This window comes from Cygnus olor (genome assembly GCF_009769625.2).
Source record: "Cygnus olor isolate bCygOlo1 chromosome W unlocalized genomic scaffold, bCygOlo1.pri.v2 SUPER_W1, whole genome shotgun sequence".
Classification (NCBI taxonomy): Eukaryota; Metazoa; Chordata; class Aves; order Anseriformes; family Anatidae; genus Cygnus; species Cygnus olor.
In genome coordinates, this window is record NW_024429070.1 from 844,313 (window position 1) to 916,401 (window position 72,089).

Genomic DNA, 72,089 nt, shown 5'->3' on the forward strand with positions numbered 1-72,089 from the left:
AAAGTACTTGCAGAGTTCCAACCCCGAGGCTTCAAGATACACATACAGTAATAAAAATCACATTTACATTACTTGGTTAAGACTAGCTGTTTACAGATTCTTCTACGACATACTGCAGACGCCAGTGCATTCCCATAACCAAACTGAAATAAACCAAACAATTAAAGGGGAACGTTCTGAACCAGAAACATCACTGAAGCTACCCAAAATCCCAAATTCCTGTTCTCAGGAAATTCCAAGTTCTTCTTTTATGAAAGACACAAGCCAAAAGACTTAAAAAAATTCAGTAAAGAATGCAGTTTCTGAAACTTCATGTAGAGACACCAGAAAGAAAAAAAAACGTTGTAACCCTTTTGAACCCTGATAGCCCCATCAGAATAGGAGCTGGCCAACTTGGGAAGTAACAGAAAGCCACGATAAACAACAATTACAGTTCCCAAGGGGCTTGAAAGTCCTAGCTCCAAAGCAATACAGCTCAGAGTCTACCATGAAGACATGAAACTCCTAACTTCAGGATTTCTCAGCCAGGAGGCACAATCCAGGTTAAAGAAAGCTTTTGCTTTAGCTAACGGTAAAACCTAAATTTACAGGTAGCCTGTTTCCCATTAGAAGAATACTTCAGAAGAAGATTTTCAACCAGCTCTACTACTTGGATGCTGAGAGAGAAAAAATACCAGACTTCTTGAACTCTGCTGGAGTTTGCTATTATATTACTTCTGCATGGATGGCATTCAAATACTGAGTCAGTGGCAGCAGTATAAAAGCTCCACGACAAAACTTATTATGTTTATACATATATATACATATTACATATATGTTTAACAAGTATCTAGCTTTCCCAAACAGTGGCTTTCTTCATTGCCTTCTATTCTTTCCTGATATGTAGCAGACTATTTATGGTATGTTCTCAGAAATCACAGATGACAAACATACTGGAAAACATTCCGTGCCTGGTGGCATCATAGGATGTTATTGAGGTCAATTATCTCCAGGTCTCATTGATCAACTTCACCAAATTTACATGTCAACATAATAAAGATCCAGTGTTGGAGACCTCATGGTCTGCTCATGAGCCACGATTCAGGAGACGTAAAAAATACAAGGTGGTTCAGTTCTCTTTTGAAGATGAGGGTGAGGAAAAATAGCTGTCAACGGATGTATAGCCTGAGATGGACCAAATAAAGCAAACGTGGAACAACTTTGGAAGTCAGTTTGGGTCATTTGTAGGATTGTACAAAGCAACAATCTGAGTGGTCTGCTGGTAGAAGTTATATGTTGCACTGCACAATTATCAGGGAGTCTTCTAGCATTTACACAGCATGGTGCGTCATGAAGCAAGAATACCTGAATGCTTGTTTTCAATGCTGAGATAAAAACCTCACATTTTGTATGTACATAAATTCAAGTATCTTTTCTTAGAGGTACTTAAAACGGCAGCAAGAAACACCAGGGAGGAAAAAACTAACAGAAAAACTGAGAACAAAATGACATCTTAGCATTTAACTACTTTGCCAGCATAAGCACCTCTTGAACTGCACAACTTTTCAACTATCCTTCCTTCGAGAGACTCGCATCAGTTTTGAAACCTATTGCAAAAGGCAGGCAGAGACAATTACTCTTGAAACGTTGGCTGCTGCAAGTCTTATTTCATTAAGGACGTGATCACAATTGCAACTCAACTTTCACTTTTTCAGTCAAGGAGTTCCTGTCTGAAGCAATAATTTAGGGATCTACAGGAAGAGAGCTAGGGAGTACAGAGGGCAAAGGAGTGACAACAGACACTGTCCAGGTGCACCGCAGCAGGTTAAAAGGCAATAGGGATTTTTTTCTGCCACAGTTTTCACGTCAGGGATGGCTGTTTCCCTCCCCTTACATCCTCTCACTGACGTAAGTTGTAAAGTGTCTTGCAACAGATTATCTGCTGCACAGCTATCATCATTGATGCCAAACACTTTTTAAATATTTTGATTTTAATGAAGAATACTAGCAGTTCGAGGAGCATGGGGTTATCATAACCCCCACAAAGAGGAGAACCACCTTAATATACTGTTCCCTTTATGTAGTCTCTGAGATTACTCATACTATTTTAAATTTTTGAAAGTAGCTGGAATCACCTCAAGAACGTCAACATCTCCTTAAAGCGTTTATCAAATCCAAAGAGGTAAAATACAAAAAACAAGCAGTGTATATTCATAAACCAGATGTTCACATAATCATTTATTATAATTTATGCTTTAACATAAAATTTCACTCCTTCATATTGAAACAAAAGGTTCATTTTATGAATTCCAAATGCACCTATTATCAACATTCTTCTACAACAAACACATTACATCCTCTTGGATATTCAGGTCAAGTCATACAACTAAATGGAGATCCCAGCAGATAGGGGCAGGAGAAGACAAAGAAGAGCAAGTGAATCTCAAATTCGGACAATTCTTTGTACAATTCCACTGTTCCTATCCTTTTAGCTGAAAGTAAAATCACTGATTAAAAAGTTAAAAATTAATCCTGTTGCAGGTAAGTAAATCAATTTTTTTTGTGATAATGCAACTTTAAGCAAAAATCTCATGCAGATCAAAGTCAATAACCGAGTTACTGTTATAAGTTTACAGTTTTTAGATAAGAGACCCCCTTGGAAGCTACTGTTTTATTTAGAAACATCATCGTTCTATAAGGAAGAACAAATAGAACTTCTGAATCTCGTGTGGAAGTCAGCAAGATTTACGCAATGTATGCTTAATTTAACATTGAGCATATTTATGAAGCATTTGTCCAACAAATCTGGTACCTGACTTCTCTAGCTAATCTTAAAAGCTTCAACCACATCCTTTTTCAGGAAGTTCTTATATTAGAATAACAAACACAGATTATTTTGGTTTATTATTCCAGAATATCATTGCAAGAAGCTTCTCAACATAAAAATAAGTAAACAAGTTTTGTAAAAATGAACACACAAAGTACAAAAAACAAGTTTCTCCAAGTTCTCAGTAACACATAGGAAAAGCCTGTCACTACTTGGAGAAACAACTGCAAATTCATTCTTATCATTTGAATCCCTCAGATCAACGTTTCTCAAACTGTATTCTATGTAACATGGCTGGGTGGAACAACTTTAGATAATATACACTGCCATGTCAGTAGGAACGGTTGACAATCACGCATCTAAATACAGAAATACCAGAAAAGCAGGTACAGAAGTTACTAAAAAGTTGTTAAACTTTCAGAAGCATTGCAAAAAAAAAAGTGCTGCTTATGTCTCCAACCTGCACAAATACTTAATTTGATGTAATATTGGTTGACACATTGGCTAATACATGGTGCCTTGCAAATTTAATTAGTGTTAACCGATACATTTATCTAATCTGCTAATTAAATTTTAATATTTTAACAAGCATTTCAAATACCTCTTCTGTATATTTCCTATAGGCCACTAAAATACTTTAATACTTGGCAACCAGGAAAACTGGAAATTTAGTTTTATCAGCTGGTAAACAGATGAGGCATACAGAATTTTGCTCTGCCAAAAATCTAATAAGCTTCAAACTGCTGATAGCTCGCTGTGGGCACAGGAGACACAACAGAAATATAATGGACAATTCTACTCTAGTTCTGCTCAACTCCTCCTGTGCAACCAGCCAGCATCTGTTTTTCCTCAGCTAAGTCCTTACGTGGACTTCTACGAAGCTCTTAGGGAGCTCTTCTGGCTGGGCTTATCAGGAGGGCTTTAAACTAGATGTGGTGGGGGAAGGGGGATGCACCTCTGAGTGGTGAAGAAAGCATACCTGATAACACTCTAAGTAACGGCAGGGGAAGACTTGTGAACTGTCCCAATGCAATCTGGAAGGGTTCTGGAAACGTGATACAACTGATTACCCAGCTGAAATGCCTCTACACCAACACACACAGCATGGGAAACAAGCAAGAGGAATTGGAAACCATGGTGCAATTAGACAGATATGACCTGATTGCTATCACTGAAACATGGTGGGATGGCTCACATAACTGGAACATTGGAATAGAGAGCTACAAACTCTTCAGAACTCTTCAGAGAGGGAAGGAAGGGAGGGGGTGTTGCCCTCTGTGTTAGGAAAGGGATTGATTGTGAAGAGTTGCCTCTGAGAAACAGCCACGGACAGGTTGAGAGCTTGTGGGTGAGAGTTAAAGACTGCACCAATAAAGGACAGCTTGTGGTTGGGGTCTACTACAGGCCGCCTGATCAAGGGGAGCCTGTGGATGAGGCATTCTTGCTTCAACTACAAGAAACGTCACGCTCACACGCTCTCACCCTGATGGGGGACTTCAACCACATGGATGTCTGCTGGGAAAACTACACAGCAGGCTGTGAGCAATCCAGAAGGTTCCTAGAGTGCGTTGAGGATAACTTCCTGGTGCAGGTACTAGACAAACCAACCAGAGGAGAAGCGTTACTTGACCTGGTGCTCACCAACGCAGAAAAGCTCATTAAAGAGGTCAAGACTAGAGGCAGGCTAGGGTGCAGCGACCACGCCATGGCTGAGTTTGTGATCTCGAGGAATATGGGCCTGGCAAAGAGCAAAATCAGGACCCTGAACTTCCAAAGAGCAAACTTCAAGCTATTTGAAGACCTAATAGCTGAGATCCCCTGGAACACTGTCCTTAGGGACAAAGGAGCTGAACAGAGCTGGCAGCTCTTTAAGGATGTTTTCCTTAGAGTGCAAGAACTCTCCATCCCCCTGCGTAAAGAAGTGGGCAGGGAGGGCAGACAACCAGGATGGCTGAGCAAGGACCTGCTGGGCAAACTGGGGTGCAAGAAGGAAATGCACAGGCAGTGGAAGCAGGGACACATGGCCTGGGAAGAGTACCGGGATGCGGTCCAGATGTGCAGGGATGGGATCAGGAAAGCCAAAGCATGGATGGAACTGAGCTTGGCAAGGGATGCAAAGAATAACAGGAAGGGATTCTATAGGTACATTGCTCAGAAAAGAAAGGCCAAGGAGAGTGTACCCCCTCTGATGGATGAGAAGGGTGAACTGGTAGCGACAGACATGGAGAAGGCTGAGGTACTCAACAAGTTCTTTGCCTCCGTCTTCACTGGCAGACAGGCTTCCCACATCTCTCTCTTCCCTGAACCCGTAGATGGAGGCTGGAGGAGCAAAGTCCCACCCACTGTAAGTGAAGAACAGGTTCAAGACCACCTGGTGAAACTAAACACGTACAAGTCTACGGGGCCTGACGACATGCAACCCAGGGTCCTGAGGGAACTGTCTGATGTAGTTGTTGAGCCTCTCTCCATCATATTTGAAAAGTCCTGGCAGTCAGGCGAAGTCCCTGGTGACTGGAAAAAGGAAAACATCGGGACCCTTTTTAAAAAGGATAGAAAGGAGGATCCAGGGAACTACAGACCGATGAGCCTCACCTCTGTGCCTGGCAAGATCATGGATCAAATCCTCCTGGAAGCAATGTTAAGGCACATGCAAGACAAAGAGGTGATCCAAGACAGCCAGCATGGCTTCACCAAGGGCAAATAATGCCTGACCAAACTGGTGGCCTTCTACGATGGAGTGACTGCATCAGTTGACAAGGGACGACCAAGCGATGTCATCTACCTGGACTTCTGCAAGACTTTTGACATGGTCCCACATGACATCCTGGTCTCCAAATCGGAGAGATGAATTTGATGGGTGGACCATTCAGTGGACAAGGAATTGGCTTGAAGGTTGGACCCAGAGAGTGGTGGTCAATGGCTCTGTGTCCAAGTGGAGGCCAGTGACGAGTGGTGCCCTTCAGGGGTCTGTCCTCTGACCAGTACTGTTTAATATCTTTATCAACAACATAGAAAGCGGGATTGAGCGCACCCTCAGCAAATTTGCAGATGACACCAAGCTGAGTGGTGCAGTCGATACAATAGAAGGAAGGGATGCCATCCAAAGGGACCTAGACAAGCTTGAAAAGTGGGCCCACGTGAACCTAATGAGGTTCAACAAGGCCAAGTGCAGGGCGCTGCACCTGGACTGGGGCAATCCCAGACAGGAGCGCAGACTGGGAGAAGAACTCATTGAGAGCAACCCTGCATTGAAGGATTTGGGGGTTCTGGTGGATGAAAAGCTCAACATGAGCCAGCAGTGCGCACTTGCAGCCCAGAAGGCCAACTGCATCCTGGGCTGCATCAACAGAGGAGTGGCCAGCAGGGAGAGGGATGGGACTATCCCCCTCTTCTCTGCCCTTGTGAGGCCCCACCTGGAGTGTTGCATCCAGGTCTGAAGACCCTGGCACAAGAAGGATTTGGAGCTGTTAGAACAGGTCCAGAGGAGGGCCAAAGATAATCAAGGGGCTGGAGCTCCTCTCCTACGAAGAAAGGCTGAGCGAGCTGGGGCTGTTCAGCCTACAGAAGAGAAGGCTCTGGGGTGACCTCATTGCAACCTTTCAGTACTTGAAGGGGGCTTATAAAAAACATGGAGAACAACTCTTTGCTCAGTCAGATAATGACAGGACGAGGGGGAATGGTTTTAAACTAAAAGAGAGGAGATTTACATTAGAGGTTAGGAGGAAATTCTTCACTCAGAGGGTGGTGAGGTACTGGAACAGGCTACCCAGAGGTTGTGGATGCCCCATCCCTGGAGGTGTTCAAGACCAGGTTAGATAAGGCCCTGAGCAACCTGATCTAGTGGGTGTCATCCCTGCCTATGGCAGGGGGGTTGGAATTAGGTCTTTGAGGTCCCTTCCAACCCAGGACATTCTATGATTACATTCAATTAACCTGTAAACATACAAATGACCTTCAAATCCAGAGAGAACCAATTGGAAGTCCTTTTACCAACATAAACACATTCATAAGGAGTGGGGTAAAAATGCAAACAATAGAAAACAATGATGGAAGAAGAGAAAAGGAAAAACTTCATTGTGACAGTAGTTGAAGACAGGTTGGAATGTCTAAAATTGTTTTAACCATCAAGGTAATATAAGGCTGACCTCACCACAGGTATTTATTATACATGTTAATCCATTTTCACCTTCAGAGGATAAAAAGATGTTATTTTCTTTCCACTGCAGGTTATTGCAATTTAATCTACCTGAAGACAAGCTTCACCAGAGCACAGAAGCTGCAGCTGACAGTGAAAAGCAGACATGGTCAAATTCTGTATGTGCTTTAATAACCTAGGGAATCTCCGTTGCTTTCTAATACACGTTCAAAGCTCCTGTATTAATCTTATCTAAGTCTAACAGCTATAGATTTTTTTTACCTCTAAGAAAATCCGATACTCCATGACACTACAGTAGTGCACGATGCCAGATGGGTTAAAACACAAAACCAAGTTCACCTTCTGTGGCAGAAATCTCTAACAAGTCCCAAGTCGATTTCCTTTGGCAAGGAACTGTATGGGCTTACCCCAATCTACTCATGCATGGCTGAAAAGATAATGTTCGGGTTAGGGTCTTGCTTAAGGAACTCTTTAATAATAGCTTGCCTTGTCTCCTCTCATTGTTTATCTATCCATTCCCTCCTAAAAGAGGAGAGAATAACAGAAGACTGTTCTGGAATACAAGAATACAGTTAGCTGAGAACATACTTGAAGTTTGTGTTAAAATCTAGACATGAGAAAAAACTTCCCTGAAATGCAAAAGTTTATTTTTGGTTTTGACAGCAATAAGCTTCAATAAAGTTTATTATTATCTAGATAATTATAAAAAGACCCAACTTCATTTTTTTTCCCCTTTTTAAAAACCAGAATTGATCTCACATCTACAGTTAGCTAGACTGCAATTTTAACTGTTACTCTGGACCAACTTCTTTGGTGAAAGATACAACGCGGCTTTACCTGATGGGACTATATTCAGAGAGGGCTGTTCTGTACGTGTCTTGTAACTGAAACTGGAATTACCTTTTTTCAGGTAGCCCTTAAATGGGTACAAAGAGATTTCAGATTCAGCAAAAGAAACAGTTCTACCTACATAATTGGGGGAAAAAAAAATAAATGTATTTTGTCTTCAGAGAAGCATTTAATTTAAAAAAGAGACATTCATCAGTCTTACCAGTCATCCCTCAAATACAATAATAAAAACACGTCCAGAATTTGTAAATATTCAAAGTATTCAAGAAATACACATCTCTAAAGGAAAGCTGTAGAAAGGAAAACTGTAGATTTTCTCAAGTGTCAAATGAAAAATATTCTAACTTCGTCTGCATATTTCATTTGCAATTAAATAAATTGGATTCCTCCTCATTCTCTGCAAACCAGACTAAGAGTCTATGCCAACCTATACCTAGCTAGCTCTTTGCTGCATATCTTAGCTTTCAAGCAAGTTGTCACCTTCTCAACACAGACGGTTGCACGAACATCTAATGACTCACCTTGACCTACAGAACCTTTAAAAACTAATCTCTAGTTTAAGAAAGAAAAGCAAGCCTGAGTGCAGAAGTGTTTATTATTGGAATACTACAACCTGAAGATTTTGTGTCAGACCGCAGTCCCTCTTTTTCAACTTTTGATGCAGTTTAAATCATTAGCCATTTTACTGGAACATAAATTGTAGTCTAGTTATAAATAGAAGGTAAGGTAGCGAGGAAAGTCTCTAAAGTGTTCTGACAGCCAAACACTATAAATACTTTTGGAAAGCAAGCATGCATATTCAAGAGTACAATATTGTTGACAAGAAACTTGACAGGTATTTATTCTTAAATGCTGTGGCAAGCTGATCAAATAACAAACAGCAACTGCTGTCGACTACTGAGAACACTGAAGCCAAATGCTACTGTCCAGCTTTTTAAGCATGTACACAGACATCTCTTCGCTAAAAGAAATAAAAGCAACTTTGCTGAAGAGGAGGCAACTCACCCATGCGCAACTTGGAAGTCTGATTGTTCCTTTAGGAATAAAAAGAAACTTACAATCCTAACTTTCAGCACCATTAGGTGTATGCACATGCAGAGAATTACTTCAAAATATTTATGTAGTTCTTGCAAAGTCACCTTCCATCAGGGCCCAACCTATACTCTCCATACTTTTTGCAAATGAAAGTTGCAGTTTATTTGTTCCATAACCTGCAAATTAATTCCTACTCTACCAGCTACTGTCACTGAGCATAAAAAAAAACTCCAACCCAGCCAGACCCAGTACAATTTTATTAAATACAGTAAAAAAAGAGCAAACCTGGTAAGTCCTTCTAATGCAGAGAAAGCAGGTCTAAGGCTGGCAAAGTAAAAGGAGAAAGTTTAACTGACTTTGACTGACTATCACAGAACAGTTTAGGTTGGAAAGGACCTCAAAGATCATATAATTCCAACCCCCTGCCATGGGCAGGGACACCTTCCGCCAGACCAGGTTGCCCAAAGCCCCATCCAGTCTGGCCTTGGGCACCTACTGGGATTGGGCAACCACAGCTTCTCTGGGCAACCTGCAGTGCCTCACCATCCTCTGAGCGAACAATTTCCTTCTTTTATCTAATCTCAATCTCCCCTCTTTTAATTTAAAGCCATTCTCCCTTGTCCTATCACTACAATCCCTGACAAAGAGTCCCTCCCCAACTTTCCAGTAGCCCCTCTTTAGGTACTGGAAGGCTGCTATAAGGTCTCCCTGGAGCCTTCTCTTCTCCAGACTGAACAACCCAAGCTCCCTCAGCCTGTCTTCATGGGAGAGGTGCTCCAGCCCTCTGAGCATCCTCACGGCCTCCTCTGTACTTGTACTAATAGGTCCTCGATGTCCTTCTTGTGCTGGTGGCCCCAGAGCTGAACGTAGCACTCGAGGTGTGGCCTCACCTGGGCTGAGTACAGAATCATAGAATGGCCTGGGTTGAAAAGGACCTTAAAGATCATCTAGTCTCAATCCCCCTGCTCTGGGCAGGGTTGCCAACCACTAGAGCAGGCTGCCCAGAGCCACATCCAGCCTGGCCTTGAATGCCTCCAGGGATGGGGCATCCACAACCTCCCTGGGCAACCCGTTCCAGCCTCACCACCCTCTGAGTGAAAAACTTCCTCCTAATTTCCAACATAATTCTCCCGTCTTAGTTTAAAACCATTCCCCCTTGTCCTATCACTATCAACACACATAAACAGGCATTCCCCCTCCTGTTTATATGCTCCCTTCAAGTACTGGAAGGCCGCAATGAGGTCTCCCCTGAGCCTTCTCTTCTCCAAGCTAAACAAGCCCAGTTCCCTCAACCTTTCTTCACAGGAGAGGTGCTCCAGCCCTCTGATCATCTTAGTGGCCCTCCTCTGGACCCGTTCCAAGAGCTCCACATCCTTCTTGTGCTGGGGGCCCCAGGCCTGCACACAGTATTCCAGGTGGGGTCTCACAAGAGCAGAGTAGAGGGGGACAATCACCTCCCTCTCCCTGCTGGACACCCCTTTTTTAAGGCAGTCCAGGACACAGTTGGCCTTCCAGGCTGCAAGCGCACACTGCCGGCTCATGTCCAGCTTCTCGTCCATCAGGACCCCCAAGTCCTTCTCCACAGGGCTGCTCTCAAGTTCTTCTTCTCCCAGTCTATATAAATACCTGGGATTGCCCCAGCCCAAGTGCAATGCCTTGCACTTGGCCTTGTTGAACCTCATTAGGTTCTCATGGGCCCACTTCTCCAGCCTGTCCAGGTCCCTCTGGATGGCATCCCTTCCCTCTATTGTATCAACTGCACCGCTCAGCTTGGTGTCATCTGCAAACTTGCTGAGGGTGCACTCAATTCCGTCATCTGTGTCACTGATAAAGATGTTGAAGAGCACCGGTCCCAAGACCGACCCCTGAGGGACACCACTTGTGACCGGCCTCCACCCAGACATAAAGCCGTTGACCACAACCCTTTGGCTGCGACCAGCCAACCAATTCTTTATCCACCTAACAGTCCATCCTTCAAATCCATACCTCTCCAATTTAGAGAGAAGAATGTGGTGAGGGATCATATCAAAGGCTTTGCTCAAGTCCAGGTAGATGATATCCGTCACCCTTCCTTTGTCCACCGATGCCGTCACTCCATCATGGAGGGCCACCAGATTGGTTAGGCAAGATCTGCCTTTGGTGAAGCCGTACTGGCTGTCACGGATTACCTCTTTATCTCATACATGCCTTAACACGTCTTCCAGGAGGATCTGCTCCTGGATCTTCCCAGGCACAGAGGTGAGGCTTACTGGCCTGTAGTTCCCCGGGTCTTCCTTTCTCCCTTTCTTAAAAATGGGAGTAATGTTTCCCTTTTTCCAGTCACCAGGGACTTCACCCGACAGCCATGATTTTTCAAATATGATGGACAGCGACTCGGCAACCACATCAGCCATCTCCCTCAGCACCCTGGGATGTATACCATCTGGCCCTCCTGAAGTTCAGGGTCCTGACTCTGCTTTTTGCCAGACCCATGTTCCTCAGGATCACAAACTCCACCAGGTCATGGTCGCTACAGCCCAGGCAGCCTCCAATCTTAACCTCTCTAATGCTCTCTTCCACTGTGGTGAGCACCAGGTCTAGAAAGGCTTCACCTCGGGTTGGTCCGTCTATTACCTGGACCAGGAAGTTATCCTCAACAGACTCCAGGAATCTCCTGGATTGTCTGGACCCCGCTGTGCAGCTACCCCAGCGGATATCTGGGTGGTTGAAATCCCCCATCAGGACAAGAGCTTGTGAGCACGACAGTTCTTGCAGCTGAAGCAAGAAGGCCTTGTCAACAGACTCCCCCTGATCAGGTGGCCTGTAACAGACCCCAACCACTAGACATCCTTTACTGGACCGATCCTTGATTTTCACCCACAAGCTCTCAACCTGGTCATGACTGTTTCTCAGGCACAGCTCTTCACAATCTATCTACTTCCTAACATAGAGGGCAACTCCTCCTCCCCTCCTTTCTCGCCTATCCCTTCTGAACAGTATGTAGCCATCAACAGCCACACTCCAGTCATAGGAATCATCCCACCAGGTTTCTGTGATGGCAACTACATCATAGTTCCCTACTAGCACTGGCTTCCAACTCCTCCTGTTTGTTACCCATACTGTGTGCATTAGTGTAAATGCACCTCAGCTGGGCCACTTTTTGGGAGGGAGAAGCCCTAATACCCTCTTGACCATACTCAGGTGTTTCCATAGTAACCAACCTCTCACCAACCCTTGTGTCCTTCCTGCAAAATGTTATGTCATCCTCCTCCTTCACCAAGGCACAAGACTGCAAGGTCTTACTAGCACATTCCTCACCCACAAGACCTGGCATGTTACATTCAGGCTCCTTTCTATTGTCCCCTGTTCCACCCTCACCCCCCTTCATACCTACTTCAAAGCTCTGTCAATGAACCCTGCCAACTCCCATCCTAAAACCCTTTTCTGCCAGTGGAAAAAGCTATTCCTGTCTGTTGTCAGCAAACTTGGTCTCATGTAAATCGACCTAAGGTCAAAAAAAAAAAAAAAAAACTAAACACCCTGCTGGTGACACCAGGTTTGGAGCCAAGTATTAATCCGCTAGCTTATCGTGCCCAGTCCCTCATTAATTCCTATAACTGGAGGGATAGAGGAGAACACGACTTGTGCTCCCGAACCCTTGACCAGTCTCCCCAGGTCTCTGAAGTCCTTAGAGGAGTTCTTCATATTTTATCACTGCCTACTTGAAACAACAGAAGAGGATAATAGTCCTCAGAGGGACAATCACTTCCCTGGTCCTGCTGGCCATGCTATTTCTGATACAAGCCAGGATGCCATTGGCCTTCTTGGCCACCTGAGCACACTGCTGGCTCATGTTCAGCCAACTATTGACCACTACCCCCCAGGTCCTTCTCTGCCAGGCAGCTTTCCAGCTACTCTTCCCCCAGCCTGTAGTGTTGCATGGGGTTGTTGCGCCTCAAGTGCAGGACCCAGCACTTGGCCTTATTGAACCTCATGCAGTTAGCCTCAGCCCATCGGTCCAGCCCACCCAGATCCCTCAGCAGAGCCCTCCTGCCCTCCAGCAGATCAACACTCATGCCCAACTTGGTGTTGTCTGCCAACTTATTGAGGGTGCACTCGATCCCCTTGTCCAGATCACTGATGAAGATACTGAAGAGAACTGGCCCAATTGCCTATCGGGTAGACAATATTAAAACTAAAATTTTCTCCCCTGAGCTTATAAATATACTGTATCTGTCCCCAAATACAACAGCTATCCTTTTTTTTCTCCCTTTTTTACCCAGTAAGACCATAAAGGGAGATGATTAGAAAGTACTTCGCAGTAAGCAGCTTACACATGCTTAAAAGAAAATTAACAGAAGGATATGCAAAGAAGCCCAATAGCCTGATTTCCTGGTGTGAGGAATAAATCATACAACATCCACAAACATCAAAGAACCTGCAAACGTTCAATGCATTTGCAATTACAAAGATCTAGCTCACAAGGCATACCATTCATCATTTTAATGGTCCACCACAAACTACTATATTTCAGTCCTTTTGTTTAGTTTAGGATTTGGGGCAGGGGGCAAATCTGACATATATAATACAGGTTAATCATAATACCACAAACCTGTGTTCCTACTTGTCCAGGCTTATATACAGTGCAATTTAGAGTAAGAGAATAGATTTATATTATTTTATGTGCAATTTTATTTCTGAAATCTTTCTGCAGTAATGTTTTATGAATATTTCTTTCTGAAAGGAAAGAAAAATTACTGGAATTCACATTTCACAAGCAGGTTAGCTGTGAAAAACAGTCAACAGTGGCACATAGCAGGCTGACTTTTTTCCTTTCTTTACCAAAAGTTCTGACAAAACAGCCTGAGAATGTTTTCCACGTAGAAGAAACTGACCCACACCACTACTGGAGACTAGCTTCCTCTTTCCCCAATACTGCAACACAAGTGAACATGTGCAGTAGTCATTTGCTCCAAGTAGAACAGTCATTCTTAACTTTTCTTACTGTCTGCAGCACTTTGGCTGGTCAATTTAGCCTTGAAAAGAAGGCCCATTACATGAAGCTTAACAGAGCTAAGCGCAGCAGTTCCTGAAATACTTGAATATAAAAAAAAACAACATCTGAACACCACTTTTTCTTTAATGTAAAATGTTATTTTTTCAGTTCCATGATTACTTACTCCATGATTAGTCAGCCACACTTCCTCATGTATACCTCATGCAAAATTTTCAAAAAAATCACCTTGCTGTAGGAGAGGAAGAAGAGTTACAGCTTTGCTTTTTAAGAGCACTTAAAAAATTTAGAAGTATCACTAGAAAGGCTCTGGCAAATTTTTGTCTGGCCTTCCTACACTAGACAGCTTGAGATTAAAGAACGAACTACACTACACTTGAAGATATTCACGAATAAGTAATATAGATTACAAATTAGCCATGCTAGAAGAGCAGGGATAACCACACTGTCTGCATGAAGAAACATGAAAAACAAACACTATTTTAATGCATAAAGTCAACTTGTATCTACAATGCTGCCTCCAGATGAGCATGTCCTCCAAAGAGCCCCAAAACAGCAGGTTTTACTGAGAATCCTGGCAAAGAGGTACTTCATTGCATCTTGTAGTGCTCAGAATTTGGGTACTCCTCCTCTCATGCCTCATCTCTTCTGATGACCTGTAATTTATGTATGGTCATGAAAACAAAAATAAGACCAGAAAGGTAGGCAATTATGAAAGAAAGAATTTTTCATCACAGATATTACACACTTTGTTGTTATTAGGCCTTGAACTTTTGAGAAAAAGCATGTCTTTGTCAAGGTTTCAACATTCATACATCATTCTTCAACTTTGATGTGAATTCCCGACAGACACCTCACATTTCACTTACTTGTCCCAGAATTTTTTCAGCAAAACCTGGGAGCTCTCGAGTTGATATTCTGGCTATTACTGAAGCTTTTTATTAAATAGAAAAGAACAATTGAAAACTAGAGATACCAAGACGACTTTCCAGAATTTATTTGTTACACAGGAGGAAAAAAAGCCACACACCACTTCTGCATCACAATATGAATTCCACAAATCCAAATGTTAAGATTATAGAAAATGCCACCCATATTCCAGATGTTTTTAAAAATTCTTCTTACTTTTCAAAAAAAACTCTTTAGGATTAAAACACATTTCAGTAACAAACCCAGCTGCTCAGATTTGTAAGAGGAATAAAGAATAAGTTTCATTTTAGCACTAATCTGATCAACACAAAACATCACATTTAAAGCAGGCAAAACACCACCCTGATAACTTGCTTATTTCCATACAATGAAAATACAACCCAGAAACCTTCACAGGAACTGCTTGAACAGAAAGCTATGCTGTAAGACTACTGCAACACTAACTTTTCAGTAATAAATGAACCAATGTGAGTAGCAAAGATCCAAGAAAATTTCTGTACTGAACAAAGTGACTGAACACCGCTTCACTCTCACTTCTTTGGTGTTCACCAAAGAAAGGATAAATAAATCCAGAAATATTCACTGTTGCAACAGTGTGGGACTATTATTTCAGCAGACTTCATACGAGTTTTCTTTTAGCAAATAAGGAAATAGTTACAGATCAAATAAGTATTTTTATCTTATTAAGCACAATTATCTGATCTACAGAAGTAGGTGCCACATCTCTATAGCTAGTTCAATTTGTTGATCTGTGGCACATTGCGTACAGGAACAGCTGTGAGCGTTGCTGCATTTGAATAGATTCCCCACTACTACTACTCCAAAAAGGAAAAAATATATATATATACACACACAAATGAAACAGAGACGGTCACAGAGCACAGCCACCTTGCAGCCTCTCAGTTTTCTATGGGACAGAGTCACAAGATGTCCAGAAGAGCCATAACAAACAAACTGGTCTATACTCATCTCTGAGCTGTCATTTTCAAATAAGCTGTTAGTATTTATTACTCTATTCTTTTGGCAGCGGTGACCTTAGATGCTTCAGGAGTTCTACATAATAGCCTCCCTTCCACTGCAGCTTTGACCTATCCTACTGCAAAACTATTTTTAACTTAATATAGCAAAGTATTTTATTTCAGTGAGTATTTTTTATTCCTATAGCAACAGGCTATTGCTCTGCTCTAAATGGATGAGCATGACTCCCATTCCCAGCTTTATTTCTGAAGGGATTCCAAGTATTTCCTCAGGGATGCTCCCTCTAGAATTGTAGTAATGCATTCTATTCCAGTGTATTACCTGCTCCTCCAAGGACACCGCGTTTGTCATATTATATGCGGGCATTTCAGCATATGCCCCTTGCAACCTATCTTGACTTTGGAATACAGAAATAGTTACATATACATAGAAGATACAAATGAAGAGGAACCACTGGTGGAAAAAAAAAAAGAGCAACCAGCCCTACATAAACTACATTTTAATAAGATTAAACTGGGGGGGAAGGCATGAGTGAAGGCAGTTAACTGTGTGCAAGCATTAAGAATGGGCTGAGGTGTACTGTGCTTTAGGGCAGCTAGACATTCACATCACTGAACCAATACTGCAGCAACAACCATGCAACAACTCAAGAGTTCTGCTATGGCTGTTAAAGGCCTTGCTCTGTTCTGAAAGCAGGATTCACATAAATATCTAAATCTCCTGAAAACATACAACTCATCTATCCATCACTGCCTGAATCTTCCTGCAAAACTCTAAGAGTAAAGGCTCTTCCACCTACATGTACAAATTATAAACTGTCTACTTGCATGAAAGGCATTCCGTACACAATTTACATTGTATTATGCCATATTCACCAGTGTTTAACATTAGAAAAAAAATTACCCCCCAAAATTTCAAAGCTAATTTATCGATGCAGTTATCAGTGTCTTCTCAGAGAGAAGCTATTTTCAGGGAAACATGCTCTTACACCAATTCAGCCTTGAGGCCAAATTATTATTTTATTCCAAGAGGATAAAATAATTTAGTGTTTAGTTAAACAGGAAGGATGTTCCCAGCTTTAGATTTACTGGTTTTCAGTTGAGTTTAAAGCTCACATACCTGCCTTTGCCTTTCCCTTACACTTCGTGTAGTTTCACAATTATACTTCACAGACCTTATTTTACTTTTCTCTGTTTGCTGTCATAAGACAGACTCACACAAATGTCATTGGGAACCAACTCTACTGGAAGTAAAAACTTTATAAAAAGCATTCCCAGTTGCATAAATTTCTTTTGCTTACTTATTCAAAAAATAGAGGACAAAAAATTCATCTTTGAAAATGAACCTATAGTTTAAAATAAAAAGGACAAAGAGCTTTATTTACCATAAGGGAGAGAGGCACAAGGGACACAAAACCAGAACAAACCCTGGTGATTCACGTCTAACAAACCTCAGGAACTGTGTACGCTGTTTATGCACATAAGCCCCGTACCCTAGAGATGACGTTACCATTCTTCTTGGCTGATGTTTCAACTGCAAAATCTTAAGGGAGTCACGAATATCCACATCACTGTAATCAGTTATTTTTTTCATTCTAAGAAATAATACATTATCTGTAGCATGTGTCCCTGCTGCTCTTAGTAAAGTCAGGTGATTTATAATTTTGATGCACACCAGTGCAAAGCCAGATTTTTTTAGGCCCAATATTAATTACTAGCTTTCATGTACTAGGAATACTTACACTGTATATTCCTAGGCAGACAGAACGCTACCTAACTTGAAATCTTTACAGCCCAGTACCCACAAATTCAGCAGATTTACCACAGATTGATGAGAAATGGGGCTGAAAGATCACCCAGTCTACCGCATCTTTCTTGTAGGCAATCCTGACAGAAACCTGCCTTGGCACGCCTAACACTTCCCTGCAGCTATTCAGGTGAGTCAGAAGAGAAATGTGCATAGGCACATACATCTTCAGAGTCAACAGGTGGAAGCACACATCATTGTGAATATCTACTGACTTTATTAGGATGTCATGGCAATGTCCATCTGAAAAAAAAAATTGGACTATAAGAATATGGCCTGAAGCACATAGCCAGAGAGAAATAAAGCACGTTACTGTAGCAGGTATGTACACAGATACACCCCCACACATTAGAAAACAAACGTTAAGCAGGAAAACTACTCTTTAACCTAATCATCATCAACCAGCAAATCTATTTTAGATGCAATGCACTGTCAAAGAACATACAACTTATCAGCTTTTCCCCCCCCGTTACTCTGTGCTCATAAACAGGAACAACTTCAAGATACTTCCACCCAAATCAATGAGCTGTCTTCATTAGTTTACAGCAAAAAATAAAGCAGGCCACTTAATGAAATTCATATTATAACTCAGATCTGAAATAAACATATTATGCTTCACCACACACCATATCAAACTATTTCCCCTGATAGGGCTGACTTTCAGCAGTGTGCGTATTTTTTATATTGATTATCCCTTCCAAATGATAATCAATACAAAATTGACCTTCCTGTCAGTAGAAATATACCTTCTGTTATTCACAGTACGATGGTGAACAATCTATAAATTCAATAAAAACACTGAATTATCATTTTGACCCACTTAGGACTCAAAACCTATTTTTGTCACATGTATCTCCTTAAATTTTAAGGCATTTTTCATGTGCATTAGTCTGAAAAGTCTTTTTAGAAAGAGCTGCTGCACATCCTAAAGCCCTGTAAGTACAATATAGTTGTGTCTGACAAAATGTGGACAAGTCTCCCAGGTAAGAGCTACAGGTAAGTTGGAGGAGGAGGAATAATAAACATCATAGGTCTACACAGGCCTTCAAGCCGAGCACTAGTGCTGTCTGGAGGCCTTGGCCCTCACCTCGGGGTACCCATCCGCCAAACCCTTCCTTAAGCCTTCCTTGAGATGCTACAAACTGAAAAACCCTTCCACCAGCCCCATATCCAAAGGGGGGGGGGGGGGGGCGCAACTCTCCCTCAAGTGCCTTCCCCACCTCCTCCAAACCCCTTTGCACACACCCTATCCTCCAGCAACATCACAAGCAGAGAATCACAGAATGGTTTGGATTAGAAGGGACCTTAAAGCCCATCCAGTTCCAACCCCCTGCCATGGGCAGGGACACCTCCCACCAGACCAGGCTGCCCAAAGCCTCATCCAGCCTGGCCTCGGGCACCTCCAGGGATAGGGCAGCCACAGCTTCTTTGGGCAACCTGTGCCAGTGCCTCACCACCCTCTCAGTGAATAATTTCCTCCTAACCTCTAACCTAAATCTCCCCTCTTTTAGTTTAAAGCCCTTCCCCCTTGTCCTGTCATTATCCAATTGAGCAGAGAGCCACTCTCCTTTTTTTTTTTTTTTTTTTTTTTTTTTTTTTTTTTTAAATAAGTCCCCTCAAATACTGAAAAGCTGCAACGAGGTCACCCTGGAGCTTTGGAGCCTTGTTTTCTTTAGAAGATCCCTCTCTCCCAGCACCTGCCCCAAACCCTCAAGTCACCCCGCACCTTCCCCGCCCCATCCCCCCCGCATCCTACATCGTCGACGCCCTTCCCCGACCTCCCTTTCACCGTCAGCGCCCCCCACAACCCCCCGACAAACCACCCTCCCTTCAGGGGCCGCCGCACCTCGCGGTCCTTGAGGCCGAGGAGTAGCACCTCCTCCATGAGGGTGAGCCGCGTTTCCTTGGAGTCGCCCTTCTCGTCGTCCCCCCGCTCGTCCCGGCGGCCTTCGTCCTCCAGGCCGCCGCCAGTCCCCCGCTCCTTGTCGACGGCGGCGGCGCTGCGAGAGGCCTCGGTGCGGCGTTGCACCAGGCCGGAGCTGCGCTGGGTAAGGGAAGTCATGGCCGGAGGCGGCGGGGAGGGCACAGGGAGGGGGAGCGGGGAGGAGGAAAGCGCGGGAGCCGCTCCCACCTCGGTCCTACCCGCACCGCGGCTGCGGCCGGCCGGGAGGACTCATGAGGAGCGGAGCTGGGACTCGGTCACGGTGGGGGAGGTGGAGGCGGCCGGCGTCCTCCCCTGCGGCGACCAAGCTGGAGGAGTGCGCTTCTCGCCCAATATGGCGGCGCGGGCTGATGTCAGCGGAGGATGTGGCAGCGGCGGTCGGGGGGGGAGGCACCGGAAAGGACAACGAGCAGCGGGAGCGGGACCCGACACATCCCCACCTCCTGCCCGCCCCGCTCTGCCCTGAGGGGCAGCGAGGGCGGTCCCCCGGGAGGGGCGGCTGTAGGCAGGGGGGTGGGGGGTTCCGGGGGGTTCCACAGCAACAGACGGGCGAAGTGCGGTACAGAGGGAGGGGGACAAGGACAGGGAAAGGAAGGGGGAACGAAGCCCAGGGGGTGCCGGTTGCCGTCGGGGGTATCTCGGCTATAGCCGGGGTGAGTCTGTGACCCCTCGGGAACTGTCCCCTGAGCCGGCCATGGCACTCGATAGACAAAGTGCCTTACAGACGGCCCTCACTCTGCTTGGTTTCAGTTTTAGCTGCCAGACCTTGCCTCATTGCTACCGTGGCACTTTCAATATGTGTGTCTGATATATATAAACACAACGACGAAGCTCAAGACACATTGAGCTCTTAGCACTCTTGACTTCAAAATGAACAGATGCAGTCCCTTGTCCACAAGGCATCTTGTCAAGCCTTCAATCTGCTCCTGCAGGCCTGTCCAACATCTTGACACCAGTGCTGCTGCTGCTGCTCCAGCCAGAGATGGAGGCAGCACAACTTCTCTTCCCATGCACTTCTATTTACCCCATTCAAGCACTGCGATGCCCGTGTTTGTGAGAAACACTCAGTAGCCAATAACATAGGCTCAGGCGAGGATCTCAGTGAAGTAGCAATTTTATTCGCGATTGCAATGGCGGATGTCCCACAAGCAGGAGCGCACCTACTAGTTCCATAACACGGTTTATATACTTTATTTCTCGATGACTGGGACCCTCCCCTGTTTCCCCATTGACTGGTAATCCAGGTTCACAATCGTTCACGGTTCACGGTGCTTCACAGACAATACATGGCTTTCAGTTGCCGGCCTGTTATAAGTCAAATTTCTTTTGTCTTTTTACTCTTTGAGGTGGTAATGTTTCTTACACCGTGATTTCTGCCTAATTGCTCTAAGGATTCTGGTTGTCTGCATTTTACAAGGTCGTCTGTTAAGCTTTCTTATCACTGCAAGCATATCTCAATACCACATTCCTTCCCTCTAAACAATGTAACTCTGTGCAAAAACAACATTTTTATTCCCACATGTTGCACTCAAACTATCAAAGCCAAATCCCACACGTATTCATTCCGAAGTAGTGTATTTTGTTGCAGAATAAAGGTGCCTCTGATGCAAGGACGGCCTATACTCCAGGGTTAGTGAAGCCAAAGATAGAAGAATGGGGACTTGCTTAATCGCATTAAAAATAGATGTTGCTGAGTGTCTTTGCTTACTACTGTGCAAATTAACCGAAACAAGGAGTCTCGGGGCCCCTCACAAAGGATGGTTCCTGACAAAAATGGGGAACCTGTCTCAAAAACCAGCTGAGACCGACCTTGTGGTTTGGACAAGAGCCAAGGAGCAGCTGAGTCTGCACAAAGGCAGGAGGTCAACTAGTGGTGATGAAGAAGAGTTATCAGCCTTCATCCCCACAACCCCCGGCAACCACCACCAGAAGGCACTATGCAAGCGCAGATGGAGGAGTTTATGGAAATGACTTCTTGGAGCTAATTTTAATACGAAGCAGGGATAGGTTATGCATATGTATAGGTGTATTGGGAAACTTCATGCATATGTAACTCTTTACTGCATATAACCAAAGCAAGTTGCCGCGTTGGGGTGCGCATGCCTTTGGGAGCTATCCCGCATGCGCTTGGCGCCGAAAAAAAAACACATACCTACTTTATAACTTATTTGCTTTGAGTTATAGAGTTCTTCCACGAATCATTTTGGCGAGCCAGCCAGGAGGCGCTCTGCCTGCCCACAGGCGTGGCCATGCCGCGGATGTCCTAGCGCGCACTGGGCACAATTCCCTGGAGGAACTCCGCTCCTCGGCCTCTCACTGCGGGGGCAGACAACGACCTGCTGGACTGTGGACAAATGGTATGTGTAACAGTACAGGAAGGGCCTGTAAGTCATACGCGTGGCCGGGGCAGCTGGTAAATCACGCAGAGACGTCTGGCGTGTAGCATAGTCCCTGTAAGGGAGGAGGCTACCCTACAGGCTGACCGATGGAGTGGTCAAGGGGGATTTGCTGACCGATGGAACAGCTGCTAGCGATCTTGGGAGCAGATCGAGCAAATCCGAGGTTACCACTGCATCCCAGTTTTGGGACGACCTGCTAATGACTGTATAAGAAGCAGGAGAAGGGTAAGTAGACCTCTCAAAATTGTGACAAGGTTACCTGGGTAATATTTGCAGCTGCTGGAGGGATATTAATTGGAGTGTTAATAATTGTATGTCTTATTTGTAGATGTCTCGGTATCTCATGTTGAAAGCATTTGTGTAAGTGTATGTGTTTGAGACAAATTATTGTTGTGAAGTGAGTTACTCCACGAGGAACACGGCCAGAGACGATACAAACAAGCTTGGTTATTGTTTTAAGTGATATATTCTTGTGGTATGAGCGAGAAGTGCAAGGGGCCTCTCTGTGTGATTGCGTGATTGTGCTGTGTGAGTGAGACACAGCATCGCTGCGAAGCGAGTGCGGAGTTCCGATCCGCGGTTCCGTATTCTCCGCGAGGGGAGCGGCCAGAGACGAACAAAGCGCATGACAGATCGAAAGGAAGGAAGTGCTTTTTTATCCAAGTGTTGATTGGTGGTGCCCAATACACGGGCCCAGTGGTGCATCTTGTAATCCTATTTTTTGTTCGTAAATGTTTGAGTGTGACAAGGAGGAAGGCGGGAGCATTATCTAAGTAACAGTTTAGAAGTTTTGGTATATTTGCTGTGGTGTTTGGTCAGTTTCCCAAGTATCGGGGGGAGGGGGTCTGACTGATTATCAAAGCGGTAGAACAGAGAGAGCCACTTCTTTGGTGGTTCGGGCTTGAGTCCTGGGAATTTGGTAAGAAGGGGGAGAGCGAATTTATTTAGGCCTCAATACCTTTTTAAACCCCCATATTGATGGATACGTAGGAGTTGTGATAGACGACAAGAATGTTTGTTCATTATTTTGCTACATTAAGGGAACAAAGGGAGTTATTCAAACAGTGGCTGGAATGCTGAGACATCTCCCAGAGACAGGATATCTCAGGTCCATGGTGGAGAGAACATTGTGTAAATAGTGGGTTGCTAAATCGGTAACATACTCCCCTGTCTCAAGGACTAATATAACCGAATAAGGAAGAGAGAGAAGGATGGCTCTCTTCATCCGTGTGACCACCAGAGGGACAGAGACGACAGGGACGAGACGACCCCCTAGCAACAACTGATGCAGCTGCCACAGAACTCGGAAGAGCTTGATGATAAAACGGGACTGCAAGGGGGGGGAAGTTGCGCGCCGCTTGGAGGAGCACGAGTTCCCCCGGCCGCCCAGCGCTGTTTTGCTTCCTGATCGCTTACTCAATAAATTGATTGACTTAATTCAAATTTTTCCGACTGAGAGTAATTTATAACAGGAGTGATTCCTTGTTTTGTGTGGGCTTACTAACAAAGTGCATGAGGAAAATTAACATTCGGCTTGAAATTCGGTCCTGTTGAAATGTAAATTTTGTGGAAAAGGTGGTATTGTTTGTCTGGAAGATGGAGGGCTGAGTGCTTCAGGTGTTTTCCCGAAGCCCTGTGGATTTATGATTGGAATGGGGCTCATTAATAATCTGAAATAGTAAAGTTTGTATGTGGAAGGAAGAGTTTAATCCCAGGGAATCGGGACGTTTGGGAAGAAGATTAGGGAAAGATAGTAAAAACCTGCAATAAAAAGGTTTGAGTGGAAATTGAAACAAGGGACAGTAACTAATAAGGAATAGTAATAAATAAATAAATAAATAAATAAAAGGGAATGGGAAATCAAGGAAATGGGTAATATCCAAAACAAAGACGTTTCCAAAAGAAAGCCTCCTTGGGTGCATATTGGCACATTGGAAGGGTATTGTTAGAAATAGGGGCACAGAAAGCAAGAGGACTTTCATTAAGTATTGCAATCAATAGTGGCCACTATATAAACTTAATGGCCACTTTATGGATCAATCGACTGTAACACTATCTTGCAATTAATCTTGTTTTTGAGGAGACAAGGTGTGAGAAACACTCCGTAGCCAATAACTTAGGCTCAGGCGAGGATCTCAGTGAAGTAGTAATTTATTCGCGATTGCAATGGTGGGCGCCCCACAAGCAGGAGAGCGCACCTACTAGTTCCAAAACACAGTTTATATACTTTTTGATGACAGGACCCTCCCCTGTTTCCCCACTGGAGTGGGTAATCCAGGTTCACAATCTATCTGATGCTTCACAGACAATGCCTGGCCTTCAGTTGCCGGCCTGTTTTTGAGGTGGTAATGTTTTCTCCCCTTATCTGGCTTGACTTAACATAGTGATTTTTACCTGATTGCTCTAAGGATTCTGGTTGTCTGCATTTACGAGGTCACCTGCTGAGCTTTCTTATCACTGTAAGCATATCTCAATACCACATTCCTTCCTTCTTAAACAATGTAACACTGCAAAAACAACATTTCTATTCCCACAATTCCCCCCTTTTCTCTTTTTATAATTTGTTGATTTTTGCAAAATTTTTCTCTAAGGTGTAATTTGGTAGATGTCTTCCTCTTCTTCACTTTCTTTGCTTTCCATTTCCTCTAATATCATCATCTTATCTGAGTAGGGTGGTGGATCCATGGTCATTTGTTTCAAAAGTGCAGTTTCAATTAACCGCTGGACAAGTCCCCTTACACAGGGGATAATGCAACAACCAATGGCTGTCAAAACTCCTGCTACTACGATCAAGGATGTAAATATGGACACTACCCTCCCTTTCCATTTACCAAACCAAGATTCCAACCGTCCTGTGATGGAAGTGTCTGCTCCTGAGTTTTCTGCCAATTCATTGGCAAGGGTAGTAAGCCCTTGCAATGCTCTAGTTACTGTGCCATCCGGGGCAGTGTTGTGAGGGATAAAAGTACAACAACGGTTGCCCAGCATCACTCACACACCACCTTTCTCTGCAAGCATCATATCTAATGCTATTCTGTTTTCCCAAGCCATTTTGCTGGTGGCATCTAGTTGTTCAGCGATTCCTCTTATCGCATTCCTTGCATAATTTATGAATCTCTGCTGATTATAATAGATATAATTAATCCAATCCACATTTTTATTAATTGTTACCCACCAGAACAGTGACTCAAACCCTGCAGCAATTTGATTCCTGGCTTTATGTTCATTGGGAACTCCTCTAGGCACCCCTATAGAATCTATGTAGACTCTATCATCAAATGATATTCCTAAGCCTCTTTTACTTCTTCTGGGTATTTGTGATGTTTCTCTTTCAAATGCCAGGGTGAAGGGTATAGCTAATTGAACAAGTGCACAAGTGCCTCCCCAGTTAGATGGTAGGGTGGACCGTAAGATCTTCCCTCCACAGTACCACCAGAGTACAAGTTACAACTTCTCAAGTCTTGAGCAGTTTCCCATCAAGTCCTCGGTAGCATTCAAGGTCCTCGTGCACAAGGCAAATTCTCCCAGATGACGGGTAGCACTCACACCCTGCCGTGAGAGGCAAGCTGTATGGTTACCTATAGCTGTGGAGAATACAGGGGGAACCCTGATATTGCTATCACACAAGGAAGGGAACAGCAAAGAGAGAGACTTGCAGGCCTCATTTCCCCAGGCAGTCTTTTCTTGGTACAATGCAATCATACATCGCATCCCCTGGGAATCCTTGGTCCACCTCATTGGGCAGGGCACTATCTGGGCAATCGGTTGTCCCGAGGCACAAGCATAGCAATTGCTATGCTTGAGACTCTGGACAGTGTATTTGACCCATTCTATCCAGGCATTCACATCCCCATACCCTGTTTCAATCTCAAATGTTTGCCTAAGATCTTTTATTTCTTTAACTGTGACAACTGCCGCATTTCGAAGAGGTTCTCCTGTTTTCTCTCCTGTTTTCTCCTTGAGTTTCTCTCTTTCTCTGATGGCAAGAGAGTATCGTTCCCTTACAGCTATTCTCAATCTGGCTGTTGGGTCACGCCCAGTTTCATCTGCTCCGAGACCATAAGTATGGTTTGTGAGGTAATCAGCCTGACTAATTGTTATAGTTATTGGATACATTGTAGATGCTGACAATTGGGCTGAACAGTTCCTTTAAATATGTTAATGTGTTTCTTTAACCTCATGAAGTAAACACTTGAGGTGGGTGTATATGACCACCCTTTATGATTGGTCGTCCACCATACATCACTCCATGCTGGGCAAGGGGGTCCTTCAAACATACTGCTAGTCTTAGGTTCAGGACAGAGATATTTGTGCTCTTTGCTCAATTGTCGTTGAGCATTTAAATCTCCACAAGTTAACACTTCACAAGCATCAAACGTGATGGATTGTGGTTCATAACTCTGTCACATTCACCCATATTTTGACAGGGTATCCCGTCTTACTATTATCTGGTCATGCCTTTTCCAAGTTGCCAATTGACCAAGGCTTTCTCTGAGGCCTACAATCACTAAAAACAAAATTAGTAATTGATTTTTCCCTGTCATTAATTTTAAACCTTAGGTTTCCAAATAATTATCAATACAAAGAATAAGATGTACACTACTACTATAACAATCCCCCCTTGGGAGCACTTCAATTCACTATAGGTCTGTCCTTTCTCTCAATCACAAGTCACACTCATTAGCTACCTGTGAAAATAAAAGGTTAGTTTACAATTGTAAGCTTTTATCCCGCTCAGAGTCCACTATGAGATATTTTTCTCTTCGATTTCAGATTCCAACAAGTCTTCTGTAGGAACAGCTTCCCAGGTACTAGGGTCGACGGATGCCTTCACTCGAGTATAGTGAGTCCAACCTTTTTCCGCAGTTCCTATGGCTGTTTCAGTGGTTAGTAGTACTTGGAAGTGTCCTTCCCATTCAGGCCAGAGTTGATCTTTTCCAGGTCTGAATCAGGACCCAATTTCCCATGGGTCCTGAGAGATGACAAAGAAGAGGACAACCCCAGAATACAGTTCTTAAGAAAACTCTCTTGTTTCGAATTGTGGTATCTCATCCCTTCTGCCCAGATAGGGTAATCCGAACAGCATCTCATACGGTGAAATTCCTATATCGTTTCTTGGTGCTGTTTGAACCTGGAGGAGTGCTAAAGGTAAGCATTTTACCCAAGGAAGTTGGGTTTCTAACACTAATTTAGTTAATTGCTTCTTTAATGTCTGGTTCATTCGCTTTACCTTCCCAGAAGAGGAGGGGTGCCAGGGGGTGTAAAAATCCCACTCAATCTCTAAGGCCTGCATTAACCCTTGCAGTACTTGTGAAGTGAAATGACTTCCTTGATCTGAATCAATGTTTTCAGCTATCCCATATCTAGGGACTATTTGCTCCAGTGATACCTTAGCCACCGTGTTTGCAGTGGCAGATACTGAGGGGAAAGCTTACACCCATCCAGTCACGTGGTCAATTAGGACAAACAAGTACTTAAGTCTCCCTGCTTTAGGTAACTCAGTAAAGTCTACCTGTATACTTTGGAAAGGTCGAATCCCTGGCTCCCGTCCCCCTCTAGGTGGGTTACGGATGACCTTTTTATTTGCCTTTTGACATATGGTACATCCTCTGCATATTTGCTTCACTAAAGTGTATATTCCTACACAGACATGCTTAGCACAACATCACATTGCTTGCACCTCCCAATGACTCTCTTGATGTAAAACAGTTAATATTTGCCTCATTGGTGCTTTATTCAGCATTTCTCTCCCATCAGGGGGTATCCATTTTCCCTCAGACTTCGTGGCTCCTGATTCCTTAAAAAAATCTTTCTCTTAAAACTTTTTAGTTTTTTTTCTTAGTTTTCAACACTTCCCTGAATCCTCTCTGGATTTATTCTGTTTTCCCTCAGACATTAGATGCCTTAAATACCTGACTTCTCTTTCTACGTATTGTAATTTATTTTTCAATACTCCCCAGCCCTGCTTTCCCAGAAAGCTGAATAGCTTGTTAGTAGCTTCCTTCACAACTGTTTTCTCCTGTCCTGACAATAAAAGATCATCCACATATTTGTAACAGTAATTCCTCCTTTGGAGGTTGGAATTGCTCCAAAATCTGTTCTAGAACTTTGCCCAAATAAATCAGTGGCCCTGTAAACCCCTGAGGTAAAACTGTCCATATGTATTGTTGCTTCCGCCCCCGTTTCAGGGTCTTTCCAGTCAGAGGTGAATATATCTTTGCTCTCAGGGCCTGAGAGCACTCCATTAATAACACTGTTATTCCAGTCTAACAATTTACTATTTGAATGCCCAATTTCATCATCAAATCCCTTCCCAACAAGTTAGTCCCTGCCTTGGGTACATACAATAATTGCCCAGTGATCATTTTATCCCCTAGTCTCAGCTTGGTATCCCCCAAAGGTGGCACTGTTATCCCAGTCCCTTCTACCCCCATCACTTTTAGGGTTTCATTAGTTAATTTAATCCCTGATACTTTACAGGCCAGTAATGACCTAGCTGCCCCAGTGTATTGGGTTTGATGGCAAGGTTCTGGGGGGGCTGCAGTGGCAGCCCCCACGAGGAGAATCCAGAAACCGCCCCGTGGCAGATAAGGGACAATTTCATCCGGCCCCAAAGGGGCCCACCGCTGCCCAGAGACAAGCCATGAGCGACACAGTCCCTGCCTCTGTGAGAGCACATCCACGAAGACAAACAAACAAACAGAAACCTGCTGCTCAACAGCAGCTGGGAGAGGGAGGAGTGAGAAACCTCCCCGCAGACACCAAAGTCAGCACAGAAGGAGGGGGTGGAGGCGCTCCAGGCGCCAGAGCCGAAGCCCCCTGCGGCCTGTGGAGAGGCCCCTGGTGGAGCAGGCTGTCCCCCCGTCCCCCCCCCCCCTTCTCGATACTTGGGAAACTGACCAAACACCACAGCAAATACACCAAAACTTCTAGACTGTTACTTAGATAATGCCTACATCCTCTTTCCCTGCTCATCCAACTTTCCCAACTCATTCAAAAAACAGCTCTGTCAAACACTACATACCACACCTTTAACACCTTCAACAACCCCTTTTAACACTTCTTTTTATCTTTCTCCAGCCTGTACTTTCACCAAAGTCTCAGTCATTGGCCAACCTAATTCCATACCCTTCTCCCTCCAGGATGCTGAAATAACACATCAGTACAACATATTTCATCCCACTTTCCTTCTCTCCTCCTTCTTCCACTCCAGATATTCCTACCTGAAGTGGCCAGCCTGGCCACACTTAAAACATCCCATCAAAGCCTGTCCCTGTGAAGATTCAGGCCGCAACACAGGTAGCTTTCCTTGCCTGCCATTCCTTCATCTCTCTTCCTCTCCTTTCCATCCTGGCCCTGACTCCCCCTGAAGATTTTCTTCCTCTTTCTCCAACCCTCTGCCTCACTACCTGCTACACTCTCAATACCATTAGTTTCACTCTCTGCTTTTCCTTCTCATCTCCCCTCCTGACACACACCTTCAGGGCCTCCTGCAGGAGGGCCCCCCAGTGACTGTTCACTACATCCCCCCACCTTCTGGAGCATTTTCTGTGTATCTGGCCAGGCTTTAATCACAAAATGAACTTTCAAGAGTCCTTGGGATACCGGGTCCTCAGGATTCATCCCCAAGTACTTTCTCATTCTGGCCCCAAGTCTCTCATATGATTTCTGTGTTGCACACTATTATTATTCCAGCCAGGATCGGCAAGTGGTTATTTCTGCCCTGCCGGTATTACCCCTGGTCCTGGAGGATGAGCTCTTTCCCATTTTTGTATAGCAGCTCTCCTCCTGATCATTCCCATTTCTTTCCCTGTAAACAACATATTTATATACATAATTCCCCCCCCCCCCCCCAAGAGTATAAGTTAGGTCCTAGGAACTGGTCTAATAGTTCAGCTAGCCTGTTGGGGTCCTCAATTAAAGATTTCATCTCCTTAAAACTCCTAACCTCTCTGCTGGTAAGGAGGGGGGAAGTTCACTTAAGAGGATACACAGTGTTAGTACTGTTAGTATCAGGGAAGGCAACATTCTCAATATCTCTTCTACCTTGTTCTAATTCTTGCCAGAGCCTAGAGTACGCTCTTCTCTAGGGACAGTGTTAATTACAGTCCCTGTCTCCCTTCCTGGAGTGACTGCTGCTGCCACCGGTGCAATATTAGGATTATAGGGAGCATAACTTGGCTCCTCCTCCGAAAAAAAAAGGAATCTTATTGTTTACACATAAATTTAAAGCCTGAATTTTCATCAGGCCCGTATTTTGGCCAAAATACTGCTGTTTCCTTAATTGGTTCTTTTGTCCAGACTAATACAAAATATTTAACCATTTTTTTTTTCTTTTATCATCTCCTCTAATTTTGAGATTATTTTTCCAATTTCTTATAATTCTTCAGGAAGAACTTTTGGTAGGCACTCCCCCAGGGATATTTCCCTGTCCCCTGGAACTCATATTTCCCATTTTTCCTAGCCCTTGTCAGTGTGCTGCTACAGAAATTTCCCTCCTGCAGGGTACCACACACTAACATTCCGATTCTGGAAAATGGGGGTGTACTGCCAAGCACTTCCCCGTGCAAGGGGTACCGCACACCTATGAGTTTACCAGATTCCCTGGTGTACTGCCAAGCACTTCCCCGTGCAAGGATTACTGTACACCAAATTTCCCTGGTGTACTGCCAAGCACTTCCCTGTGCAAGGGGTACCATACACCAAATTTCCCTGGTGTACTGCCAAGCACTTCCCTGTGCAAGGGCTTACCGTACACCAAATTTCCCAAGACTCTTCCTTTCTCTCCCTTATCTCACGCTTCGTCCGTCTCCGGCTGCGCCCCTCGGGGAGCTACGGAACCGCGGATCAGGACTCCACACTCGCTTCGTACAAAAGTACGTCTCAGTCACACGTCACACAGAGTCTCACCCGACCCCCAAGGCAATACTTAATATTTCTTACCTTGGTCTGTGCACAGAGTTACCGGATCAATTCTTAAACCCGGAGTGCCTACCTTCTTCCCTTCCCCACTACTTCATGGATCCTGCCTCTTTAATCAGTCTCGGGCCCTCTGTCAGCTCTCCGCAGAACCTCCACCATCGATGCACAGGACCGCTGAAATCAGCGGGGCATGCCTTCCTGCTGCTGCGGCGGTGGGGCTCCCCGGTAGGTGACTGGATCCCAGACGAGCCCCCAAATTGTGAGAAACACTCTGTAGCCAATAACTTAGGCTCAGGCGAGGATCTCAGTGAAGTAGTAATTTATTCGCGATTGCAATGGCGGGCGCCCCACAAGCAGGAGAGCGCACCTACTAGTTCCAAAACACAGTTTATATACTATTTGATGACAGGAACCCTCCCCTGTTTCCCCACTGGAGTGGGTAATCCAGGTTCACAATCTATCTGATGCTTCACAGACAATGCCTGGCCTTCAGTTGCCAGCCTGTTTTTGAGGTGGTAATGTTTTCTCCCCTTATCTGGCTTGACTTAACATAGTGATTTTTACCTGGTTGCTCTAAGGATTCTGGTTGTCTGCATTTACGAGGTCACCTGCTGAGCTTTCTTATCACTGTAAGCATATCTCAATATCACATTCCTTCCTTCTAAACAATGTAACACTGCAAAAACAACATTTCTATTCCCACAGTATATAGATGGCAGCAGTTTCATCCGCCAGGGATTTCGCCTCACAGGATAAGCGGTAACAAACATTAGCCCAAAAGGTGGAAATCATCGCCTTGATAAGAGCTTTTGAACTGGCAAACATTTGGACAGATTTGAAATATGCCTTTGGTGTGGTGCATGCACACGGGGCAATTTGGAAGGAGAGAGGACTTTTATCTTCCTCAATTAAACATGCAGAAGAGGCTGATAGCAGTTATTAGGGAAGAAGGAAAAAGGAGGCCTAGACAGGAACAGCCCCGCATAGGCAAGGATCAGTGTGCCCTATGTAAGAAATTTGGGCTGCAGTGGTAGCCCCTGTGAGAAGAATCCAGCAGCTGCCCCATGGTAGATAAGGGCCAGTTTTAGCCGGCTCCAAAGGGGCCCACCGCTGCCCAGAGCCAAGCCATGAGCAATGCAGTTTAAATCTCTATGAGAGCACACCCAAGAAAAGGAAAAGAAATGCTGCACAACAGCAGCTGGGAGAGTGAGGAGTGAGAAACCTCCCTGCAGGCACCAAGGTCAGTGCAGAGGAGGGGGAGTGCAGTGCAGAGATGCTCCAGGTGCCGGAGCCGAAGCCCCCCCGCGGCCCACAGAGAGGCCCCTGGTGGGGAAGGCAGACCCCCGCAGTCCATGGTGTACCGCGGCGGAGCAGATCTCCACGCTGCAGTCCATTTAGGAACAGCCCAGGAAGGTCGGCACGCCACGAGAGGGATCCCACACCAGAGCAGCTCCCAAAGAGCCTGTTTTTCGCTGCCCGTGGAGAAACCCACACAGGACCAGCCCATGAAGGTCGACACCCAACAACAGAGCAGGGGGAAGAGTGACCGTGAAGGAGCAGTGGAAACAAAGCACCATGGACTGACTGCAGATCCCACTCCCGCCCCCGCCCCGTGCCACTCAGGGCAGGGAAGAGGTGGAAGAGAGTGGATGGGGGAAGGTGCCCCCAACTTGTTTCTTTGTTTCTCACTGCTCTAGCCCGTCAGCAATAGGTAATAAATTTTATTAACCTTCCTATGCTAAGTCTGTTTTGCCTGTAACAATAATTGTAGAGTGATCCCCATTGAGGTACACTTGAGGTACACTTGAGGAACCCTTGAGGTACACTTTTTCATTTATCAGGGACCTAGCTTTCTGAAAATCCCCAACTCCCCTATTCTGAATTTATAACAGCAATCTCTCCTCCTTCTTCCACTCCGGATATTCCTATTTGAAGTGGCCGTCCTGGCCACTCTTAAAACATCTTCTCAAAGCCTGTCCCCGCTAGGATTTAGGCTGCAACACAGGTAGCTTTCCTTGCCTGCCATTCTTGCAGATATTTCTGCTCTATCGGAATTACTCTCGGTCGGGGGGGGTGTTAGTTCTTTCCCATTCTTGCATAGCTGCCTGCCGAATCATTCCCCTCCTAAACATTCTTCTCCAGTGAATAACATACTCAGGACTGACATTTCCCCCCCAGGAATACAAATTAGGCCTTAGAAACGGATTTGACTGTTCTGCTAGGCCCTCAGTTAAAGACTTCATTTTTTTCTTAAAACTCCTAACCTCTCTGCTGGTAAGGGGGGAGTGGCACCGGACCCGCGTCGGCCCTGCACGGCCCCGAGGCCCCACCGGGACCCCCCCGCCTCCGCTCCTGCCGCTCCGCGCTCCTCGGCGTGACTTCTCCAGGGACAGTGTCACTTGCAGTCCCTGTCTTCCCTCCTGGAGCAGCTGCCGCTGCCTCCGGTGCAATATTAGGATTATAGGGAGCATAACTTGATTCCTCCTCCGAAAAAGGGGTCTTACTGTTTGCATATAAATTTAAAGCCTGAATTTTCATCAGACCCGTATTTTGGCCAAAATACTGAAGTTCCTTTTATTAGCTTTTTAGGCCAGACAATTACACAATATCAAACCATTTTTTAATTATATTTTTAAATCATTTTCCCTAGTTTTTGGGTTGTTTTTCCAAATCCTTATAATTCTCTCCAAAGGGCTATCTTTAGGCACAGTCCCAGGGTCTCCAACCAACTCCACCCTGCTGACTCTTGGAACCCTTAATCCCCATCTCTTCCTGACGTGCTGCTATTGACTTTACCACCCACAGGGTACCACACGCCTTCACCTAGGATTAGGACAGAGGTAGGGTGTACTGCCGAGCACCTCACTTCACCGTGCTTGGGGTACTGTACACCTAAGGGCCCAAACCCCCCGAGACTCTCTTTCACTCCTCTCCTCTCTCTTTCGCTTCATCCCTCTCCAGCCGAGGGGACTTTGTTCGTCCACTCACAGGACCACCGAGCCTCGCTGATCGGGACTTCACATTCGCTCCGCACTAAAAGTGCGTCTCATTCACACTCACACTCATTCACACCAGAGTCTCCCCGAACCTAACCCGAGGCAAGATACGGTAAAGTTTCCCTTACCTCGGTCCATGCACGGCTTCCTGGTCCGGGTTATCAGCAGTAATCCCAGTGCCTGTTCCCGATCCGAGCTGGACTCTATATGGGCTGTGTCTGTGTATGTTTGTGCTGGCCTCCCTTCTCCCCAGAGCTTCGCAGAGCCTGTCTTCAAATTAACAGTCTCGGTCCTTTGCCGGCCGTACTGAGATGGCCCACCACCCCCGACGGGACCGCTGAAATCAGCGGGGTGCACCTTCCTGTCTGTGGTGGCAAGAAATCTTTGGAGGCGACGAGATCCCGGACGAGCCCCCAAATTGTGAGAGGAGAAAGAGGAACAGGGAGAAAATACGATGAAAAGGGCTCAAGGGTTGAGATAAGGACGAGGAGATCGCGCAGCAATTATCGTGATGGGCAAAACAGACTCAGCATAGGGAGATAGTAAGATTTATTGCCTATTACTAACAAGCTAGAGAAGGGAGAAACAAAGGAAAGAAACCAAAAGCACCTTCCCCCCCATCCACCCTCTTCCACCTCCTCCCCCCGAGCGGCGCAGGGGAATGGGGAAACGGGGGTTATGGTCAGTCTATAGCACTTCTTCTCTGCTGCTCCTTCTCGGTCACTCTCATCCCCTGTGCTGTGGGGTCCCTCCCATGGGATGCAGTCCTTGCCGAACTGATCAGGCATGGGCTTCCCACAGGCAATAGCTCTTCAAGAACTGCTCCAGATATGGGTCCGTACCATGGGGTCCATCCATCAGGAGCAAACTGCTCCAACGTGAGTCCCCCACGGGCAGCAGCTCCTGCTAGGTCACCTGCTCCTGCGTGGGCTCCTCTCCACGGGCTACAGGTCCGGCCCGGAATATGCTCTGGCAGGGGTCCTCCACAGGCCGCAGCGTGGAACCCTGCTCCACTGTGGTACTCCATGGGCTGCAGGGGAACAGCCTGCTTCACCATGGTCCTCACCACAGGCCGCAGGGGACTTCTGCTCCGGCGCCTGGATCACCTCTCCCCCTCCTTCTTCACTGACCTTGGTGTCTGCAAGGCTGTTCCTCATTCCTCTCACTCTCCCAGCTGCTGTGTGGCGCAGCGTGTTTTTTTCCCTGTCTTAAATATGCTCTCACAGAGGTGCAAACAACATCGCTTATTGGCTCCACTCTGGTCAGCAGTGAGGCCCTTACCTAACATGGGGCAGCTTCTAGATTCTTCTCACAGAAGCCACCCCTGTGACCCCCTGCTACCAAAACCTTGCCACGTAAACCCACTACACGTGCACACGCACGGAGACATCTGGAAAGAAAGAGGACTGTTAAATTCACAAGGGAAAAATATCAAACATGAGAAAGAGATAGTACACTTATTGGAAGCGGTCCAGCTACCTGAAAAGGTAGCAGTCATGCATATTAAGGCACACCAGAAGGTGAGCTCAGAATTGGAGGAAGGAAACGATCTGGCAGACAGAGAGGCAAAAGAAGCAGCAAAAGGTGAGGTAGATAGCAACTGAGGGAGCCCTGATTCCAGATGGGCAGATCCCCCTTGAAGGTAAGCCTGTATATAACAAAAAGGACAGAAAATTAATCAAAAGTCAAAAGGGAGAGTATAACCAAGAGGGATGGGCTATTACCGAAGAAGGGAAAGGGAAATTAGTCATCCCCTCTAATTTGCTATGGTCACTAGTAAGGGAAGAACACCGGAAAACTCATTGGGGAATAAATTCCCTATATAACTATCTGATTGGGAAATTACGGCTAGGAATTTGTATGCTACTGTCACACAAGTAACCCAACAATGTGACCTCTGCCTCCAGACCAACCCCCAAAATACCCCCAAACCGAAATTGGGCCAAATTGGGAAAGGCCATGGGCCTGGACAACAATGGCAGATTGACTTTTCTGAACTTCCAAGAAAAGGGGGGTATCGATATTTGTTGGTATTAACGGATACTTTTTCAGGTTGGCCAGAGGCGGTACCCACTAGAACTGCCAAAGCCCGAGAGGTATCCAAGGTATTGCTACAAGAAATAATACCATGCTTCGGAGTTCCAGCCACCATGTCCTCAGGCAGGGGGCCACACTTTACCTCAAAAATAGTACAGCGAATTAGTCGGCATTTGGGCATAGATTGGGAACTCCACACTCCATACCATCCTCAATCGAGTGGTCAAGTGGAGAAAATGAACCATTTGATCAAACAACAAATTGTAAGGTTAGGGTAAGAAGCTAACTTGCCCTGGCCCCAAGCTCCCCCGCTAGCATTGCTGCGGATTCGGACTAAGCCCCAAACTAAAGAAAAATTAAGTCCTTTTGAAATGCTTTATGGGAAACCATATGGGGTCCAGAAGGGAATGTCTACCCAGGTTGGGGAAGAGACACTGACTACCTATATGGTAGCTTTGAGTAAGCAACTTAGAAATAGAAAAATATGTGGCTGGAACTCAGAGTAGAGAGCTGGATGGACCGGTGCATGACATACAGCCTGGAGATTATGTATATGTCAAGTCTCTTGCAGAGAAAACTTTGAAACCACAGTGGGAGGGACCATACCAGGTGCTCCTTACTACCTTCACCGCAATTAAGATCATTAGGGAAGGAAGTGAAGGCATTTTCCCGGTTGAAGTCCAAAAGGCTGTTTGGGACAATGCCAATGATTTAGAGAGGAAGTTCCAATCCTGGTGGACTCTGGTAAATTTTACCTATGATCCCATTGTTAACATGGCTCCTGCCTTTGTGCTTACTATACGTAATGCCACAGTTTGTTATCCACCCCATCATTGCACTAGGATTAAACCATGAGGAGACAGTGCTCTATCCTTTGGAGCATAGAACATGGTCACGAATGGGGAGTGGGAAATGGCAGACTGTAAATCTGGAATCGTGTGTTACCCGGGAACAACAAGGATTTATCTGTGAAAGCAACACAACTGACGCTCAGGACGTATGTCTTGACACTGAGCAAGGTGTTTGCCACTTTGAAATTCATCCAAATACTAGTCAAAAGACTGTGCTTATATATCGGTCAAGGCTGTGTGTGTTTAAGAACTGCTTGTGCTTTTGTAGAAGTAGATAAGGAGAATATAACTCTCCCTAGCAAAAATAATTCTAACTTTTGTATTTGTAACTTTGTTAGAATTGTCGGGTGTGATTTTTATATTTGGCACCAGTGGTATCCCACCAGTTGATCAAGTCTAACAACACAATGTATCACAAGTTACTACCTACACCTGTTGGGATGAACCTCACGTTAGTGAGGCAATTAGTTAAACACCAAGACCTGATCAAAATTTTAAAAGGCATTCAGGAAAATGGAGAAAAGACATTAATTACTGTCCATCACGACACCAAGGAAATAAGTACGGTTCTACAAAGCGTGAAACAAGACGCTAGTCATCACTGGTGGGATACACTCTTCGGGAGGTCACCAACGGCAAATGGCATTCTCAATACATTGTGTCACCCGATCATAGTCATATTGATCTTAGTTGGTATAAGTCTTGTATTGTCTGTAATTATACTAATCTGGAACTGGACAATGTTACACCAGATAGCCACGCTGACTTGTTTGTCACACGTCCACGGTATGACATTGAGTGATCAGTGCTGAAGAAGTTGGGAATCTTTGCCGTGAGTAAAAGAATTTACTAATCTTCTAGAAAAGGGGGGACTGAAGCCAGGGATAGAAGAATGGGGGCTTGCTTAATCGCATTAAAAATAGATGTTGCTGAATGTCTTTGCTTACTACTGTGCAAATTAACCGAAACAAGGAGTCTCGGGGCCCCTCACAAAGGATGGTTCCTGACAAAAATGGGGAACCTGTCTCAAAAACCAGCTGAGACCGACCTTGTGGTTTGGACAAGAGCCAAGGAGCAGCTGAGTCCGCACAAAGGCAGGGGGTCAACTAGTGGTGATGAAGAAGAGTTATCAGCCTTCATCCCCACGACCCCCGGCGACCACCACCAGAAGGCACTGCGCAAGCGCAGATGGAGGAGTTTATGGAAATGACTTCTTGGAACTAATTTTAATACGAAGCGGGGATAGGTTATGAATATGTATAGGCGTATTGGGAAACTTCATGCATATGTAACTCTTTACTGTATATAACCAAGGCAAGTTGCTGCGTTGGGGTGCGCATGCCTTTGGGAGCTATCCCACATGTGCTCGGCGCCAAAATAAACCACATACCTACTTTATAACTCATTTGCTTTGAGTTGTAGAGTTCTTCCACGAATCATCAGGATAGACTCCAAGTCACTTTTTGACTAGCCTCCATCATTTCCCACACACTGATTTTAATATCATCTGTCAACATTACTTAGTGATCATTCAGTATAGCTTCTTCAAGGTCACAGATAAAAAAGAAAAGCAGAGAGCCAAAACTGATTGCTGGAGGACCCGAGTCACTGACACAAGTATTTGCTGATCATTCCCCTTACGTGATTTGAGGCCTGCCAATTATTCACAGTCTTTCTAGTGTTTTTTATTGTTTTTGTTTGGGGGGGGGGGTTGTTTGTTTGTTTGTTATTAAAATGTTTTGCTGTACCAAGTCAAATGCTAAACTGAAGCTTAAGGGTATAACATCATTATTGCTTTTATCAAATAAGCATTTGCATGAAGAAGAGAGACCACAATAGCATTACAAGACCTGCTTTGTGGAAATGTCTTTTCTTAGTACTAATTACAATCAAATCTTTATTAATTTAGTCCTATATAAGCCACTCTGATATCTTGCTGAGGATTATGATCAAGATGACAGGCGTGTAATTAATCTGGCTCATCCCTTTTACCTTATGTATTAGCTTTCTTCCAGTTCTTTGGAACTTCCAAGATTTATTGAAAAGAAATCAAAAAGAAGTTCCACAAGGATCTTCTAAAAACCTGTATGCAACTTACCCTGGCGTACTGATTACAAATTACCTAGTTCTAAGAAAAATTCAAACAGCAGAAGTAAAGTACACTGTTAATGGAAAGTAGTTCATCTTTATATTATATGATAAAACTTTTGTATTTCCCCAGAATACAAAGGTGTTTATTCAACCGTTTTTTTAAAGCATTGTTGTTAACAATTCTTGCATTTCCCTCTAGCAATTTCATTGTTAGATTTTCCTTGCACCTCTATTCATTTCCCAGTGTCCTGGTTTCAGCTAGGATAGAATTAATCTATCTCCTAGTAGCTGGTAGGGTGCTACATTTTGGATTTAGGATGAAATATTCTCAGAAGAGAATTTTTCAAGGACCCAAAAGTTTGTACAAAGTGCACCATCATCATATGCCAGCTCATTGGCAGTAATGGCCTGGAAAGAACATGAGGAACCCACAGTGGATGAATTGACTAAACAACTCCGGCAGTATGAAGAAAGTCTCTCCTCTTCCCTACAGGCATGCGTCTCGGCTGTGGAGAAACTTTCTGAAGAGGTCCACCAACTTAAAGAGAGTTTATTTTCCATCCCACCTGTACGGACCAGTGTCTCAGCTATTAGGGGTAAGCGTCCATCCATGCAAGGAAGACGATATAGTGGGTACACACCCCGTGCCACCCTGTGGTTTTACCTACGTGACCATGGAGAGGACATGAGAAAATGGGATGGAAAATCTACCTTGACCCTAGAGGCACGGGTACGTGAGTTGCAAGGAAAAACAATTGGAAAAAGGGGTGTTCTCTGAGAAGCTTGCTGCTCCAACTTCCAGCAGGCAGTCCTTCAGACACGGTGATGAATATTATGACCAGGACTAGAGGGGCCCTGCCTACAGCCAGGGGGAGGAAAGGGACAATCGAGTTTATTGGACTGTGTGGATTCGATGGCCTGGCACGTCAGACGCACAGAAGTAGAAGGCTTTAGTAGACACCGGTGCACAATGTACTCTAATGCCATCAAGCTATAAAGGGCCAGAACCCATCAGTATTTATGGGGTGACGGGGGGATCCCAGCAGTTAACTGTATTGGAGGCTGAAGTGAGTCTAACCGGGAATGAGTGGCAAAAGCACCGTATTGTGACTGGCCCGGATGCTCCGTGCATCCTTGGCATAGACTGTCTCAGAAGAGGATATTTCGAGGACCCAAAAGGGTTCCACTGGGCTTTTGGCATAGCTGCCTTAGAGACAGAGGACATTAAACAGTTGTCTACCTTGCCCGGTCTCTCAGAGGACCCTTCTGTTGTGGGGTTGCTGAGGGTTGAAGAACAGCAAGTGCCAATCGCTACCACAACTGTGCACCGGCGGCAATATCGCACCAACCGAGACTCCCTGATTCCCATCCATAAGCTAATTCGTCAACTGGAGAGCCAAGGAGTGATCAGCAAGACTCATTCACCTTTTAATAGTCCCATATGGCCAGTGCAAAAGTCTAATGGTGAGTGGAGACTAACAGGGGACTATCGTGGCCTGAACGAAGTCACGCCACCACTGAGTGCTGCAGTGCCGGACATGCTAGAACTCCAGTACGAACTGGAATCAAAGGCAGCCAAGTGGTATGCCACAATTGATATCGCTAATGCATTTTTCTCCATCCCTCTAGCAGCAGAGTGCAGGCCACAGTTTGCTTTCACTTGGAGGGGCGTCCAATATACTTGGAATCGGCTACCCCAGGGGTGGAAACACAGCCCTACCATTTGCCATGGACTGATCCAGTCTGCGCTGGAGCAGGGGGAATCTCCTGAACACCTGCAGTACATCGATGACATCATTGTGTGGGGTGACGCAGCAGAGGAAGTTTTCGAGAAAGGGAAGAAAATAGTCCAAATCCTTCTGAAGGCCCGTTTTGCCATAAAACAAAATAAAGTCAAAGGACCTGCACGAGAGATCCAGTTTTTAGGAATAAAATGGCAAGATGGACGTCGTCAAATCCCAACGGATGTGATCAACAAAATAACAGCTATGTCTCCACCAACTAGCAAAAAAGAAACACAAACTTTCCTAGGTGTCGTGGGGTTTTGGAGAATGCATGTTCCAAATTACAGTCTGGTTGTAAACCCGCTCTACCAAGTAACCCGTAAGAAGAATGATTTTGAATGGGGCCCTGAGCAACGACAAGCCTTTGAACAAATTAAGCAGGAAATAGTTCATGCAGTAGCCCCTGGGCCAGTCCGAACAGGGCCAGATGTAAAGAATGTGCTCTACACCGCAGCTGGGGAGAATGGCCCCACCTGGAGCCTCTGGCAGAAAGAACCTGGGGAAACTCGAGGTCGATCCCTGGGGTTTTGGAGTCGGGGATACAGAGGATCTGAGGCCCGCTATACTCCAACCGAAAAGGAGATATTGGCAGCATATGAAGGAGTTCGATCTTCAGAAGTGGTCGGTATGGAAGCGCAGCTCCTCCTGGCACCCCGACTGGGTGGTCGCCCAGGAATCTTGGAAGACAGTCGCTCAGGAATCTTGGAAGTGATTATGGACTGGCCAGAAGGCAAACATTTTGGGATATCATCAGAGGAGGAGGTGGTCCTTGCTGAAGAAGCCCCACTGTACAACAAGCTACCAGAAAATGAGAAGCAATATGCCCTGTTCACTGATGGGTCCTGTCGTATTGTGGGAAAGCATCGGAGATGGAAAGCTGCTGTATGGAGTCCTACACGACGAGTTGCAGAAGCTGCTGAGGGAGAAGGTGAATCGAGTCAGTTTGCAGAAGTGAAAGCCATCCAGCTGGCTTTAGATATTGCTGAACGAGAAAAGTGGCCAGTTCTCTATCTCTATACTGATTCATGGATGGTAGCAAATGCCCTGTGGGGGTGGTTACAGCAATGGAAGCAGAACAACTGGCAGCGCAGGGGCAAACCCATCTGGGCTGCTGCACTGTGGCAAGATATTGCTGCCCGGGTGAAGGGATGGAAGACACGGACTCCTGATGGCTCTTGAACAGGAGACGTTTATTGCCCTTTTTCACTACTACATATACTTTCCCTGTAGCCCCACGCGCTGTCCACGCGCCCGAATCTGTCATACAGTTGGTTAGAGACCCTCAGACACACGCCTCGAGCCAGCCAGCAATTGGCCACTGCCCAAAGCTCATCTTTAACACTGTAGCCAATTTACTTTATCTCGACCTTGCTCAAGTTTTTGTTTCTACCGCTTGTTTCCTCATTATCTCTAATTCAGGGACGTGAAACAGCGCGAAGCCACCTGCAAATTCCTTTCCCACACCCGGGTAGAGAACCTGGTTGTAAAGGCACGCCACATAGACGTTCATGTGCCCAAGAATCGGCCTACTGAAGAACATCAAAACAACCAGCAGGTGGATCAGGCTGCTAAGATTGAAGTGGCTCAGGTGGACCTGGACTGGCAACATAAAGGTGAATTATTTATAGCCCGATGGGCCCATGACACCTCAGGCCATCAAGGCAGAGATGCAACATACAGATGGGCTCGTGATCAAGGGGTGGACCTGACCATGGACACTATAGCACAGGTTATTCATGATTGTGAAACATGCGCTGCAATCAAGTAAGCCAAACGGTCAAAGCCTCTCTGGTATGGAGGACGATGGCTGAAATACAAATATGGAGAAGCCTGGCAGATTGATTACATCACACTCCCTCAAACCCGCAACGGCAAGCGCCACGTACTTACAATGGTGGAAGCAACCACCGGATGGCTGGAAACATATCCTGTGCCCCATGCCACCGCCCGGAACACTATCCTGGGCCTTGAAAAGCAAGTCCTATGGCGACATGGCACCCCAGAAGGAATTGAGTCAGACAATGGGACTCATTTCCAAAACAACCTTATAGACACTTGGGCCAAAGAACATGGTATTGAGTGGGTGTATCACATCCCCTATCATGCACCAGCCTCCGGGAAAGTTGAACGATACAATGGCCTGTTAAAGACTACACTGAAAGCAATGGGTGCTGGGACATTCAAAAATTGGGATACACATTTGGCAAAGGCCACCTGGTTAGTCAATACTAGGGGATCTGCCAACCGAGCTGGACCTGCCCAATCAAACCTGTTACGCACTGTAGAAGGGGATAAAGTTCCTGTAGTGCACGTAAGAAACATGCTGGGTAAGACAGTCTGGGCTACTCCTGCCTCAGGCAAAGGCAAACCCATTCGGGGGATTGCTTTTGCTCAGGGACCTGGATGCACTTGGTGGGTAATGCAAAGGAATGGGGAGGTCCGGTGTGTACCTCAAGGGGATTTAATACTGGGTGAGAATAGCCCATGAGTTGAATTGTATTATGTTAATTATTATCTAATACTGTATGTCATCACTACCATGACTGCTATATGTTAATGTCCTATTAATGGTATCACAGTAACAGCCACACAGATAATAATGAATGAATTTTGGTAGAAATGGACAAGCACAGAGATGTTCAGTGTGATCAGCACACTGATGTTTTAATTGTTGCAGAGCAGTGCTTACACCAAGCCAAGGACTTTTCAGCTTCTCGCTCTGTCCTGCTAGCGGGCAGGCTAGGGGTGCAGCAGGAGCTGGGAGGGGACAGACCCAGGACAGCTGACCCAAAGCGGCCGAAGGGGTATTCCATACCATCTGACGTCATGCTAAACAATATATAGGGGTGGCTAGCCGGGGTGGGGGGCCGGCTGCTCGGGGATAGGCTGGGCATCGGTCAACGGGTGGTGAGCGATTGCATTGTGCATCACTTGTTTCATACACATTATTAGTAGTAGTACTCTTATTATTATTTTTTTTCTATCCTAATAAACTGTCTCTATCTCAGCCCACAGGCTTCATTTTCCTGATTCTCTCCCCCATCCCAGAGAGGGAGGGGGGAGGGTGAGCAAACGGCTGTGTGGTGCTTAGCTGCCGGCTGGGTTAAACCACAACAAAGAGGTACAGCTGAAACTGAAAGAGAGAAAAGGCTAGAGAATATTATGCCTCCACTGTGTACTAGATGTGATTTTCACAGTTAGTTGACCACTGACTCTGGTTTCTTCCCACTTACAATATCGCACGTTAGTCTGCTCACTTCTCTTCCTCAGTAAGCCTTCGGCTCCTCATCCTCTCATCACTGTGCATCTTTCAGAATCTTGTTTCTTACTGCAAGTCAAAATCCTGTTCTTGGAGATCACGCTGGTAATAGTGGATGGAACAAATCTCAAAAGATATTTTGTTCCTTCAAAATGCTTTTTATTATTCATGTCTACTACAGAACTTAAGCAGCATGTTTGTAATCAGGATGGTTTTAAGGATGGTTTGACCTTAAGAAATCCCTGTCTCCCTTTGCTCCTGTCCACTGATTTCCACATTTTGTATGAGAGCTCCTTCAGTAATTATATGGTGCGTATTTGTGAGGCTGCCTCATCAATAGGTCCCTGAAATGATATGGGGTAAAAATAATGTGTTTTTGTTTGTTTGGTTGGTTGGTTTGGTTGGTTTTTTGGATATTATATTTTCCAACAGCTGCTCCTGACACCAATTTGCAGTGGCATAACTGGGAGTGGCAAACTTACTCTGCAAGGGAATGGAAGACAGAGGAATGTAAACAAGCTCTACTGGCAAAACAAAACCACTGGATGGTGAAGCTATAGGAGAACTAGCAGTCTCCTAGCTGCTGTTTCTTCTAGAAATCAACTTCTGTACTCTTGCTATCAATCCCAGAACGAGCATATGCGATTAAGTTGATTGTCCTTCAAGAGAAAAAATCTGTCCAGCAGTAACTTGTTATGATTCTGTGAGAGTAGAATTGGGATTTGCCCCCTAAATCATAAGGTTCAGAGCATGGCATGGTTTAGACACTTACAACTTCTAGTTTTAACCAGCTATACGTCATGCTTGGGACATTCAAGCTACAATGCATTTGTTGAAAGTGAATAGCAGGTGACCTGCTTATTAAATAATGTTACTCTTTGCTTTACCTGCTATCCCAAGACATTTGCATTCAGTTTGTTAATTGTTTTTTTCTGCTGACATCAGTGGTAAACCCTGCTCCCACTGTGAAGTAAATCATGGGAACTGCAACCAGTACAACATGAAATGAGAGCCTAAGATTCATGCCTTTGCTATTTTCCCTTTTATTTCTCCTTTCTAGGGGGCAGGCAGCAGTACAAATAACCCAGGTACTTTTGAAGTTCTAGTAAAGATAAATTAGGCTCATCGGCAACTGTTAATAGAAATTCTGCCAGATAATGGCTTAAGAATAAAAAGGGATGTGTTACAAGGTCAAATTACTGCAAGCCAAACAAAAACTATTTATAGACTACAGACACTGCTTTTGCATTATTGGTTCTTGTTGTGGTTTAACCCGGCTGGCAGCTGAGCACCACACAGCCATTCACTCACCCTCCCCCCTCCCTCTCTGGGATGGGGGAGGGAATCAGGGAAATGAAGCCTGTGGGTTGAGATAGAGACAGTTTATTAGCACAGGAAAAAGAAGATAATAATGATAATGATAATAGTACTACTACTAATAATGTGTACAAGACAAGTGATGCACAATGCAATTGCTCACCACCCGTTGACCAATGCCCAGCCTATCCCCGAGCAGCTGGCCCCCCCACCCCGGCTAGCCACCCCTATATATTGTTTAGCATGATGTCAGATGGTATGGAATACCCCTTTGGCCAGTTTGGGTCAGCTGTCCTGGGTCTGTCCCCTCCCAGCTCCTGCTGCACCCCTAGCCTGCCCGCTGGCAGGACGGAGTGAGAAGCTGAAAAGTCCACTTACTTGCAAAGACAATTAGGCCTGTCAGTTAATGATACTTTCAATGTACTTAAGACCTAAAGAACTTGGTGCTGCTTTATTGAGTAAGCCACAGTTTGTACAGAGATTTGTCTGGTGTATATATATTTCTGCAAGTAAGCCTTCAGTGATGTTACAGTCTGGCACAATTGACCAATGGTGGTGTTAGGCCAAGGGCTTAAACCCATTCCACTACAGAAAACTGCTTTTAGATCTATAACTTGTTTCCTGACGCATGCAAGCTTAAAGATATAGCACATATGGAAAAAGAGAAGCAAGGTCCATACCAAGCAAAGTGTTGTGGACAGAATAGCTATTACTGACCCATCCAAGAAGGCTTTTTGTGTTTGTGAAGTACTGTCATCCTATTCTTTGGGAAATGCAGACATTTTGAGAAGAGCAGCACCATTATGGCAAGACCAACACCAAATCTGCAGAAAGACATTTACCAGGTGATAAAAGTTTGTAAACTGTCCCATACAAAATAGCTGCGCCTGAGCAACTGAATTAACATTTGAACAAGATGAACTGAACAAGACATTTCTTTATGCTGTGCTTTGTTGAGTGTTTGGTGCATTCAGTGAGTCTATTAGTAATAGTGCACTCCTACATTTGCACCCCAACTATATGCCTCAGTACACCATGTTATCACTTGCAAATTTTAAGTTAAGCTTTATGCAGGCACAGGGAAGCATAAGATGCAAGATTACATTAAAACATTTTCTTAACTGTGCTCACAGGTGAAAAATTGTTCAAAACAGCTATGGCCAAATTATGTTGGAAGATGTGCTAAAGATGGCTCTTGTAGGTAACTCATACTAGTCATCAGTTTCTCCACACAGATAGTATTTTTCTTACAGTTCAGCCTTGAGATAACTCAATAGATACACTACTATGCCTTTCCACATGAACTGTGCATGAAAAGTCACCTAGGCACGTGAAACATGATATTAAAACTCCACAACTTGAACCTCTTGAACCTGCTTGAACCTCTTAAATTGATCTTTAAACTCAATGTGAAATTAGTGTCCTTTTCATCAGAAATATTACAAAAGCCAAATTGGGAAGTTAGAGTTCTGTGTTACCAATTTAAACTAGCAAAGAAGTGCATCTCAGAAGGATGCAGAAACCTCACAAACAAGGGTAGAAAAAGTGACTATATCATCCTTTCACTGCCATCTCAGATTTAATATGGTCAAGCTATTTTGACATTAGCTTCCCACAAATGGTTTGGAAGTAATTGTAAGAGTTCTACAAGATTTCTGAACAATGCAGGATACAATTGATAAAACTTTGATATAACAGCCACTGTAATTTGTCTGATCAACTATGTGAGAACAAGTAAACCAAGTTATTTTGAACTTTATTATTGAAAAGCATAGAGCAGACAGGACGGTACAGCACTATCTTCTCCATGAACCAATTAATTTAAGAGCATGAAGTGAGCATGGTTTTCACTGGCAAATTTGATGGACACTCAGCAACTACAGAAAGATATAGTGAGTTTACTTTGCTTTTTGTTTCTATCCCATCTTCCCAGTTCTTAAGCAGTGGTGGAAGGTAGGAAACAGAAGCCAGCTTGCTACAGGGAATAGAACAACATATTTAACTTCATTTTCTGTTGAGACTGGTAGAATTAGTTTTTCAGTTAGGCTACGGGGCTTTGAAAAAATGTTGCATTATTACAGCCATACTATTTACCAGTACCCAAGGGTATTGGAGGTATTCAACTCTACCTGCACATGCATGGCCTTCACCTCAATATACAAAGAGCATTTCAAGCCCTAAATCCTGCCAGTACTAAATCCTCAGCCAGTACTCAGTCTCATGAAAAACAGACTGATGGAAATACAGATTAGTAGTACATGCGGAATATAGGACATTAGACATTTTATATAAGTAAATGGGGCTGTGAAACAGCAGACTATGTATTTTGCTTTACGCCATTTAGGGGAATACAGAATACTGTGTGTCTCTCCTTCCAAAACCTATTTTCCCTTCTATAGGCTAAGTATACTAAATGTGAGCTGTTAAAAACAAGTGCCGGAAATATGCCATAACGTCTAAAACGCTAATTGAATTTTGCCTTCTCAGTAGGAGAAGCCATGTATATATACTTACAGGAATGCCTCTGCCTTCATACTTCAAGATACTCTCTTCAGAAACACATAATGGAACAACAAAATATAGAGGCAACCTAAGATGACAAAAAAAAATTATTTGAGAACTGAACAAAGAACATCTCCAAACTCATTTTAATAATGGCAAGAACTCTACCCCACATGCTAATTACCTATTCACTCTTACAGCTAGAAGTTTTAACTAGATAATTATACTGTCCTCAACACCCTTGCTTTATTTTTAGCTGGATAACGTATTTTCTTCCAACCTCGAGACATTCATTATTTTCACTGCAACACTACCTTGCCTTTACAATGCTGCAATTAACTCCTACATTTAGTTGTAACATCCCAAACTGATCATTAAGACTGCCTTGGATCTCTCACTCTTAGATGTTTCAAAGATAACACTGTAATGTTAGATAACTACTTCCATTTCTATTTCTTATAAGCTGTTTGCATCACAATTCAAGGATGTCATTTAATATATTATGAATTTCCAGCATCAGACAGCACTTTTATGTTCAAGGTCCATAGAAGCAATGATACATATTTAACATCAGTTTGGGTCTCAAGACAGCTCCAGAATGAACAAGTAAGATTTAGCTCTACTTTGAAAACTGGTCTTTGTTTCCAAGGTCTGTGAAACTTTCCAGGATTTGACTATTGAACGGTAATACACAAAGTCTTGTATAGATATCAAAAGACTCACCCACAGATACTCCTTATTGAAACTGGCAGATGTACACATCTTTAACCTTCCACTACAGGAAGTGCAATTTAACTTCTATTAGCACATTTGCAGATATACTTTAAACCAGTTACTCAAGCTATTTAGTTTTTTTCCCCAGTTAAAACAATAAAAAACCTCAATTGCAGGTAACTGAAGTTTCACCAAAGTAAAGATATGGGATTGATAGCATCATCTTGACTGATAAGTGTAGGTACTAGACCTACATATTTTCTGTTCCACTTTAAGGTGGTATTCTTCACCCCCTGAAGGTATTCAAAATTTGACTGATCAAGCCTGACCTAACATTGAAGTTCAGGGTTGTGCAAGATGAACTCCTGAGGTTCCAAATCAAGCAAAATGGAAAACAGATCCTACAAATATAATGCTACTTTTTGATGATGAGCATTAATTTTTACAAGTATTAAAGAGATGTATATCTAAAGGTCATCATTAAATACGGCAAGCTTACTTTTCAGAGACTCTGTAGCCTTCATTGGGAGTCACTGCTTTGTATTGCACATTCCCTTTGGTTCGTTCCAACTCATCACACCAGTCCTCAAGAGTGTCAACATCACAGTTTGGTTTCTTCCATCTATTAGACATCAATTATGATAATTCAGATATTGCATTTTATTTAATATTAATTCTTTCATCATAAACAGGAGTTTTGCACTGAATAGAATATTTCAGGCATTTGATAAGAATGAAAAAATTTATTACAGCAGTTAGACTCAGTTAATTCAACAAAGATTTTTTCCCATATTTCCATTTAGCCACCTCAGCAACGGTTACGATAGCAGGCTGATTTAGCCACAGATCTTAATTACAAGCCACATAACTTATAGAGTAATGCCAATTGTTTAAGACACTGGTCATAATTAAGTATCCTGCAACACTGAAATAGCTAACATACCAAGCAGAGCTAGATTTTCCTTGGAAGATACAAGGGCAAGTTGAAACTTTTTACTGTAAGAAGATAAGGCAGATGAAAAATCCACAGCTGGAAACAGAACATTATGAGCTGTAAGAGACAAGTTCAGATTTGAAGTGTCATACCACTAGACACAAACACGAATTTCTAACAAATGAGAATAGGCATTTATTATTGAAGACAGTTACTAAATTATGAAGGAATTCTGATACAACACTTCAGTGTTGCTATAAGAGACTAAGCTTCTTCCACATTTGCTTAGTCTCTACCTGGAAAAATTTACAGTCTTTCTGAAGTTTGTAGTTCCAACTGAACACCAGTTGCAGTTGAAGCCTCAGGAACTACCTGAACCAGTAACATACCCTTACAGCAAAGAACACCAACATATTCTTGGGCTGCATTAGGAAAACCACTGCCAACGGGTTGAGTGAGGTAAGGATTCTTCTTAATTCAGCACAAATGATACCATGGCTGAAGTGCTGTATCCAGTGCTGGGCTCCCCAGTATAAGACAGGCACAGGCATGCTGAACCAAGTTGAGTGAATCATAGAATCATTAAGGTTGGAAAAGACCTCCTCCAAGATCATCTGGTCCAACCATCCCCCTACCACCAATATCACCCACTAAACCATGTCCCTAAGCACCACGTCCAACCTTTCCTTAAACACCCCCAGGGACAGTGACTCCACCACCTCCCTGGGCAACCTGATCCAATGCCTCACTACTCTAAGAAGAAAGATCTCCTAATTTCCAACCTCTCAACCTAAACCTCCCCTGGCACAACTTGAGGCCATTCCTTCTAGTCCTGTCACTAGTTAATCTGCAAGAAGAGACTGATCCCCAGCTCCCCACAACCTCCTTTCAGGTAGTTGTAGATGTAGAGAGCAATAAGGTCTCCCCTAAGCCTCCACTTCTCCAGACTAAACAATCCCAGTTCCCTCAGCTGCTCCTCATAAGACCTGTGTTCTAGACCCTTCACCAGCTTCGTAGCCCTTCTCTGGACATGTTCCAGGGCCTCGATGTCCTTCTTGTATTGAGGGGCCCAAAAGTGAACACAATACTCAAGGTGCGGCCTCACCAGAGCAGAGTACGGGGGGGACGATCACCTCCCTGGTCCTGCTGGCTACACCATTCCTGATACAAGCCAGGATGCCGTTGGCCTTCTTGGCCACCTGGGCACACTGCCGGCTCATGTTCAGGCGAGCATCGATCAGCACCCCCCAGATCCTTTTCCTCTGCATAGCTTTCGAGCCACTCTGCCCCAAGCCTGTAGCATTGCATAGTATTGTTGTGGCCAAAGTGCAGGACCCGGCACTTAGCCATGTTGAACTTCACCCCGTTGGCATCTGCCCATTGTAAGAAAGAGTGTTTTTGTGTTTTTGCAAAGAGATGTTACATTGTTTAGGAGAAAGGAATGTGGTATTGAGATATGCTTGCAGTGATAAGAAAGCTTAGCAGACAAACTTGTAAAATGCAGACCACCAGACTCCTTAGTGCAATTAGGCGAAAATCACGGTGTCAAGTCAAGTCAGATAAGGGAAAAAACATTACCACCTCAAAGAGTAAAAAAAGTCAAAAGAAACTTGAAAAATAACAGGCTGGCAACTGAAAGCCATGTATTGTCTGTGAAGCATCGGATAGGTTGTGAACCTAGACTGCCCAGTCAATGAGGAAACAGGGAAGGGTCCCGGCCTTCGAGAAAAAAAAGGTATATAAACTGTGCTATGTAACTAGTAGGCGCACTCCTGCTTGTGGGACGCCTTCCATTGCAATCGCGAATAAAAATGCTACTTCACTGAGATCCTTGCCTGAGCCTCTGTTATTGGCTACAGTGTTTCTCACACGATTGATCCAACCTGTCCAGGTTCCTCTGCAGGGCCTTCCTACCCTCCAGCAGATCAACCTGCCCCCCCCCCCCCCGCTATCGTCTGCAAACTTACTGAGGGTGCACTCAATTCCCTCATCCAAGTCATCAATAAAGATATTAAAGAGGGTGGGCCCCAACAAGGCCCACTAAGGGCTTGTTGAAGCACCAGATATGAGAGACTGAATGCTGGGAACACTCAGGCTGGAGAAGAAAGCTTTATGGGATCACATCAATATATATAAACTCCTGATTAGGAATGAATGGGGGAAGCAGGGAGTAAAGAAGATGGAGCTAGACTCTCAGAGGTATCTAGTGACATGACAAACAGCAGCATACACAAGTTGAGATACAGCATATTCCATTTAAACCTAAGAGTAAACTTCTTTACTATGAGAATGGTCAAATAACAAAACAGTTTGTCCAGAAGTGTCGTGGAGTCTCTGTCCTTGGAGATATTAAAAATCGAACTGGATGTAGCCCTGGAGAACCTGTTGTAGTTGAGACTACTCTGAGCAGTGCAGGGCAATGGGGAGGAAGAGATGGACAGGCACACAACTAGCTGATTTCCAGAGTTTTCATCTAACCTCAACAGTTTTGTAATTGTGTGAAATATTTTGATGTGTCCTTTTAACACCACGGGTACATCAAAACATCCTTTTGCAAAAGGAGGCAGGTGTTCCCGGTGCAGCAAGAATCAGGTTAAAAATCTCATTATGCAAACCTATTTTTTGTAGATGTCTTGGAGAAGCAGATTGCTTGCAAAGAGCAAAAAAAGGAAATTGTTTCTGTCAGTTGCCACTGCAACTGTAATAAATTTTTAAATTAAATAAGAACATGAAGTTTGGTTCACAGTAATGGTGCAGAACACCGCAATAAGTTAAGCAAAATATTTTCTAGATGAGACTACTCTGGGCAGAAGCACATGAAAAGCATTTGCATATACTGAACAGTTAGTTTTCAATCCAAACATACTCCTCTTACTTGGAAAATTTCTGTGCAACTACACTGAAGTACACAAAGATCAATCGTAGATGATTTAGAGATTTTTAGAAATGTCATTTTTCACTTGTCAGATGTTGTTAGAATCTTCAGAGGCAAACTGCTAACCAGGCAAAGTCATAAGGGAAGTGCAAACTCAGCTACTAAGTGTCCCAGACTGCTTAAAGAACTAACAGTATGCAACAAATACAACCTAAAAATATAAAAACACTTCCCTGTGTTATTTGGGGCAGCTGATGCATAAGAACAAAAACAAGCACTTAAGCAGCTTAGGAGTCTGGCTATGATGAATTATGCCACTGATGATCTAGAAAAGGACCAAAAACTAACACCCAAACAGACTAATAAAAAGTGTAAACAACATCACCTCTCTCCCAGGTTTTAAACAAAATTGCTCCATGGGTTCTATCCCCAACAGCTGAAAAGTAACTTTTGGAAAGCCTTCTCCCTTGTCTGCAGAACAATATACCTACTTGACTCCATGAGAAGCATTATACGTGTTCAACTTACAGAATGACTCTTATTAAAGCTAGAAACACTCCTAGTTTGGAGTTCAGATTAACCCATCAAAAGAACTCAAATTATTAGAAAAGTAACTGCTTCCATATGAGCAAGGCTGAAGTTCATAACGTAGTATAATAGTATCGTGAAAACACAGAATAGCTTTACAAGTTTGCCTAAGCTGAAGCTAATTATAATACTCTCAAGCTCCACTTTTCTTCAAAGAGCCAGTGCACATTGTTTTTAATAGCTATACATATGTTATTTAATAAGGTTAGTTTAAAAAACACCCAAGTCTTCTACTCTCTCTCAGAAAACACTTCAAATTAAAGGGAACTCTCAGAGTGAACTATATCCTTCTCTCATCCCCAATGAAGAAATTAGCGATGGCAAGCTTAAAAAGAGGAAAAACACAAATGAAGTTACTATACTTACTCTTTTTACTTCCTCTTCTTCTGTGTATCTCAGGTAGAAATTAAATACTCTAAGGTCTTTACAGTAGATAATTAGCTTCTCTGGGTATTTTCTCAGTTGTCCCATTAGAAGTTTCTTTTTCCCATCATAAACTACAAAATTAAGAAGTAAATATCAAAATCACTTTGTCATTAATTGATAAAACTATCCCTGCTTGATGTCTCAAAATTCAAGAAACTAATTCAAGTCCAAGTTTTAACAAGTCAAAACAAGCACCCTACAACAGTATTGCAAGCTGTTGTGCTGACAACTTTTATTTTATTTTATTTTTATTTTTTATAAGCCCACACAAGCTACCCACTATAAGGTAGGAACTGAATTTAGAGCAAGCCAGCTGCTCAGTGATTACTTCTGTTCACATTCTGGCTGCACAAGTTCAAAGTTTTGATATGCATAAAGAACAACTTAGTAGTTTTGACTAAGATTCCTCAGGCAACCGTCTGTATTAAGTTCCTTAAAAGAATTATTTTTTTAAACTATCATAAAGCGCTCAGGACAACCCTTTGTTCAGTTCTGTTTGAGAATATATCATTTCACACCTTCAAGTACTGCCAGCTAGGCCACTGGAAATGAAACCAAATAGTGTCTCACAACCATGCTTCAATGTTCTCCCTAGCCCACTCCTTCACCCATTCACATCACCATTCATAAATACTCTGAACATGAGCCCAAAGTCAGGCTACTCAATAAAGTTTGTAAGCAGTAGAGAAAGCTAGCAGCCCCAGTCTTGTGTACTTCTTTTTAAAAAAGCAATACAGGCACGCCTGTAGGCCCTGCTGCAAAACAACAAGTCCATTTTGTTTGGCTTGTAAAGTAAAAACTCATTTTCTACCACCTTTTATATCCTGAAGACATCAAGAATCTCATGAAACAAAGTTCCCTTAGACAAACAAGAGGTATTCTTCAGGAATGTCACCTGTACTGCTCTGCAGTGCTATTGCTTAAGTGAAGCAATAGCACTGCACCATTTTTTTCTCCTGGAAAGAGTCCTGCGGAGGGCCACAAAGATGATACGGGGCCTGGAGCATCTCCCCTATGAGGAAAGGCTGAGAGACCTGGGTCTGTTCAGCCTTGAGAAAAGAAGACTGAGAGGGGATCTTATTAATGTTTACAAACATCTTAAGCGTGGGAGACAGAGGGATTTGGCCAACCTCTTTTCAGTGGTCTGTGGGGACAGGACAAGGGGCAATGGCCACAAAATGAATCACAGGAAGTTCTGTACCAACATGCGAACGAACTTCTTCACGGTAAGGGTGACAGAGCACTGGAACAGGCTGCCCAGGGAGGTCATGGAGTCTCCTCTGGAGATATTCAAGGCCTGTCTGGACACCTACCTGGGCAACCTGCTCTAGGGAACCTGCTTTGGCAGGGGGGTTGGACCCGATGATTTTTTGAGGTCCCTTCCAACCCCTACAATTCTGTGATTCATTCAGTTGATGTCCAGGTCTGTACTACTCTGAATCAAGTGACTAACACTGAACTTCCACTGAGAGAAATACAGTTGACTCAGCATGCTATAAACCTAGGATTTAACAAGCTAGTGATAGAGCAGAAATTAGCAAGGTCACTGAGGTTTAAAATACACCTCATGTGATCTGGGGAAAGGGTTCTGCAGCTTTGTCCAAATTCATTCCAGACAGTCCATAAATCAGTATTTTGCTGCAGAAGCTTTAGTTTTCAACATTAAGTTTCTCAGGGTAAAAATTCAGGGAGTTTATGACTACAATCAACACGTCAAACTGTATTCTCATTCTTGTTCACCTTCAAAGTAATCCTGCACTCTTGAGAGCCATATACCACCATCTCCTTCACTTGTAACACCTAAATGGACCAGCTTCACATGCTCTAGCACATCCACAGAAGTGTAGCATTACCACTCCTCTTTGACAACTCAGTTTGGGCATCTAAAAAAAGGAAACTAGACTCATTTCTAAGGATTGGGGACTTTGACAAACATTTAAAAAGCTAAAAAGTCCCAAAGTCTTTGCAGTTGACACCTGACTCTGAAATAATGCAGAGCTTCGCTGAGCCACACAGCAAACATTTATCTGGAGCATTTCCACTGCATATCAGCCTACTTGGTCTTGTGCAACCCTAGAATGGTTCTGCAGATGTAGCCCAAATTCAAGTCTGATGTTATACATTAGAGATGTTCGACATTAACACTTTTGCAATTGCTATTAGACAGTCAGGAATCAGGTTTAAACTAACTATAGATTTAGCTTTCAAACCAATCCATGCTTTTAACTTTTGTGGCTTTTTTGTGTTTTTTTTTTTAATTTTAGTTACTAATTCACGAGCTAAAAAGTTATAAACTACATCTAACTGTAAGCATCCAGATATACACTTAGAACATTTTCACTGAAAGTTATTAGAGCCTGGTGAAGGATATGTATGGACCAAGTAGTACAGACTGATCAACATGAGCCTGTGGCCATTAAAACTTTCCATAAATCTATATTCAGTCTGTGTTCTTATATAAAGGAAAGGTAAAATTATTTAGTCAAAGAAACACTATACTTCTTCAGAGTCTGTTTGGTCATAACAAGGCCACCTGTCTTCCTACATTTTGAGTTTAGTGGTGCAGAAAACTGGAACAGTTTTTCAATTGTTCATTGACTATATTAACTGTTCTTTACTGGGATTTGGGTTTTTCAGGTATACGTTTGTGTGGTGGCTCTTTGCTACTCCATGTATTCTTTTTCTACCAGTTAGTTGGCCATGATGAAGATGCTTCTGGTTACAGAACTTCTAAATGTGTTCAGCTGAACAGTGTTCAGTCCATCCTTAGAAATCTTAATCTCAAACAAGTCTATATAAATAATGGTCAATGAAATGTTAATCTTCAAATTAGCAGGAACTGAACTTCAAGTTTAAGAAAATAAAGACAGGTTTAAATAGGTACAAACAACAGCCAGATTAGTCTTTTCTAGAAAAGTACAGAAAAACTGACAGAACAACACTAATTTATTCTGAGCTTTTATTTGTATTTTATGTTAGCAAACTCATCTTTCCTGATCTTGGAAAACACTGTCAGCATTTTAAAAGACAGAATGGGACAAAAATCAAAGCCACCTTTATGAAAATAGGACAAACTGAAGTACAGACAATTTGCCACATGCAGCTTTACCTGAAGATACTGTTCTCTATAAAAAAACCCAATTTTTATATTTTTTCAGTAATCAATGCAGATACAAATACTTAAAACATTCAACCTGCAAGAATGGTTACTCCCAAACCTCTATTTTACTACGCTGGACACAGATGTCACTGGGGTGTTTGCTGTACACAAATAAGAAACTTTATAAGTAATAAAAAATCATTTAAATTATATAATTCTAAGCATACAATATACAAGTTACCTGGTAATAAATGAGGATTTACTTCCTTTTCTATGGGTTCCTTTATGTCTATCTCCTAGAGAGAAGAGTAATTGCTTCTTTGCAGAGATCATACCTGTAATACATGCTGTAACTGCACCCTCTCTTAAATTCCCCACATTCTTGCTAATAGAAAAATTAAATTGAGAGTACTTTTAATTAAGGACAAAAAGTTTGCAGTACGCTTTTTCCATTTAAGGTCAGTGGTCTACTAGCTAGACAATTAAGTTGACACCTACAGCATCAGTTAGAAACATAAAAAAGAAATGTATTACCTGCATAAGGAACAGACAAAAACAAAGCATTACTAACATTATTCACATTCTTTTGATACATGTAAATGGGTATGCGTAAACCTGATGTGTTGCATCATCTCCCAGAGTTCATTCAAAAGCTTTTCTACATGACTAAATATTTGTTCCTAATACATCCTTCATAATTTTTCCATGCTTCATCCTTTATTACCAATTTCTACTTTTCCCATATGCATTACTGCAAACAAAGTCACTTGAACAGTACTACTAAAGTTACAGAGAAAGGAATTTCAGAATCCCAGAGCCAAGAGGTAGAACAAGTCATAGGATAGCCTTTAGTTTGGACTCAAATTGCACAGAACAAACCTATTCAACTCTCCATATCACTTATTCTGTCCTTGAGGTGCTGACAGTTGGGCTAAAAATCTCCAGCTAAAAGACTATTAAACTAGAGGACATGCTACACTCTTCCTTCACAGGAAATCAGAACTTCTTCCTGCAGAGTAACTTCACACGCACTGGAGTCTTTGTGGAAAGCTATTAGTTAACAGGAAACCCCCTGGAAGCCACAGTAAACTAATTCTAGTTTGTGACCGGCATCCAGAGTCAGATTTTGCAAACCAAGGCAAGCAATCAAAGGGAGACATAAGCGATAGCAGTTTTGCTGGATTAAATACAGAAAAAAGCCCCTGAGAGCACAAAAATAGCCTCCCTTTGCCATTCACAAACACTTGCTCTCAAAGCTCAGAAGACCGAAAAGCTTTAAGGAGGCATAGCAAAATCAGAAACATCAGGAAACTATGTCATGAGAGCAGCAGAGGCTTTTGAGGCAAGCTGACGGCAGTAAAGGTTAACAAAAAACAGAAGTGGTGGTGTCATGAAGAAAAATCTCTAACTACAGCTGGCAGCTATGTACTGGGTCTGGCTGGGTGTGAGAAAGGAATTTGCAGGTGGCTTTGCGCTGTTTCACACATCCCTGAATTAGAGATAATGAGGAAACAAGCGGTAGAAACAAAAACTTGAGCAAGGTCAAGATAAAGTAAATTGGCTACAGTGTTAAAGATGAGCTTTGGGCAGTGGCCAATTTCTGGCTGGCTCGAGGCGCGTGTCTGGGGGTCTCTAACCAATTGTATGACAGATTCAGGCGCGTGGACAGCGCGTGGGGCTATGGGGAAAGTATATGTAGTAGTGAAAAAGGGCAATAAAGGTCTCCTGTTCAAGAGCCATCAGGAGTCCGTGTCTTCATCCCTTCAGCTGGGATGTTAACTTTCCCTGCAGCAGCCCATACAGTGCTGTGCTCTGCACTTGTAGCTAGAACAGCACTGCTATCACACCAGTGTTGTGTCTGCTGCTGAGCAGTGCTGGCACAGCATCAGGACTCTCTCTAACCCCCCTAGGGGGTGGGCAAAAAAGTGAGAAAGGAACATCACCAGGGCAGCTGACCTAAACCAACCAAAGGGATATTCCATACCATATGATGTCACACTCAGCAATAAAAGGTGGAAAAAGGAAGAAGAGGGGAGGGGTGGGCTCTCATTGTGAAAACGTCTGTCTTCCCGAACACCGGCTACGTGCGTTGAGGCCCTGCTTCAAGGACGTGGTCAAGCATCGCTCATTTGTGGGAAGTAGAGAGTAATTTCTTTCCTCTGCACTTCCACACAGCCTTTACTTGTTTTGTTTTGTTTTGTTTTTTTCCCTTTCCCCCTCCCTTTCCCCTTTCCCTTTTTTCCCTTTAGTTAAATTGTTTGATTAATAATAATCTTTCCTTAATAATTATTTTTTTTCCTTTAATTAAATCATCCTTATCTCAACCTCTGAGTTGTTCTTTCCTTTACTTCTTCCCCTCCTCATCTAAGGAGGGGGAGTGAGAGAGCGGTTGTGGTGTTCAGCTGCCTAGCACGGTAAAACCACCACACAGAAAACAATACACAATTTGTCACCTTTGACTTCCAAATCTGGATCTTGTACAAGCCATTTTAATCAAAGCTCACGTTTCGCCAGCTAAAACGTTATTATGCAAATATGGCTCAAGCAGAACACTGCTGCATTCAGAGAAGAAATGAGTTTTCCCAATGTTGTTTCTTCACCACCAGCAGCTCTAAGCTAAACTTTGGGTTGCCTAGTGTCTTTATAGCTATGCCTTCTGCCATCACTATTCACGTGCAGCCAAATGCTGCACTGTTCGCTTACAAACTATATGCCAACAATCACTGCTATAGAACAGTAAAGTAGTATACGAACTAGGTGTTTTCCCCATTATCCTTTGCTTTGGGAGATCTCATAAGGCATGTAATAACTACTGTGTATATATAAATTGCTTAAGTTTCACTCTTACAGATATGAGCATCACTGTGTTGGTGCTGTGAGAAAAGTAGACCAAAAAATTTATTGACCCCAAAAGAAGCCCTTTGAGCTTACATCCATCTTTTTTAAGGTGCAATGAAGCTTTTGTAACAGGTTCAGAACTTGTGTGATAAAAGTAGTTAGAATGTAAATTGGTTGTCTTCTGAAAGCAGTGAGAATTTTAATTAAATAGCATCACAGCAAAATAGAGACTTCAGTCAAACATGCACTAGCTAAGCTTTTAAAAATCCAATTTCACTGTTTGTTGAGAAACAAAACAAAACAAAACAACAAAAAAACCACAAACTGAAGTGCTTACTGCAATCATAACTCCTATACAACAGCTTCCAACCACTGAACCTCTAGAAGTAAGAGATCTATTTCAGAGTCAACACATGCATTCCCACAAGAGCATAGATATTTTAAAGACAGTTTTCATACGTATGCACTAGGGATGGTTAGAACGTAAACAATGAACAACTGAATGCTGCTGATGAATCCATTCTGCCTCACTCATTTCCCAAGGAAGGATATAAAAATGTTAAATTCTACTAATGTCACATTTCATATTTGTTCTTTTTAAGAGAGAAAGCAAAGATCTCCATGAGGAAAAGCTGTTAACTCACCAAGAACCAGTGCAAGCTGTGTAGGAACCCACAAGTTTAGCTAGTCTTTCTTCTCAGTTTCAACTTTATTTTTCTAATGGATATCACTTAGGACAATACAGATCTTAGGACTGACTTAAGTGCCCATTGTCTCTCCTCAACACCGCTTTAATCACAGCGGTGTCACATGAATTAATTACATGAAGTTTAATCACATTAATCACATGAAGTTTATGCCCCCTGCCTCCCCTTACACCCAGGTTTGTGCGACTACATGGTGAGGTAATTCACAGTTCATAAGATCAGCTGGAAGGTCTTCACTTCTGCTATGCTTGGTTTTCTTGTTACTGCCTATTGTTAGCAGAACTGGCTCATGAACAAAAGGTGAGCATAGAAACAAAAGCAAGGGAAGCAGCAAAAGCAGGTCTATCCCCTTCAACAAGCTGCTAAATCTGCTCAAACCTCAGGAAACTTCACCCTTTGACCATTTCCTGAAGTTAAGGGTGCAAACAGTTTCTATATATGACCACTGGAAGTCATCGACACCTCTAGATAGATGCTTCTTCACCTGGAGTTCCTCATTCCGAGTGCCCCAAGCAGCATCTTTGTACTTCTTACTTAAGATACAACACAGAAACCCTATTATCAGGGCTATCTAAAAGCAGATACCCAGAGGACACCATGCAAGAAATATGTATTGCCCCAGAATTTATAGAAACAAAGACCTCCACTTCACTGAAGGCTTTAGAAGTTTCTTACTTAAAGATGCTTCCTACTTGTGCACTTACCACATTACTAAGTGCCTTTTTCCAGGTTATCCAAGTAAACAGGAAGAGGCAACACATCAACACCCTATAGTTATCAATTATAACAGTACAGAGTACCCAATCATACTGAAACCATGTCACACCATACTGATTTGTTATGCACCATCCTTCTCATTAGTCCAAGCCAACCTCAGCTGAGTAAAGCAGAGTATAGCGCTATGACAACCCTAAAGTGTCCAGGACAGGGGCACCACACTCTGTGTGGATTCTCTGCTTCAAGAGCAGGGCAATAACAATCAAGAAACTGGTTTTCTTAAGGAAAGGCTCGCTTCTTCCATTCTGGATACTCTGACGGCCCAGGGATTTACCCAAGTAAAAGGAACAACTTCATAGTTTGCGATACCCAGAGACTGCATTCAGCTCCCTCCCTGAAGAAAATATTGCAAAGGGACCAGAGTATATTCCCCAAGTCTGTCTGGGGAGATAGCTCTTTATCAAGTGCTGAAGCATAAGAGAACCACAAACACTGAGTTTAAGGCAGTAAGGTCAAGCAGCTGTTATGCTGCGTTAACAGGGTCCTAACAGTTTGGGCAGGAGAGAGATCCCACATCCTGCTCTGCATCCTGGAGACTTACCACAGCTGACAGCAATTCCTCACCTCCCACTCCACAGGGAAATAAACTGTGAACAGAAAATGAGTAAAAAGTGAAAAACATTCCCTGCATGTTAGAATCCAGATTACTCAGATCTTGCCTGGAAAATTAGAATTTCTTCAAAAAATATGCAAAATATGTATAGAGGCCTATTGATACAGGATATTGCTCATCACTTGTGTCAGAGAGGATGTCGTGTTAAGGGGTGTAGCCGATTAACCATTACGGGTCCGGTCGGATTTAGGGTAGCTGATTAACCGTTATGGGTCTGGTTGGATTCCGGATACTAAACTATCACAATCACAGATTCACCAAGAACGTATAACCGCCCTTAGCACTGAACTACCACGGTCATGGATTCACCAATAACGTATAACCGCCCTTACTCTAATCGCGTTCAGTGAGAACTATCATGGCTAGGAACAACGCAATCAAGTGCAATTTATTACAGCAACAGGTACACAGGTTCCTTGGATTGCCGGCAATAATTTACTGTCTGCAAAAGCAAGCTAGCATGCATGAAATACACAGGCGCACAGCCTGGAAATTAATGCGTTAAAAGGCACAAAGACTCTATAAAGATTCCTAAGTTTCTGCAGAGACACACAGTATAACCAAGTGTTCAAATCTCACCCAAAGGTGTCCCAGTGGGGGGGGAAGAGAGGCTCAGCCCGTCGACTGATCCCAGGAGTCAGGAGATCCAATCGTGATGGTATATTCCCGCATGATGGTATATTCCCTCGTTATGGTATATTTCCTCGTGATGGTATCACCCTAATGATGGTATCTTCCCTAACATCCCCTCTCTCTTAGGCCAATGTATGTTATTTTCTATCTTTTAGGTGGAGCTTGAGTGACTCTAGTCAAGCATATCTTAGTTATGATTGGTGAAAAGTTTTCCCGTCTCTGTTTAAAGGTATAGGCTCTGAGAAATTCAGAGCGCATGCTCAGTGAGGGGTGGTCGCACCTTGGAGGCGGGTAGCTTTTGGGATGGAGGTGCGTTTTGGTATTATAATGATATTATAATGAGCAAAAGTACACTAGAGTACAGCATTTGTCAAAACATGACAGGTCGTTGGCTCCAGGTAGCAAAAAGTGCAGCTTATTGGTCTCGGTGTGCGCAAGAATAATCGAGTCCCCACCTGGTCACAGAGCCTAGCCGTGGTGTCTCCACTCCACTCTATGCTCCGTACTGTTCCTTAGAGTCAGCACACCAGGTTCCCCCAGTGCGATAGCATCTAAGGTTGGAAGCCTAGGGAACGCTCAGGTAATGCAGCTATGCCCTACCCTGAAAGCCTCTTCAATGCTGTACATTTTCTTTAAAATGTGAACGTTAGTTTTATTTTCCTAGTTACTTTAGGCAATTGCACCACACCCCTTCCTAGCTGTGACAGTTCTCATTGAACACGACTAGAGTAAGGGCGGTTATACGTTATTGGTGAATCCGTGACCATGGTAGTTCAGTGCTCTGAATCCGACCAGACCCATATCGGTTAATGCGTTATTGGTGAATCTGTGATTGTGATAGTTCAGTACCCTGAATCCGACCGGACCTGTAACAGTTAATTGACTACACCACTTAACGCGCCAGAGAAATTGGCGTAGTCGGCAGGATTGCTATGGATAAACTGCTGCAAAAATGCAAATGTTTCCCTTCCCAGGTGGGGAAGGAGTGGGCCCAAAAATTTTGGAAAAATCAAGAGAAAGTGGTAGAAAGCATTGAGCAGTGTCAGGCTTCACGAAAGATCAGACAACGAAAGGGTAAAGGTGTGATTTGTGCTGTGTTAGATGCCTGTTTGTCTTGTGCTCAGCAAGAAGCTAAGGAAACTCCTGCTCCCAAACTGATTTCTGATGTGGAATATACATCTTTGAAATCAGAGAATGAGGTGTTGAAGTCATCATTGGCCTTCAAAAGGGAGATGGGAAAAACATTAGGAATCAGAGTGGATAAACTTTTGAATGAAAATGATAAACTTTTGAATGAGAATAACAAACTTGTGACTGAAAATGATAAACCTGTGAGTGAGAATAATCATCTTAAACAATTGCTGGAGAGGGTTAGTCATCTGTTAAATAGAATACAGCCTTCTGCTCCAGTTAAGCAGGTTCGTATATTGCTGCATAGTGTAGACCCTGAAAGCTGGGATGGTGGTTTCTGGCTTGACAGTGATGATGATGTCAAAGAGATTGCTGATTCTGAACCTCAATTGATTTCCTTGAGACCTTTGGTTAAAATTGAGACTACCATTGATGATGATGATGAAGTCCGCACTACTGTGCGAACGATTCCATGGTCACTAGCAGAGTTGGTTAAAATACAGGAGAAGTACTCAAGGCGGTCAGGAGAATCGGAAGTTGATTATGTGTGGAGAGTTTCTCTTGAAGGAGGAGATTGAATTATGCTGAGTGAGAAAGAGGCAGGAGGCTTTTGGGGACCTGGAGTATTTTTAACCACCACACCAGGAGACCATAATTACTCTATAACTGCATGGGCTGCATACTGGGCAGGTGGTGTAGATCCCCAGGAGAGAGGGGAACCCCTGGAAATTAGAGCCACAAGCTATTCTGACCTGGCTGTAGCAGTACAGAAAGCAGCCTGCATTCAGGCGATATATGAAAGAGATGAATTCAGGAAATCCCCGATGTTAGCTCCTATTGACCCAGCTCGATTAACCCCTCTCATCCGTGGACTCCCTGATTGTCTTAAGATGTTTGTAGCAAATACCCAGGATTGCATACTAGCTGCTCGTAGGGATGATGATAGTGGTTGTAGGCGAAATCCGAACTCCCCCATTCCCACCTGGAGTGAATTTGTACAAGACATAGATAAGTACGGACGCCGAATGGGCTGGATTAGTTCATTCAGTATTAAGTCCCAAGACCACTCTCGGCGAGTCCGCCAAATCCACACTCAAAATTCCAGATGCCCCAACTTCAAAGAGAGGTTCAAACTTAATAAAGAACAGGCTGAGTTGTGGTGTAAGGCCTTAACTTTGTGTGCACCCTGTCCAATTTTGCATGGTGCCTCTATGGAGGACCTCCGTACATTAGTCCGATCTCTGGGTAAGAAAAATATTCCAGCTGGGGAGAATTGCCTAACCGGAAAACCCCCAACCCATAAGGAAACTGCAACTTCTGCACCGAGCCTAATTGACGAGGCAGAAGCTCAGCAAAAAAACTCCTATCCCCGGGGAGGGCAGTGAGCCACCCTGCTCAGTGGGTATTAGCAATTCAACGGCTCTCTAATGAACACTCTGACCCTATCATTGCCATTCCCGCTGGACCCCGAAAAATATTGGTAAATTTTCTTATTGACACCGGGGCCCAAATGTCAGTAATTACACATGAGACAGCACAAACCCTGAGCATAACACCTGGTCGACACAGGGTTAAATTCACGGGAATCGATGGTGTGGAAAAACAATGCCCCACCGCAAAAATTTCACTCTGGTTGCCAGAGGAACAAAAATTAACCAGGGTAGAAGTATTAGTCGGTGCCACATATACTAATATTTTAGGATTTGCCATACTGCGTGGCTGTATGTGGAAACTCCCTGATGGAACTGTGTGGAGTTTCGCGACACATCAAAAGGATTCAGGCACAGTGAAATCGAGTCTGTTACAAACATCCGTACCCTTACCCCCCACTAAAATCACTGATGTTCGGCAATATTTGTTGCCAGCAGCAGCACTTATGGGGATTGACGGGGTGGTAACAGAATTGGAAGAAAGAGGTATTATTAAAAGGACTCATTCACCTTACAATTCACCAGTGTGGCCGGTAAAGAAACCAACCAGGCAATGGCATTTTACAGTGGATTACAGACAGTCAAATGCGAACACCACACCTTTGACTGCCGCAGTTCCAAACATGGCAGAGATAGTGAAAGCCTTCTGTGCATCTAACAGTAGCAATGGTGCTAACTACTCCCAAATATTTCTACACATGGGAAGTCAAAGATTGCTATTTCACCCTCTTTCTAACCTTGCTGGTTGAATACAACCGAGCATATTTTGTTTTCTTTTGTGTTCACAGGAATCCTGAGTGAACTGCATGTGGACAGCTGGAGAATCGCAAACCAACAGTTTGGATTAATAATGCTATGCTTTACCCTGACCTTGATGCAATTACAGGCCTTAAAGGAAGCTTAGCTACTGTGGCTGTGCACAGAGCTGAGGTGTTTCACCACAACATCTAACCATGCATTGTCACAGTATAGCGCAAGCACTGGAACATCTCAAAACAAAAAGGACCTAAATCTCTCTACTTTAGTTCTACATGGAAACAAAATATTTTCCAAAGATGAATGGAGTTGGAATGATTCTCTAAGAATGGCTGAACTTCAAGACTGTATTTTGGGGTTACAGAGGCACAGAATTATCAATACAAAAAAGAATATACCAATTCGGCTTTACGTTAATCTGACTCCTTCCATCTTCAGCACAGGTCCTTATATAATTAAAAATGTGGGACAACAAGAAGTTCTCTTTAACCCTAGCTGGTCTCTAAAAAGGGTAGATACAACTGGGTTACTGGGAACAGGATTAGGTATATTAAATAACTGCTACTACAGATGACCTAAGGGAATTGGAACGACCAATAAAATCATCCTTATCGGCCTCAGGAGCAAGTCAATGGCTTCTATCAGACATTTTACCCCATTGGGAACAAATTGAAGAAAATGATCATCAATTAATTGTAAATGCCCTTGGAAAAACTCAGGGCAATACCTCCCTTGCCTTGAGCTGCATCCAAGCGCAGTTATGGATATAATCTGTAGCAGCAGCTACTATTAGAGAGGGAGAAGGAGGAACTTTACCCACTGAAATTCAATAACTGATTTGGGATAATGCTTCAGAATTTGAAAAGGAGTTTCAAGCATGGTGGCAATTAGTCAACTTTACCTATTATGCAGAAAGTGATAAAATGATTGCCTCTATACTTACCATAAGTAATGCCACCGTATACGATGTATATCCAATCATTGCATTAGGACTCAGTCATAATGGAACTATACTTTATCCTAAGGAGCATAAAGTATGGGCCCATCAAAAGGGAGGAAAGTGGCAAACAACTGATGTGAATGCATGCATTGTGCGTGAACAAAAAGGCTTCATCTGTGAGAGTAACACGGTGGAAGCCCAAGACATTTGTCTTGACACTGAACAAAATATTTGCCACTTTGAGCTACATCCTAATGAAACCCTTGAAACTGTACTTGTATATATTGGGAAAGGCTGTGTTTGCATGAGAACCCATTGTGATTCTATAGTCATAGATAATACAATTGTAGATACCAGTAATCACTCTAATGTTTGTGTTTGTAATTTTACCAAAATTCTAGGATGTGATTTTAGTTACTCAGCTCCTGTCACCTCTTATCAACTTATTGCACCCCATTATATTCTGCTTCATGATCTGCTGCCTGCTCCTATTGGAATGAACCTTACCTTAGTGAAGAAATTGCTGTTACATGAAGACTTAAAGTGGCTGATGAAACAAGTCCGAGAAAATGGACGAAAGACTTTGATTACTGTCCATCATGATATAGAAGTACATCAAGTGATGGAAAGAGTAAAGAGAGATGAAAAACACCATTGGTGGGACACTTTGGATGGTCGCCAGCTGCCACAGGAGTCTTCAACAAGATGCTTCACCCTGTTGTCATTTTGTTAATACTCATTGTATTATGCAATGTTTGTATGTTAAACTCTGGATTATGATGCAACGTTTAGCATCCCTACACAATGTACATACTCGATAAACCTCGTCCTGAGAATGTATGTGATATCCCCGACATATTCCAAACGTTGTGAAGCTTGAGTGACTATAGTCACGGGGTGGATTATGTGGTGCAATTGCCTAAAGTAACTAGGAAAATAAAACTAACATTCACATTTTAAAGAAAATGTACAGCATTGAAGAGGCTTTCAGGGTAGGGCGTAGCTGCATTACCTGAGCGTTCCCTAGGCTTCCAACCTTAGATGCTATCACACTGGGGAAACCTGGTGTGCTGACTCTAAGGAACAGTACAGAGCATAGAGTGGAGTGGAGACACCACGGCTAGGCTCTGTGACCAGGTGGGGACTCGATTATTCTTGCGCACACCGAGACCAATAAGCTGCACTTTTTGCTACCTGGAGCCAACGACCTGTCATGTTTTGACAAATGCTGTACTCTAGTGTACTTTTGCTCATTATAATATCATTATAATACCAAAACGCACCTCCATCCCCAAAGCTACCCGCCTCCAAGGTGCGACCACCCCTCACTGAGCATGCGCTCTGAATTTCTCGGAGCCTATTCCTTTAAATGGAGACTGTAAAACTTTTTACCAGTCATAACTGTGAGAAACTAAGTTGTATTTTTGCAGTAGAGAATTACTTTTCTGTATTCCAAGGTAGTTGCGTAGTCATAATAAGGATAAGTGCTAAGTAGATAAGTGGACAGTAGAAGGCCTCACTGTTCCAAAATAAGGTAGAAGCTTGAGAAAAACAGGATGAACAGTGTGAGAACAGTAAAACAAAGATCACAAGTTCTCAAAACATAAGGAAGGAGAAATTAAAGGGTTGAAAAAAAGAAAAATTGTACCTATATGGTATAGAGGAATGTCGGGTAGCTTGTGAACCTGTAGTACTCAGCCAATGAGGAAACAGGGGAGGTGATCAGGTGTTGGGTAATAGGGAATAAAAGGTTATGCTTTGTTTACTATAATGCACTCCTGATTGACAGGATGCCTGCCATTGAAATCGTGAATAAAATAGCTTCACAGAAGATCCTGTCTGAAGAAAATTATTTGAGATTTTTTTCACACAATAACTAAGTTATGCTTGACTAGAGTCACTCAAGCTCCACCTAAAAGATAGAAAATAATATAAATAGGCCTAAGAGAGAGGGGATGTGAAGGGAAGATACCATAACGAAGGAATATACCATCATGCGGGAACATACTATCACGATTGGATCTCCTGACTCCTGGGATCAGTCGACGGGCTGAGCCTCTCTTCCCCCCCCACTGGGACACCTTTGGGTGAGATTTGAACACTTGGTTATACTGTGTGTCTCTGCAGAAACTTAGGAATCTCTATAGAGTCTTTGTGCCTTTTAACGCATTAATTTCCAGGCTGTGCGCCTGTGTATTTCATGCATGCTAGCTTGCTTTTGCAGACAGTAAATTATCGCCGGCAATCCAAGGAACCTGTGTACCTGTTGCTGTAATAAATTGCACTTAACTGCATTATTCCTAGCTGTGATAGTTCTCATTGAACACGACTAGAGTAAGGGCGGTTATACGTTATTGGTGAATCCATGACCGTGGTAGTTCAGTGCTCTGAATCCGACCAGACCCATATCGGTTAATGCGTTCTTGGTGAATCTGTGATTGTGATAGTTTAGTACCCTGAATCCGACTGGACCCGTGATGGTTAATTGGCTACACCCCTTAACGCAACAGAGGACCATACATGTGGTCTGCTCCAGCAAATTACATGCTGTAAGCTCTGAACCTACCTTACCCCACAGTAAGGTTTCCACTTACCCATAGCCAGACATCTTCACTAGAGGTAATTCCAGCAATGGAAAACAAGATTTTAGTAAACATGCTGGGGAAAGCAACATTTATTATATTCAAGTCACGAGTAAATCAGTTATCGCTTCCAACGTTTCAAGAGCACTGGCTAAAACATCTATTCTTTCAAGGCTGATAGCAGACAGTAGTGCTATGAAAACACAATATTTTAATATTATGTAGTTTTACAAGTAATCACTCTACAGAAAAGCTCTACGTTATGCTGAGGCTTGCTGTGAAGTTTTTTTTATTTGATTATACTTTACTATAAGACTGAAAGGGCTAAGAAATATATAAAGTTATCTTTCAGTTGTAAAGTGAAACTGCATAATGAAATATTTGCAAGTTATTGTGCTAAACAAGTGAATGTGCTATTCCTAAGTAAAATAAATCAAATTTATGTCTAACAGTTCTACTACAATTTCATGCAAAAAAAAATAAAATACTGTAAACACGCTTAGCATATACAGAGCATTCAGAAGCAAACCAGAATCCATACTTGGTATTTTCTGAATGACTTCCTTGATTGAGCAATCCTAATCCCACATTGTATTCCATAAAATCTAGGGGAAATACTTATTACATTTTAATTAAAATAACAGTACTGAAAATAATCTCTAAACACCTATTTTCCTTCCTCCCATGACTCCATTATCCAATAGCCCATTAGATCATAGCGTATGTTTTCCACAGCTGTTTCATCTTTTATCCTTTCCTCTTTCCTTACATTGTTCTCTCCATCTGCTCTGACTTCAGCACCCAGCTTACCCCACATCAGTTCATAGCCCAGCTGCCCACTTTGGCAGCTTTTACTCCTTACACCACCCTTCACCCCCACCACTAATTCAGACAGAGCACACAATATTCAGATCAGAACACACAATATGGTACCAAGATTTACAGGGAACAAGTATTTGTGGGAGCTCATATTTTCATGGGCTACTTAACTTCCACACCCATTCCACACAGGGCACATTCTGCATTTACTAAATAAGCAGCAGCTGGCACCTCTTTCCAGTCCTGCTTTGACTCCACACACACACCGTTCACAGAGCTCTGACGGGGCAAAGCAACCACTGAGTAACATTATGGCTGCTCTGAAATTATATGGAAGAGCATTATAGAATTTACAAGCAAGAAACAATTTTTTGTTTGTTTTAAGGGCTAACACAGGAACTAATATCCTACAAGGATTAAAATGAAAGATTTAACTTCGTAGAATGCATACAAAAATAAACATTAAGCTTCAAACCAAATTTGACACCACAATTTTTATTCAAATTGAGATTTTTATAGAAAATATGATCCAGCTTGTTAACCTTGTAAGACTTTTCCATTTTGAAATTTTAAAAAGTTAGAAAATCTGAAATAGTTCACTGGTCCTGGTTTCTGCGTCTCCATAGACAAATAGTCCTAGCCTGTGATCAGACATGTCAAAACATTGACTCTCATACCCTAGTGCTCACCCCATTTCCTGCATGGTAGCCAAGCCTGTCCTGAGGGGAAGTGTGTCATTAATATCAACATCCTATGGGCTCGCTCTCAGACCAATGATTGATCTGTGGTTCCATAGAGCAGAGCATAACTAGGCTATATTTAGTCAGTTGTCAAAAACTCCACTTTTCCAGACATCCTGGGAAACACAGCAAAAGCCACTTCAGTTCCTTAATAAATAGCATTTTCTGTTCATAACTTACTTCTATCTTGCCATATGTTCTTAACAGGAATTGAATTCCTGTTTCTCTTCATATTCAAACAAAAAACAAAAGCAGTTTAAAGGTAACTTGCTTTTATTTAACATTACCTCATGTGTCCCTCAGGTGGGAGGAATGGAGGCTAAACAAGCTGGGGCTAGAACAAAACTCAACTCTGCCTGCTGCATTTTTTTATTGCACCACTCCCCTAACCTAGAACAAGGTCTCAAACAACCTTCCAGGCAAACGAGGACAAACCCAATGAATCTGAAGGTTGCAACATGAAGGACTACACCATAACACTATTATATTGCTCTGTATTGCACAGTAGGTGCCAGAAAGTCCTGTTGCAAGTCAGAAGCATAAAGATAGACAAGGCAAGGCCCCATACATTCACAGACAGGCCCATCATCAACTCACATGCCATCTCGATGTACCCTCAAGCTTGTGAAGCCCCTGAACTGCACTTTCCAACCTTCTGACAAGGTCTACCAGAGGAAGCACCACACTAAACACATCTGTCACCCATGCACTTCCCTGAGCACCTGCTACTGAAAGAAGCAGGCTATCGTCTGCCCTAGTATGGCAATTACATTATCTTGATGAAAGCTTCCAGTCAACCAAACTAAGAGGGACTGAAGTATTTCCACTATTTTACCAGTCTAGTCTCAGTTTTAAAACTCCACTATATGGAAGTTAACACATAAAAAAAAAAAAATGCGTTCAGGTGGTTATTCTCATGTACATACAGAATTCAGTTCCTTGACAGATACTTGCTTCTGCTTATTTTAGGATAACCAGCACGCTTTTCCACATCCCCAAATAGCTTCACAAGGCTTCACCATTTCTCTAAAGTTGTATTTCTAATCCTTATAAGAATCACTCAAGTCTTCAGACACCGTTTCCCACAAAATTCTCCTCAAAAAACTGGCTGCTCGTGGCTTGGACTGGCGTACGCTTCGTTGGGTTAAAAACTGGCTGGATGGCCGGGCCCAAAGAGTTGTGGTGAATGGAGTCAAATCCAGTTGGAGGCCGGTCACTAGTGGAGTCCCCCAGGGCTCAGTACTGGGGCCAGTCCTCTTCAAGATCTTTATCGATGATCTGGATGAGGGGATCCAGTGCACCCTCAGTAAGTTTGCAGACGACACCAAGTTAGGTGTGTGTGTCGATCTGCTCGAGGGTAGGAAGGCTCTGCAGGAGGATCTGGATAGGCTGGAGCGATGGGCTGAGGCCAACTGTATGAAGTTCAACAAGGCCAAGTGCCGGGTCCTGCACCTGGGGCGTAACAACCCCAAGCAGCGCTACAGGCTGGGAGATGAGTGGTTGGAAAGCTGCCTGGCAGAGAAGGACCTGGGAGTACTGGTTGATAGTCGGCTGAATATGAGCCAGCAGTGTGCTCAGGTGGCCAAGAAGGCCAACAGCATCCTGGCTTGTATAAGAAGCAGTGTGGCCAGCAAGGCTAGGGAAGTGATTGTCCCCCTGTACTCGGCTCTGGTGAGGCCGCACCTCGAGTACTTTGTTCAGTTTTGGGCCCCTCGCTACAAGAAGGACGTCGAGGTGCTCGAGCGAGTCCAGAGAAGGGCGACAAAGCTGGTGAGGGGGTCTGGAGAACAAGTCTTATGAGGAGCGGCTGAGGGAACTGGGATTGTTCAGCCT